General features: G+C 49.0%; 2 protein-coding genes across 2 annotated transcripts in view; both read right to left on the reverse strand.

Annotated features, from left to right (window-relative positions):
• Positions 1-8,835: 8,835 nt before the first annotated feature.
• On the reverse strand, positions 8,836-31,854 carry LOC116566404 (DNA dC->dU-editing enzyme APOBEC-3G-like). Its single transcript, XM_032300669.1, has 3 exons — positions 31,843-31,854; positions 31,314-31,321; positions 8,836-10,296 (listed from the first exon to the last, which is right to left on the reverse strand). Exon 3 carries the CDS (start codon positions 10,093-10,095, stop codon positions 9,154-9,156), a length of 942 nt encoding a protein of 313 aa, XP_032156560.1. The 5' UTR covers positions 10,096-10,296; positions 31,314-31,321; positions 31,843-31,854; the 3' UTR covers positions 8,836-9,153.
• Positions 31,855-67,535: 35,681 nt separating this feature from the next.
• Positions 67,536-71,270, reverse strand: part of CAMK2N1 (calcium/calmodulin dependent protein kinase II inhibitor 1) — a 3,817-nt gene continuing 82 nt past the window's right edge. The window contains exons 1-2 of the mRNA XM_032300671.1: positions 70,357-71,270; positions 67,536-68,876 (exon numbers count right to left, since the gene is read on the reverse strand). The exon at positions 70,357-71,270 is cut by the window's right edge and continues 82 nt beyond it. Of these exons, the coding sequence (XP_032156562.1) occupies positions 68,806-68,876; positions 70,357-70,522 (237 nt within the window). The 5' untranslated portion in view covers positions 70,523-71,270 and the 3' untranslated portion in view covers positions 67,536-68,805. The remainder of the gene's footprint in view (positions 68,877-70,356) is intronic.

The raw sequence follows: 71,270 nt of genomic DNA on the forward strand, positions 1-71,270 counted from the left end.
TGATCCAGTTCAAAGGGTGCTGATAAACGAGCCCACGCCAGCCTGAGGAAGTCTCTCATGGCACGCCATGGGATTCTGTCTTTGGGATTTCTCGTCAAGTGCACAACAGTTGAGGAATCCTGGAGACAAGCAACTTCAGGGCATTCACCCAAAATGCTCCAGGACACCTACTCTGTGCCAGACACTCACTATTCCAGGCACTGGGGTCACAGCTGTGAACAAGACAGACCAAAATCTCTGTCCTCATGGGGTTTACATTCCAGTTAAGGAGGACAGACAGTCAGTCAAGAAATAAGTTAAAGAGAGAAAATGTTCAGAGGCTGGTAAGTGCTGTGAAAAAAATAAGGGGTTGGGGGCCTAGAGAGTACTGGGAGACAGGGTTGGGGATTTTAAAGAAAATGGTCAAGGAAGGCTTTGCTGAGAAGATAACATTGCAGCAAAGGCCCAAGGGAGGAGAAACAAACCAAGCAAACCACCTAGATGATATAGAGCATTCTGAACAAACGGGAAGCAGGTGCAAAGGCCCTGGGGTGGCAGTGCACCTGGCATGGAGGCATGTATGTAAACAGCATCTTTTTACCTACAAGTATCTTAGTGGCCTGACTGACCCGAAAGAAATAAACAGAGAGAAATCAGATGCCCTTGGGGAAAGCAGTAAAAATATAATGCAATTTAATGTAATTAGACACAAATAGTTTGTTCTGATCAGCCAGTGTGCCTAGAGCAGAGTGACCAAGGGGAGATGAGCAGGAAATGAGGTCAGAGGGGAGACAAAGAGGGGGACCACTGCAGGAATCCAGGTGGCCAATGAGCGTGCTTTCCCCAGGGCAGACATACAGTACAGTGGCTAAACATGGGCCCTACAGCCAGGTTGCTGGGATCAAGATTGACCAGCTATATCAACTTGGACAAGTGACTTTGACTTTTCATTCCTCAGTTTCTGCAACCATGAAATGGACATGGTAAGAGTGTCTTCTTCCCAAGGGGGCTGTCAGGGTTATATGAGCTAAGGCTGATACTAGGATTTGGTACATGTTACGTACTTAAATGTTAGAACTTTAACTTGATGGTGGAGAGAACTGGCCAACACCACCTTAATTAACCAAGCAGTCAAGGTTGACATCACCCGTGATGTCGTGTGATACTGCGCACCTCCAGTACAATAGGAGACGGTGCTCCACCCCTGTGATGCATGTTCCAACAGCCCGTAAGCCCAGTCTAGTCAGGAGAAAACATCAGACAAACCCTAACTGAGGGACGCTCTACAACACGCCTGGCCCATCCTCCTCAAAACTGTCAAGGTCAGGAAAACCAAGGAAAGGCTGAAAAACTGTCACAGACCAGGGGACGCTAAGGAGACATGAAGACTAAATGTGAGGTGGGACCTTGGATTGGATCTTGGAGCAGAAAACATTCGTGGAAAGACTGGAAATATCCAAATAATGGAATTTAGTTAATGGTGAGGTACCAACGCTGGTTTCTGAGTCTGAACAAATGTACTGTGGTCATGTACGATGTTACAATAGGGAAAACTTGGTGGCGGGGTGAGGATGGGATGTTCATTTGTATTAAACTCCCCAAAGGTTCAAAATGGTATCTTTATATTATTCATTCAACAAATATGTAAACTCCACTCAATCTACAGGATCTCAAGGGAGAAATAAGAACCAAGCAAGAACATAAGGACTGGAAAGGAGGATGAGTTTTCTTTTCTTTTTTTTTTAGATGGAGTCTTGCTCTGTCACCTGGTCTAGAACGCAGTGGCGTGACCTCGGCTCATTGCAACCTCCACCCCCCTGGGTTCAATCCACTCTCCTGCCTCAGCCTCCCGAGTAGCTGGGACTACAGGTGTCTACCACCATACCCAGCTAATTTTGTATTTTCAGTAGAGACAGGGTTTCACCATGTTGGCCAGGCTGTCTCAAATTCCCAACCTCAAGTGATCCTCCAGCCTCAGCCTCCCAAAATGCTGGTATTACAGGCATGCGCCACCACGCCTGCCAAGGAGGAGTTTCTGATAATGTTATCTATCCCTGAAAAGGATGGCTTCTCCACTATGGGAAGAGCTCAAACAGATGCCAGAAGAACACTTTGCCTTGGAGACCACACTCTAGCATTCAAAAAAGGAGGCTGCAAAAGACTCTGGGCATTCTAGTCTCCACCTTCTCATCTGAGTCTCTGAAAGGTCTCCAAGTCTGAGCCCAACCACCATGGGTTGGCCCAGGTCACACTCTCTCTTCCTGTCCCTGACAAAAGCTGTGGCTGGCAGGAGTGAGCTGCTCAAATATTTTACTGTTGACACAACCACACATCACCACAGGTCATCACTGTCAGTCATTCAGCAAACCCTCAGTATGGCAGAAGGTCACAGAGTTCAGAACACAAGCAAGCTTGGAGAGGTCACATCTCAGCTGTGCCACCTCTAATGGTGTGACCATGACCAGAGCCCTTTACCTCTCTCAGCCTGATTCTTCATTCAAAAACTGGACTAATAACAGAACCTACCTCAGGGTTGGTGTAAGTGCTCATTAAAAGATGACTATGAGTATTATCATTACACTTATGCAGCAGGCACTGCGCTGGACGCAAGCAGGGCGCAAAGCTGAACAAATCCAACTCTAACGGTCTCTTGGAGGGAAGTCAGGTGTTGAACAATTAATTACAATGCAGGAGATAAGTACTATTGGGGTATCTATCAGGCCAGAACACCATGCCAGGCCTCCAGCCCCAAATCTCAAGGCTTCAGGGAAGGAACTAGAGGGGTTCCTCCCACCCTGACTTTAGCTGGAGCTGGCAATCTGCCAAAGAGGACCTGGCATTGAAAATCAATGTGCCTTGATTACAGAAAAACTCTTTCTGACTTTGTAAAGATGCAACAAAAAGACAGACTTCCCCCAAATCCTCAGGGCAGGCCCCCAATCAGCCCTCATCTTCCCCTTGACAGCCTTGCCCGGTCACCCCGCCAGCCTTTGCCTCCTGCCATATCTCTTTCTTGCAGGTACCCCAAGCGCTGTTCTTCACCTGATGCCCACTGCTCCATGGCTGCACCAGGGAGGCCTCAGTTCCCCCAGTGATGACTGTCCCCAGCTTGGCCAGCAGGCAAGGACATGATGTGTCAGAGCCAGGCTGTTTAGAGACTAACGCTGAGTGCAGCTAGGCCAATCCCGAAGTGGCAGAGGACCAAGCTGCTGGACCAGGAACTCAGCCAGCTGCCCAGGGCACCAGGAGGAAGTCAGGCGGAAGCACCCACTGCTGGGCAGCACAAAGGAATGGGCCAGGGCCGGGGAGGGCTGGCTCAGAGTCATAGCCCTTTTTGTTGCATGCCTACTCTGCACCAGGCACTGTGCAAATGATCACACTCAGTATCTCATTGGATCCCCATGGAAAAAGGGACTATTTTTTTTCTCCATTATTTAGATAAGCAAATTGAGACCCGCAGCATGGAGGAGCTTCCACAGGTCCCACAGCTGGTGGATGGCAGAGCTTGATTCCCCATTCAAGCCCACACACGAGCCACTCCCCTGGTCTGTATCATCTGCTCCTCTAGAGCCTCCTGGGCTGCAAGCCTTGCATGGGCTCTTGGGACACTGAGCTGAACAAGACACAGTCCCTGTCCTGGAGTAGTTCACAGTTAAGGGTGGACAGAGAGCAGCGGCCATTTGCAAGAAACTTGATTGATTGTCCCTGCTGGAAGGACACTCATGGCTCTGACACAGCATGCAAGCAACAGCTGACTGTGCCCTGGTCCTGGGGACTTCCCTGAGGTAGCATCCTAGAGCTGGACCTTGCAGGGTTTTCTCAAGGGACTGCCCTTCCAGCAAGGGGAACCTTAGGAGCAAGGGCTGCCTGGTTCTGTTCTAACTTCTGACCCCAAGTCACAGAGCTGAGTCTTATTCCTTGGGCCTTGCAAAGGGCCTGCTTTTAGCATCCTGGGCAGCAGCCGGGGCTTTAGCCAAATCCCCCATCTTCCACTTTCTAGCGGTGCGATTTTAATCCTCAAAACAGCAGTAATAATGCATGGATGGAAACATGGATTAATTAGTTAATAGGGGAGGGCTGCAGACCCAGAGCTCCTGGCTGGAACCAGGTCAGTTCCAGAACCTGGACGAAGGCCAAGCAATCATTCATTCATGCCAGCAGGCAACACGTATTTGCTGAGCACCTACTATGTGCGTGCCAAGCAATGTTCTAGGTGCTGGGGATACCACAGAGAACAAAATAAGCTAAAATCCCTGCCCTCGAGAGGGGAGATCAACTATAAATAACTTTAAAAGGAAGCATAAATATGTCTAATGCCCAGAGTTGCTATAGAGAAAGATGAAGTCGGATAACGAAGGTAGGGAGGCCCCAGAGTGAGGGGGGTTTTACTTTTAGATGGAAGGGTCAAGGATGCATCACAAGTGTCCTGGAGGAGATGAGGAAGTGAGCCCCGCAGATATCTGGAAGAAGAGTGTTCCAGGTAAAGGGAAGAGTGGGGACCTTACCTATGTGCAGCGAGGTGGCCGGGAAGCCAGTGTGCCCGGGAAGGTGTGCAAAGCAGGATCACACAGGGCCTTGGCCTTCGTTGGGATTCGGGCTGTCATTCAGAGTAAAACAGGAGCCACAGGGGAGCTTTAGGAAGAGAAGTGACAGTATGACAGAACACGCGGCTGCGCTAAATACAAAGACAGAAAGAGGGAGGCCGGTGAGGAGGTTATTGTGACATCCAGGTGAGAGACAGTGGAGGCGTGGTCCTGGGTGGAGGTGGTGAATTCTGAATATGTTTTGAAGGTAGAGTTCACTGCCTTTGCTGAGAGATTGCATGTGAGGTATAAAAGAAAGAGACGAGTCAAGGCTGGCACCCGAGTTTTGACCTTGGCAACTGGAAGCACGGAGCTGCCGTGCTGGGATGGGGAAGTCAGTGAGAAGAGAGGGCGTCCACATAAAGATGGCAGCTTGGGCATGCACAGCCACCACGATGCCAACGTCATCCCTTGGGTGCTCAAAGAGCAGTAATGAGATTTCTTTAAATATCTGAAGGAGTGAGCCCACAGGAGGGGAGAAGAGGAGAGGGGACCATAACATCAAAATTTCAGGAGCTTGACAACGAATGATTAAGAAAAATGCATCAGAAAGAATAGTCCCCCAAAGGCTCAGGGCTTGGCGGCACCAATTACCTCTGGAAACTGAGGTGAAGGAGAAATTAAAATGAAGAGGGTCTTTGAAAGGCTGTTTAAGAAGCTGTCATTGCCCCAGACTAGGCTCCTCTAGACTGGGGGATACCAGGCTCAGTGCATGCAGTGGCACTCTGTTGACAACACAGAGTGTTTCCATGAAAATGGGCAGTCTGGATGCCAAGACCCCAACCATGACAAACCACTCTGCTCTTGGAACACTGGCAGCCAGACTTGTGTCCTCCAGACAGACCACTGGAAGAGTCTTCTCTGGGGACCATGAGAAACTCTGGTGATATCAACATTGAAGTTTCTGCAATTAAACAGCCAAGTCACATCATCCTACAAGGAAGCCCACAGCCCACAAGACCCACTCACATACTCAGAGCTTCTAATCAGCCCATACTTTCCTATTTTAAAATACATGCAGGATAACTGAGGTTTACCAGACATCAGAAGAAAGCCTGTAATCTGAAAGATAAAGAACAAAACACAAAGAAAATAACTTGAAGATAACAGAGAATACCAAGGAGGGTGGGAGAGAACTTCCCTAATATCATCAGAGAGACGACAAAAGACATGCATGAAATTAAAATAGGATTCTAATTTTAAAAAGGCAGAGAACAAAATAAAAGAGCTTTTAAAAATTGAAAACGCCATGGCAGAAATTAAAGAGGAAAAGTTGGAAGACAGGGTTGAGCTCTTCTAGAGTGACAGATGCAGAAACTGGAAGAGAAGTGTCTTTAAATTAGGATTTGTCCAAGAGTTTAATCTTCTAGATAGAATTTTTTTAAAGTAGAGGAAAGGGAATCGTCAATGAAATCATTCAAGATAATTTCACAGACGCAAAGAACAGGTTTCTAGATTTCAAGAACTCACAGAAGGCCCAGGACAGTAAGTGAAAATAGACAATAATGTGTCTATTTTCACTATTAAATAGACACACCAAGGCACATTATTGTGAATTGTCACTACCCTGGGAACTAAGAGAAGATTCTCTAAACTTCTAAACTGAAAAGATTAGGAATAGAGAATAGCTTCCTTCTGATACCAATACTGAAAGCCAGAAGGCAGTAGAGTAAAGCCTTCAAATTCTGAAGGAAAATAATTTCCAGCCCAGAATTCTATACCTAGCCTAAAACCCAGCAAAGCATGGGAAAAGAAGAAAGACATTTTCAGATGTCCAAAGTCTCAAAAAATCAACATTCCATGTATCTTTTCTCAGGAAGTACTAGGGGATATGCTCCACCAAAACAAGGGAATAAGATAAGAAAGAGGAAGAGACGGGATACTGGAAATTGAACATCCAATACAAGAGAGAGACAGGAACGAGGTTAACAATGAAGCGAGAGCCTAGGATGACACCTGAGTGCCCGGTGTAAAAAGCAACCAGTCCAGCCTTAAGCAGCTCATGAGGCTCTGGAAGACCTCACTGAGAAGATGAAATTCACAGAAAACTTGATGCACCTAATTGTCTTGAGAGAAAATTTACACTATTGGTCAGGAGTTTGGTGTACTTAATTAGTTACAAGTACAAGCAAACAAATATACCTTTTCAAAAGGCAACTAGTAACTCCAGGGAAAACAAAAACTTGCGCAGAGAAAGAAAAGAAATTACAGCATTATTGGAAGGGTAGGAGAACGGAGAGAGCAAGATAAGACCTGGGAAGGAGAGCAAAGAGCTAAATCATCATCTTCCCTACTGCAAAGTCAAACAGCTAGAGTTCCGCTTCTGTCATGGAAATGTGAGGCTCTCTGCAGATTTGTTCTCTTGTGAAACTGCTGGAAATTATTTTTAAAACACTATTTAAAGTCCCTGGAAATGGTCCTAAGAGCACACAGCAAATAAAGAAATGTTTATTCAGGAAAACCTATGAAAACTCCATAAGAATAGCAAGATTCTGTGACCTTTGAACCGTGATCCACTCCCTCCCTTCCTCATCCCATCGCAGCACTATGAAAACTCCACTCCGGATGGGTCCAGCCAATAACAGGGGGCTCCTTCTCCTTTTAACTCCAAGTTGGAAGCCTACAGTATCTTTTCAGGAAGAACAGGACATAAGCACTTCTCATCCTGTCCAAGCTTACTGTTGCAGATGCTAAGTTTTAGGTGAATGCAGCTGAGAGATAGGGGCTCCCTTCTTCTTCCCGGCCCCCACCAGTGAGATGGTCACTCTAACTTGGGTGTGGCAAGCTGAGAAATCCTGGGACCCCAACTACTCTCACCCTGGCTCATTCATAAAGCAGAAGTTCCACACCAGGAGAGGCAAGCTGAGAAGAGCAGAGGTTACAGCCAGCCCCCACTCCAACAAGTACCCACTCCTAAAGTAAGGGTCTTACTGAGAGAGAAGCATACCATTGTCTCCATCCCTAGCTCCAGATATTTCACCCATGGAGAGAGACAGACCATGAAACAGAGAGTTCTGAAGCTTGTCTCAAAAGAACTGACTTCATTTGCAACAGCACGTGGGGAAGTTAAAGCCCAAGAGCACTCTCAAAGACAATCGAGGTTGTGGTGAGAACAATTCAGAGGAGGCTGTTAGATTCATTTGGCATAAAAGCTAGACCACTGAATAGTTTGCCAGAAAGAACTAGGGAACGAGACAGCTAATAAGAGCCCTCCTGGGGTCAGAGCAGATCTTAAACAATGATCCCAAAAACTATACCTGAAAAGGAGGCCAGAATTGCTACAATGTATTATTTTAAGGGTCCAATTTCCAACAGAAGAAACTATGAGGCATGCATAGAAGCAAGAAAGTTTGACACACATTAAAAAAAAAAAATCAGTCAACAGAAGCTGCCTGTGAGAATGACCACATGTCAGATTTAACAGACAAAGAATTAAAAGTTGGGGGGTAGAGGGTGGGGGCTAGGGGAAGGATAGCATTAGGAGAAATACCTAATGTAGATGACAGGTTGACGGCTGCAGCAAACTACCATGGCACACGTAGACCTATGTAACAAACCTGCGTGTTCTGCACATGTATGCCAGAACTTAAAGTATAATAATAATTTAAAAATCAAAGTAATAATTATAATCAAAGTGCTAAAGAAAACCATGTTTAAAGGAGTAAAGGAAGGTATGGTAATAATGCCTCATCAAATAGAGAGTGTAAATAAAGAGACGGAAGTTATTTTTCTGAAATAGAAATTCTGAAGCTTGAAAGTACAATAACTGAAATGAAAAATTCACTGAAAGGGCTCAACACTAGATTTGAACTGGCAAAAATAAAAATTAGCAAACTCAAAGATAGATCGACAGAGATTATGCAATCTAAAGGACAGAAACTGAAAAAAAAAAAAAAAACGGGCAGAGTCTCAGAGAAATGTGGAACACCATTAAGTGATCAACATGTGCATAATGGGAGTGACAGAAAGAGACGAAACAAAGAAAGACACGGGAAAGTTCAAAGAAATAATGTCAAAAAAGTTCCTGAATTTGATTTTTTTTAACTTTAATGCACAGACATAAAACTCAAAAACTCCAAGTAGAATTAATGCAAAGTAGTAAAAATTCTGAAAACCAAAGAGAAGAAAAAAAAAGTCAAAAGCAGCAAGAAAAAAAAAGGAATCATCACTCACAAGGGAGCAGTATAAAATTAACAATTGACTTCTTTTTTTTTTCCACATTGCTAATATTTATGTAAACACTTGCAAGTCATGATAGAATCACAGAGGGAAAAATATGTGAAAATATTTAGTATTTCATTGTATTCCTCTACATATAAAACCAATTCAAATTGTCACTGGATTAGTAGGTTTGAAACTTTTCTGACTGTATTGAGCACAATCTTACCACTATAGCACATAAATTTTTGATTAAAAGTAATTCACTCTAATTTTTAAAATAATCTACTTGGTCAGGAGCGCATTGCTTTGTTGGCATCTGTGATCAGCTGAAGATGGTGGTGAACAGCCTGATTGCATTTCTTGGAAAAAGATCTTTTATTCTGCTGTTCAACCCAGGTCTCTGCCTTCCTCAGAGACTGAGGCTCATCCATCAGTTTCCCTGGAAAATGGCCTGCAGACTCCCACTCAGGGCTTGGCTGTGCTCATCTAGTCCCTCCCAGGGCTGGAAGGGCTGTCCCTGGTGATCCACAAAGGTGTCCCAGCAGTGCCTAAACTTGCTGTATTTCATCACAGAAATTGGGGCCCCAGCTCTCTCCAGCCTGTGCAGGCCCTTTTTATAACCTTGTTGACAATCATAGATGCGGGCAACAAAGATGCACAGGTTCACGTGTGGGTTCTCTTGAAGGAATTCAGCTACCTTCTCAGCACAGCTGAAGCAGGGGCTCCAGGAGATGAAGCAGGTGACCCTGTAGCGCTGGGCCAGGTCCAGCTTCCAAAAGGAAATCAGGTCCAAGAGGCACAGCTCTGCATGGCAGCCTTCAGGGAAACCAGGATTATTTGAAGCCTCATTGAGTATGAAGCCCCCATGCTGGTGCAGCGAAATCCAGGTGCCACTGTGCATGTGCTCCACCTCGTAACACAGGTAAGTCTGGTGCCGTCCAAGGACTGAAGGGTCATTGGTAAAGTTGTAAGTGAATGTGCCTGGATCCATCAGGCGTCCGAGAACTTCCCCCAACGTGATGCGCAGTAATGTGTAATGTTTAGGCGGCTTATTCCAAGGCTTGTACAATCTTTGGTTGTCCACGAACTTGTCCCAACAGTGCTGAAATTCACCATAACTCATGATCTTCATGGTGGCATGCGGACTGTCTCTTCTCTGACACAGTCTGCGAAGCTTCTCCTGGTAATGTGGGTCCCAGAAGTAGTAGAGGCGGGCCACGAAGATGGTCAGGGTGACCTTCCCGTCCTCGGCCAGGAACTCGGCCACATTCCTGGCACACACTGGGCAGGGGCTCCAGGACACAAACCAGGTGACCTCGTACTCCTGGTCACTATGCGGCTTCCGCTTTCGGAACCAATGGAGGAATCTCATCTCTGGGTGGTGTTGAGGCTTCGAATAGACCTGGCCTTAAAAGATCTTTGCAACCAAAGGGGGCCTTGAGCCGTTGTTTGTTTTCATTTTCACTCCGTAGCCCAGCCAGACGGTGTTCCGATGAGAAAGGATGGGTCTATTATAAAAGTTGTAGAAGAATGTGTCTGGATCCATTTGCACCGCTGTGTTTCTGGTCTGAGGCTTCATCTGTGGCCAGCTAGTCCCAACCATGATCTTTGTCTGAACAACTGACTTCTTATTAGAAATAATGGTGGCCAGAGGCAGCGGGATAAACATATTCAAAGCACTTAAAGATAACAATTGTCAACCGATAATACTGCATCCTAAAAACTATCCTGCCAAAAGGAAGGAGAAAGAAAGACATTCCCAGTATTACTCTCATACCAAATCCCGGCAAACATATTGCAAAAAAACTATATATCTTATGAACATAGACGCAAAATCCTCAACAAAATGCTAGCAAACCAAATCTAGCAACATATTCAAAGAATTATATACCATGACCAAATGGGATTTATCCCCGGAATGCAAATTTGGTTTAACACCTGAAAATAAATTGATGTAACATGCCATATTGATAGATTTTTTTTTTTTTTTGAGATGGAGTCTCGCTGTGTCACCCAGGCTGGAGTACAATGGCACAATCTTGGCTCACTGCAACCTCCACCTCCCAGGTTCGAGCAATTTTCCTGCCTCAGCCTCCCAAGCAGCTGGGATTACGGGTGTGTGCCACCACGCTCAGTTAACTTTTTGTATTTTTAACAGAGATGGAGTTTCACTCATCAGAAAGAATGAAGAACTAATATGTGCTGGCCAGAACTAATTTATGTTGGCCAGGCTGGTCTCAAACTCCTGACCTCATGATCTGCCTGCCTCGGCCTCCCAAAGTGCTGGGATTACAGGCATGAACCACCACACCCAGCTGATCGATTTTTTTAAATGACATTATTATCTCAATAAACATAGAAAAAGAATTTGACAAAATCCAACATTCTTTCATGCTAAAAACACCCTCAATCTAATAATGGGCATATGTGAAAAACCCACAGCTAACATACTCAGTGGTGAAATACTGGATGCTTTTCCCCTAAGATCCGGGACAAGACAAGACTATCCTGCTCACCACTTTGATTTAACATTGTATTGGATATTCTAGCCATGGAAATTAGTCAAGAAAAAGAAAGGAAGAAGTAAAATATATTTATTGAAGAATGACATCATCATGTACCTAGAAAATCCTAAGGGATCAGAATCCATTAAAAACTGTTAAAACTTCAGTGTGTAGTGCAAAACTAATGAACAAGTTCAGCAAGAGTAAATGAAAAAAAATCAGTATACAAAAATCAATTGTATTTCTTTACATTTGCAATCAACAATTTGAAAATGAAATTAAGAAAACAGTTCCACTGGCATCAGCATCAAAAAAAATAAAATATTTAGGAAAAGGTTAACTAAAGAAGTACAAAACTTATACTTTAAAAAGTGCAAAATGTTGTTGACAAATACTAAATAACACCTAAATGGGCCAGGCATGGTGACACACACCTGTAATCCCAGCACTTTGGGAGGCAAAGGCAGGTGGATTGCTTGAGCCTAGGAGTTCAGGACCAGCCTGGGAAACATGGGGAAATCTCATTTCTATGTAAAAAATACAAAAATTTGGCCAACATAGTGGGGCTGCCTGCAGTCCCTGCTACTCTGAAAGCTGAAGCAGGAGAATCACTTGAGCCTGGGAAGTCAAGGCTGCAGTGAGCTGTGATGGCACCACTGCACTCCAGCCTGGGCAACGAAGGGAGACCCTGTCTCAAAAAAAAAAAAAAAAAAAAAAAAAAAAAAGGACCTAAATAAATCAAAAGATGTCCTATGTTTGTGGATTATCAAACTTATATTGTTAATGTAAATATACTCTCCATACCGACCTACAGACTCAATGCAATGCCTATCAATGCAATCCTAATGGTATTTTTTGTAGAAATGAAAATTCCAATCCCAAAATTTATATATAATTGCAAAGAACACCAAATAGTCAAAACAGTCTTGAAAAAGAAAAACAAAATTGGAGAAATCGCATTTCCCAATTTTAAAACTTAATACAAAGGTATAGAAAGTTGTACCTGTAAGGATAGACACATAGGTCAATGGAATAGAATTCAGGGTCCAGAAATAAAGCCATACAACTACAGTCAATTGATTTTTGACAAGGATGCCAAGGATGTTCTTTCTCCATTCAATGGAGAAAGAACAGTCTCATCAACAAACGATGCGGGGTAACTGGATAGCCTCATGTATGAAGTTTGACCCTTACCTTACACCGTACACAAAAGTCAACTCAAAATGGATCAAAGATGTAAATGTAAGTGCCAAAATTATGAAGCTCTTAGAAGAAAACAGAGGGATAAAACTTCATGACCTTGGATTTGGCCATGGGTTCTTGCATGTAGCACCAAAAAGCACAAGCCACAAAAGAAAAAAAATTAGCTAAGTCGAACTTCATCAAAATTTAAAACCTTTGTGCTTCAAAAGATACAGTTGAACAGTGAAAAGAAAACCCACAGAATGGGAGAAAATGTTTGCAAATCCCATGTCTGATAGGGAACGTGTGTATAGAAGGAACTCTCACAACTCACAATAAAAAGCCAAGTAATCCAAATTAAAAATGGGCAAAAGATCTGATAGATATTTCTCCAAAGAAGACAAACCTATGGCTAAAAATACATGAAAATATAATCAGCATCATTAGCCATCAAATCAAAGTCACATTAGATACCATTTCACGCTCGCTAGGTTGGCTATAAACAAAAAGAGAATAACTCCGCTGTGGGTTAAAATGTGGAGAAATTGGAACCCTCATATATTGCTGGTGGGAATGTAAAATGGTGCAGCCATTGTAGAAAATGGCCTGGCAGTTCCTCAAAAGGTTAAGCATGAAGTTACTCTATAATCCAGCATACCCAAGAGAAATAAAAGTATATGTCCACACAAAAACTTGCACCCAAATCTCCATAGCAGCATCATTTATACTATCCAAAAAGTAGAAACAACCCAAACGTCCATCAACTGATGGATGGATAAACAGTGGTATATCTAGACGATGGAATATTATTCATCCATGAAAAGAAATGAAGAACTAATGTGTGCTATAACTTAGATAAACCTTGAGAAAATTATGCTAAGTGAAAGCAGCCAGTCACAAAAGACCATGTACTATATGACTGGTTTATATTAAACGTCCAGAATAAGCAAATCCATAGAGACAGAAAGTAGATTAGCAGGGGCCAAAGGCAGAAGGTATCAGATAAAGGGCACAGGCTTTCTTTTTGAGGTGATGAAAATGCTCTAAAATTGATGTCGTGATGGTTAAATAACTCCACGGATATACTAACAACCACTGAATTGTACCTGTTAAATGGGTGAATTGTGTATGTGAATTATATCTCAATAAAGCTGTTACAAAATAAGTCAATTAGCTAACCAAATAAAAAAAGAAAAAATCAAGAAGTAGTGAAACAAGCATGCCATCTAGAAACATGAATAAAATGTCAAAATAAATCAGCTAAAAGAAGTCAAAGTGGTTTCCTCTCTGCGGTGTGGGAAATGGAAGTGAGTTAATTTTATCTAAAAAAAACCTTGTAGAACTGTGTGATTATTTAAACTCTGTGTGTGTGTGTGGGTGTGACTTTTGATAAAAATTAAAACTTTTGGATTTATACATAAAACCTTTAGTCTTAGAAACTGAGCCCCCCCACTGCTGAACTTGGAGGCTGTAAGGAGGGTGGCTGGTCAGGTACCTTAAATTTGCTCCTGCAGAGTTGAAAGCTTGTGCCTTCCACCGAGGGTCAGCCAGGTTCTGGCCCCAAAGAGAGGAAACAGGTAGGGCTGTGGGGTTATCCCAAGTCTACAGATCTTGCCTGATCCTGCCCAATGCCTTGAAAATCTGGGCCTCTGTCTTTTTTTTTTTTTTTTTTTTTTTTTGAGATGGAGTTTCGCTCTTCTTACCCAGGCTGGAGGGCAGCAGCGCGATCTCGGCTCACCGCAACCTCTACCTCCTGGGTTCAAGCAATTCCCTTGCCTCAGCCTCCCGAGTAGCTGGGACCACAGGCGCCCGCCACCATGCCCAGCTAATTTTTGTCTTTTTAGTAGAGACGGGGTTTCACCATGTTGACCAGGCTTGTCTCAATCTCTTGACCTCGTGATCCACTCGCCTCGGCCTACCAAAGTGCTGGGATTACAGGCGTGAGCAACCGCGCCAGGCCTGCCTCTGTCTTAAAAGAGAATTATTCACAGTACACAGTGGTCTAGAGGCGACCGGCCCCCTGCTGGGGAAAGTGTCAACTGATCCAGAATCCGGGTGCCTTCAGTGAACACCTGCTGTGTACCAGGCGCCTCCACGGACATCCTCCTGTAATCCTCTCAAGGGCCCTGGGAGGCAGGTGGGTCTATCCCCATGCTACAGATGAGGAAACTGAGTCTCAGGGAGGTTTAGCAGCTTGCCTGGGGCCACAAAGCTAAAAAGAGCCAGGGTAAGATCCCAAGTCTAGCTGTCTCCCAGTCCGGCACTCTATTCACTACAGAGCTTTCCAGCACACAGAAGGAGGCAGGGAAGGAACTTGGGAAAGGGGAGACCCTTCTCTGAGCAATAGAAGCCATGTCTGAGCTCAGCTCATTCCAGGACGTGAGTCATGGTGAGAAGCCCAAATTCATCATGAGACAATGAAGGCCCTAACTTGGAGAAATGACTCTGCACGCTCCATGGGAGCTGCAGGCAGTGGTTCAAAACAGGCTGGTCCAGCCCCGCAGCACTCCACCTCACCAGAGCGTTTCGGTCGTCACTGCCTCTCTGCGTTTGAGGCCACCCAGGTGTAAAACCGGTCTTCAGGACAACCCTTGAGCCTCTGGGGCCAGTTAGGGCTGCCCCACATCAAAGTCCAGGTGAGAGTCGGCAGTGGCTTTTTAATCTGGAAGAGACCTTAGCCACCACCTAGTCTGCTATTCTTATTGCACAGATGAGAGCTGAAAACCTTGAAGAGAAAGGACTCACTGGTGATCACACAGCGAGTGAGTTCACCACCGAGCCGGCTCTCCAGCCAAAGCGTCTGCCTGCTGCCTTCCCTGCCTGCGCCCTCCCGATAGTGTCAGTGCCCTTCTGCCGCTCATGCCACACCCTTAACCTGGATGCCCCCATTCTCTTTGTGTTCACACATGTCACCTTATTACTTTCTCCTTAGACACCCAAGTACAGCACCAGAAAAGCTACAGATTAGCACTAAAGAGTGTCCACTGGTGGCCGGGCATGGTGCTTACGCCTGTAATCCCAGCACTTCGGGAGGCCGAGGCAGTTGGATCGCTTGAGGTCAGGAGTCTGAGACCAGCCTCGCCAACATGGTGAAACCTCTTCTCTACTAAAAATACAAAAATTACCTGGGCGTGGTGGCGCGTACCTGTAATCCCAGCTACTCAGGAGGCTGAGGCAGGAGAATCGCTTGAACCCGGGAGGCAGAGGTTGCAGTGAGCCGAGATTGCGCCACTGCACTCCAGCCTGGGCAACAGAGCGAGACTCCATCTCAAAAAAAAAAAAAAAGAGTGACCCCTGGGTCCTCACTTCCCCCGAAATCTTGACATTTTAAAAGAATCTTAGAATCCCTCTCCCTCTCCCTCTTCCGCTATCTTTCCACATCACGCAGATATCACGATGACCGCAGGGAAAGGCAGACATGGGCGTATACATCATTAGGTTTGAATTCAGATAGGCAGACTTGGGGTCTACCTAATTCTAGATCTGACATTTAGTAATTACATGACCTTGGGACAGTCACTCAACTTTTCTGAATCTCAGTTTTTTCATCTGTAAAAGGGGGACAAGAATACTCACTTTCCAGGCTGGGCCCGGTGGCTCACACCTGCAATCCCAACACTTTGGGAGGCTGAGATGGGAATTTGAGACCAGCCTGGCCAACACAGCAACACCCTGTCTCTATAAAAATAAAGAGAAATAAATATTTTTTTAAAAAACACTCACCTTTCAGAGACGTAGCAAGGATGAAGGAAGTCGATGGCTGTGGATTCCTTTACACAGTACCCGGAATGGAGTGGGCCCCAGGAAATGCTGAGATAGACAGTCAGAGATAAGGAGGGAGGAAGGGGACCTACAGGCTTTTCTTTTTCTACGAGAATCATCATTATTTCATGCACGAATCTCGCGTCTCCACTAGAACTCTCCCTGATGCTGAAAACACAGCTTTTGCTTCTGAACCCCTACCCCACCCAGCACAGGGCTTACATCACAGTAGGAGCTCCAAAATCCTCTGTCTTCCTGCCTATGGCTACAGAAAGACCAGCTTGATGGGGGAGCCCACAAACCTGGATGGTGGCACCAGCACACCTCTTCTCTGCAAGGAGCTCAGAGCGGCTTTTCACGAGGTCCCTGGGAGGCAGTCAGGACCAGCTCCCCCTCATTTCACAGATGGGCAGACAGAGGCCTCGGGCCACAGCCTAAGCTGCAGGGCCAAAGACCCAGGGTCCTGACCGTCCATCCTCCCCCACCACCAATGCTGCGAGGCCAGCTCAGCCTCCGGGTCCACTAAGGCCCTCCTCCCGTCCACATTCGAGCCCTGTGTTGTGATGGCACTGCTGGGATGCTCTCTTGATGCCGGCTTTATTTTTAGATGCTCTAAGACTGTTGGGGAAGAAGAGACCCACTTTCCGGTTCAGAAACGTTGTCATCACTTTGAAAACGCCTCCTCCGTCTGTCATGAAAAGGCAGCTGGGCCTTCCACTTTGCAGTGCCATGGCCCCGGGACCACACCTGCTCCAGTTCCGTCCAGGCAGCCCGGCCCCTGTCCACTCCGCAGTTTGATCTCATACTCCATTCCTTCTCTCCCAACCCTCCACCAAATCCCTGGGGCCTGGGATCCATCCTGTTCTCCCTGCCCCTGCCCTGGCTTTGCATCTGCCCTTCCTTCAGTCTGGAAGCCCTTCCCTCTTGCCTCTCTCGTGGGAAAGAAGGAACCTATTCACCCTTCAGCTGCAGCTTGATACCAGACCCAGAAGATCCCCTGGTCTGTACCCAGAACTTCTCTTTTGTAACACAGTCCACATATTTGCAACTACTTAAGAATTTACAGGCTAGGCAAAGTGGTTCACATCTATAACCTCAGCACTTTGGGAGGCCAAGGTGGGAAGACTGCTTGAGCCCAGGAGTTCAAGACCAGCCTAGGCAACACAGGGAGACCCTATCTCTACAAAACATAAAAATTAGCTGGACATGGTGGTGTGAGCCTGTCTTCTCAGCTACTCGGGAGGCTGAGGTGGGAGGATTGCTTGAGCCTGGGAGGTTGAGGCTGCAGTGAGCAGTGATCATGCCACTGCACTCTAGTCTGGGTGACACGGCAAGACCCCATCTCAAAAACAAGAATTTGCGATTAATTTCCAAATGTTTTCCCTTATATATAATATTTTCATCTGTTAGGTTGAAAGGTCCCTGCTCCACCTTGATCCCTGCCGTCACCAGTGCCCAGCAGAGCCCCTAGCATATTGGAAGTGCCCAATAAACATTTGTTGACTGACTGAATGACCTCTAAGGCCAAGGAACCCTCCCTGAGCATCACGATCAGTTCCCGTGTGATTCCATCCAGTCCTCACGGCAGCCTCTGAGCAGGGTGCGGTTGCCCCCTTTCACAGACGAGAATACAAGCTGGAAGGTTGGGGCGCAAATTCAGGCCCCACAGAAGCACCCTCCCCGTCAAACCTGAAGGTCACTGTGCCATCCATCCTCAGTCGTTGGGGACAGCCCAGACCTGCCCCAGGCTCCAGACAGGCTAGGACCAGCCCCGCTCTGCGGAGGACCCAAGTGCTGGGGGGCCTCCTCCCCGCTGCCCACCCGCACCTCATGAGGTGCCCTTGGAGGGTCTTAGGCTGCTAAATCCCTCCCAGGGCGACCATAGCACCCCAGCGCCCTCTAGTGGTGGCAGGAAGAGTCTGTGGCGAGGGCCAGGAAGGGGAAAGGAAAGGAAGGGGAAAGGAAAGGAAGGTTGCGGGAGGGAGGAGGTGAGGAAGGGGAGAGAGAAGAGATGGGAAGAGAAAGGTGGAGCTGAGGAAGGGAGGAGGAAGGGAGCTCGAGGAGGCAGGCCGGGCACTTTGTCCTGGGCCCTGGAGTCCCCTCTCCCCTCTGGTGCTCACTCTGCCAGCTGCCACCCTGGGTTTCTGCCCTCCAGCTGGCCTAGCCCTGGGGGCCTGAGAAGGACATCCCTGTCCCAGGGAATTGCTGATTCGGACAGCCCACCTCCTGCCCAAAGCCCTCTCCCAGCTGAAAGGGGCTGGGAAGAACTCTCTCCCTCTCTTTCTGGCGTCTTCTCACCCATCAGCCAGCCGGGGCTTCCAGATGGCCCCCACAATCACAAGGACACACATGCCCAGCTCTGCCCCAGCCCTCCCCGCCTCCCTCCCTGCCAAGCCACCCCAAAATCCCAGCAGCTGCAGTTGCCATAGAAACAGCACCTCCACCCCACCCCCACCACTTTCACATAAATAAACTGCAACCTGGGGAACAGGGAGCCGCTGGAAGAGGCCGAATGTGCAGAGCCAGCTCATTTCCCGCTCTTCTCACTTCGGGATAATTAGTGCAAATTAAATTTCACACCCCTTCTCCTGAGCAGTCAGAGCTCCCTGGGAATGGATACTCACGACTCATGGGGGGAATATGCTCAGATGTCTCTTTGCAATGTGCAATACGAGAGAACATTTCTCAGCTTCGAATTCTCAATGATTCCCCAAAGTCAGCATCAAGGTGGGTGTGCAGGGTCAGGGAGTGAGCATGTCCTAGTGGGATGGGGGCAGGGCCCCTGGGAGATGGGAGACTCAAGTCCGACACTCAGCGCTGGCACCCTTCTCCCAGGTTTTCTCACCTGTAAAGCCATAAGGAGGGGCCAAGTCACCGCAGAAAAGAAAGCCTCTGGTCACCAAGGCCTCCAGCTCGAAAGGGCCCCTGCTTGGTTGAAGGCGCTGCTGTCTAATTTTTGAACAAGAAGCCCACATTTTCATTTTGTAATGGATCCTACATTACATGTTCTAGCCGGTCCTCCTTGCACGCATTTATTTCTGCATATTAAGTATCTGGGTGAGCAAACACGCACAACACCCCTAGAAGCATAACAGCACCCGCTGCGGGCCAGATGCTGCTCTGAGCGCCCTGTGTGCCTTCTCCTCACAGCGAGCCCGTGAGTGGATTAACACAGGGCGTCTCAAATGTTAAAGTGCCCGGGCCTGAGGATCGTGCCAGAGTACAGGGTCTGAATCAGCAGGTCTGGGGGAGGGCCTGTGACTCTGCATTTCTAACATGCTCCCAGGGGAGACCAATACTACACTCCCTGAGGTCCCATTTGAGAAGCAAGAGCAGCAAGGGCGTGGCCTCGTAAAGGCCTGGGTGTAGCTGCCCCCTTCCCTGGAAATGCCTGGGAGATACGTCTTCCTCCAGGTGAGGGCTGGGAGGACATCTCAGCCAACTAATGGCTGGCAGAGGCTGGCCTCCTCTTATGGCGGGCCACCTCTGCGAAGCCATTTATGATTCAGGGCTCCCCATGGGATCAGGCTGAGACTAGACACCGACTGACTTCACATCTCAGCTTTGAGCTTCTCCTGCAGCTCTATCCTGTTTCCCACACCAGCTTGCAGCTTCTCCCACAATAAATCACTTGGGTAAGAATGCCTGTCTTGGGCCGTGCTTCCCAGCAACCCAACCTAAGACAGGGGGATACTACCATTTTCCTTATTTTATTGATGAAGAAGCGGACCAAGAGGTAACTTGCCCAAAACGTGTAAGTGACAGAGGCCAACGTTGAATAGGCAGTCTCATTCCACTACCTCTATATACTTGGATATACCATGCAAATCCACTTTTCTACTCGCATACATATACTAACGTCAGTGCACATGTTTACATGCATGTCTGTACACACGGCATATTTTTGTGTGCAAAATGCCACTCACATGCACACAGTTCACTCAAACACCTACTTCCACACATGCGCACACCCCTGACATCTGTATCCCCAAAGATGCAAATGTGCATATTCATTCATTCATTCAATTCATAAATGAATTGTCACACACATGCTTGGACGTCTTTTCTCCAAGTCTCACCACAGACTTCACCCCCTTCTGAAGCCTTCCCGGCCTCCCTGAGTGATACGGTTGGCATCTGTGTCCCCACCCAAATATCGTGTTCAGTTGTAATTCCCCATGTTGAAGGTAGAGCCTGGTGGGAGGTGATGGATCCTGGGGGTGAGTCCTTCATGAATGGTGTAGCACCATCCCTGTCCTGCTGCTTTTGTGATAGAGTTCTCACGATATCTGGTCATTTAAAAGATTGTGGCACCTCCCCTCTCTCCTCTCTCTCTCTCTTTCTCTCTCTCTCTCTCTCTCTTCCTCCTGCTCCAACCATGAGAAGTGTCTGCTCCCCCTTCTCCTTCCACCATAACTGTAAGTTTCCTGAGGCCTCCCCAGAGCCAGAAGCTGCTATGTTTTCTGTACAGCCTGCAGAACCTCTTCTCTTTATAAATTACTCCGTCTCAGACATTTCTTTATAGCAGTGTAAAAACAGACTAATGCACTGAGATTAGGTCCTGTCCTTGCCCCTTTTTCCAGTCTGTCTCCTCTGCCAGTCTCAGCGCTCCTCTGGGGCGGGGTACTTGGTCTGATTTGTCATTGTAACCACAGGGTCTGGTACAGAGCCTGGCCCATAGTAAATGCTCCATACACATTTGTTGAGCTGAATTTAATCCACCGCTGCCATTTACTAGCCATGTGACTTTGGAAGGGTCCCTTCCTTCTCTGCATCTCAGCTTCCTCATTTCCTCAACTCCCAGGGAGGTAGGTAGTGCTGTCAGGTAGCAGGTGACCCAATCCAGTCTTAGGGAAGGTACGAGAAAAGATTTCTTAAAGGACAGGAAGGGACACTGAGTTAAAATTTGAAGGAATATCAGGATTTAGCCAGGTGAAGAGGGAAAAGAAGAGTTCCAGGCAGATGGAACAGCATGTGCAAAGGCTCAGAGGTAAGAAGGATCTGAAAGGGGAAACCCATGTGCCTGGAGTGTGGTGTGGAGACTGTCCGTAGGGAGGTGCTGAGCAGCCACAGTTTGGATTTTATCTTGAAGGCAATGGAGAGCCATTGAACATTTTAGTGAGGACAGCTGATTTGGGTTTCTAAAAGAGCACCCAGGCCAGCCGCAATGGCTCACACCTGTAATCCCAGAACTCTGGAAAGCTGAGGTGAGTGGATCACCTGAGGTCAGGAGTTTGAGATCAGCCTGGCCAAAATGGTGAAATCACATCTCTACTAAAAATACAAAAAAAAAAAAAAAAAAAAGTAGCCAGGCGTGGTGGCGCATGCCTGTAATCCCAGCTACTCGGGAGGCTGAGGCAGGAGGATCACTTGAACCCAGGAGGCAGCCATGTCAGTGAGCCAAGATTGAGCCACTACGCTCAATCTCCAACGCTCCAGGGACAGAGTGAGAGTCTGTCTCAAAAAAAAAAAAAAAAAAAAAAAAAGAGCACCCAGGTTGCTATAGGCTGAGGTCAGAGAGCAAGAATGCAAGTGCAGACAGCATTTGAAACCCCGCTGCCAGCAGCCAGGCATGGGCACGGGAGGACAGTGGCTGGGATTAGGATGGGGTCAGTTGAACCAGAGAGAAGCGGGTGGTTTCTACACAATCAGAAGGTAGCATCAAGAGGTCTAGGAACCACTTGGATGTAGAAACTCAGCAAGAAGGAAGAATTGGCTGGACACCCCAGACTCAACACAAGCCCCTACGTGACGGATCTTTCCTTGTATGCTTCCCTGCCACACCCATCCCCACGGGCAGCCAGGGCGCCAGTCCCCTTCTCTGCCTCTGGCCTGCTCCCTTTGTCTTCCCTGACCACAGCCAAGCCTGCAAGTGTTCAGAGCCAACTCAGTCAGGGGGCTGTTCTGCAGCCGGTCGGGTCCTTTAAAGTCAGGGAACTTTCGTCCTTTCCAGCCTCATCTCCCACAGAGTTCCTCTAGGCAGAGCTCCGCCACGATTCCCAACTCAAAGACACCAGTGGGTGTTCTGCTCGGCCCACGCTGGTCTAACTGGCCCCCGGGCACCACCTGCAGCAGCAAGAGCTCTAGAACCGGACGTTCCTGTCCTCACTGTGCCACTCACTTGCTGTGTGATGTTGAGCAACTCTCTCTTCCCCTCTGGGTTCCAGTTTCTCCACCTGTCAAATGAGAGCATGGGATGCAATGATGCCTAAGGCTCTGGCCAGTCAGAGCACCAAATCCCCTAGGCTGCAATAATTGGTACCAAGGTGGGCACATGACCCAAGTTAAGACAGTGAGCACCCACTCTGGGGTTCTTGGTTGAAACTGTCATACAAAAGCATTTCTCTTCTGGCAGAGGTTGCTAACTGGCAGCATGTGAGCCTGGAGATGGTCGCGGGGGTGCCTCAGAAGACAGCATGCTTGAGGGCAAAGCCAATACTGAGGGTATGACTCAAGCACCTGGATCCAGCCATGCCTGAAATCAGTTACATGGAACAATAAATTCCCCTTTTTGCCTAAGTCAGTCTGAGCTGCCTTTCTGAGGTTTGTATCCAATGGGATCCTGACCTATGTAAGTCTTTGCACTTATATGTGCTATAAAGTTGAGGACCTCAACTTTAAAACAGTTAATGCTTCCCCCAGTGATGCCTATGGGATGCCTTCTTTGGTCTCATTTGTTTCTCCTAGTCCCCCATCCTTGAACGTAGCTGAGGTGCCACCTCCTCCAGGAAGCCTTCTCCGACCACCCTGCCTTCCAAAGTGGGTTTCCCTGAACATTAATCCTTCAAAAATTACGTTTAACAAAAAGGATTCTATGGTCAAACAAGCTTGGGAAACGCGACATACTGTGTCTTCCTTTCGGAGGGTTCATTGCACTGAGCCCATAAAGAATCCTGATAAATTGTACTGCAGAGAAACCAGTTCACTTTGTCCAGTGTTTCACAAACTTATTTCCTCATGGAACCTTCCGTTTTTTCATGGAATAGCTATTAGCTTGCTGCAGGATGAGACTCCAGGGTCTCACTTGGGCAAAAACTATCTGTAACTTCCATAGATTCACACTCAGTCCCCTTCGAGGCGGGAGGGGTTTCAGATAGATTTCTCTAGTGCATAATACATCAATAAATCAGACACACCCCAGCTTGGGAGGAACCTGCAGGCTGAGGGACAGCCACACCTTACTGCTTGAGTCTGACCTGGGCCCATCAAGGCTGTACAACCTTGAGCCAGTCTCTCTTCTCTAGTCTTCAATTCCTCCAACTGGAAAATGAGGGAATGGAATGCCATGATCCCTAAAGATCTGGCCAGCCCGAGCACCAAATCCCTTAGGCTACCATGACTGGTTCCAGAGTGGGCACATGACCCAAGGGGAGCCAATGAGAGTCCATCCTGGGGCCCTGCAGGAAGTCAGTTACCACCTCAAATCATGTGCCAAATGTGGGTCTGAATGCATGGGTGAATATTTTGGAGGAAAAAGAATGTGTTGGCCCGGCACAGTGGTTCACGCCTGTAATCCCAGCACTTTGGGAGACCAAGGTGGGTGGATCATTTGAGGGTCAGGAGTTCGAGACCAGCCTGACCAACATGGTGAAACCCCATCTCTACTAAAAATACAAAAATTAGCCAGACATGGTGGCCAGCGCCTGTAGTCCCAGCTACTAAGAAGGCTGAGGCAGGAGAATTACTTGAACCCGGGAGGCAGAAGTTGCAGTGAACAGAGATTATGCCACAGCACTCCAGTCTGGGCAACAGAGTGAGACTCTGTCTCAAAAAAAAAAAAAAAAAAAAGAATATGCTTTCTCCAAAGGAGGTTTATAAATGTTGGCGATGATGAAAATTCAGTACCAAGAAAATTTTAGGGTGAGGAACTTAAGGCTTTGTGTGAAAGGAGTAGGTGGATTAAGACTGTGAGTGAATGATCATGTTCAAGCCTCCCTGAATACTTCACATTCACTGAGCTGAGATGGTTTTGATTTCCCGGCAGATAAGGACTCACTGTCTGATGAATTGCAGTGACATCATTTAATAGCTGTGTGTTCTCAGGCAAATTACTCAACCTCTCTGCACCTAAGCTTCCTCATCTTGACAGTGGCCCCCAGGTCTGACCTCAGAAAGGGAGGATTAAATGAGATCAGGTAGGTGAAGCTCTTAGTCCAGAGTTGGACAAAAAAATAAACATTAAATAAAGGTTAGTTTGCACGGCAACAGCACAGTGAAAACCAATCACAAAGAATGGTCCCTCCGTAATGAGAACAGCAACGATCTTCTACAGAGCTTCCCTAGGTAATAAGGGGGAACCGACCGCTCTATTTCCAACACCTTCCCACCTCCTGCCCACCAAGACCTTTGCAGGCTCCTCACCCCTGCAAGGTCCCTAAGATGCCTGTCAGTTCTCCTTACCTTGGGATAAGGTCAAGGCCGATTTGGGCATCCAGGCTTCGGTTCTTACGCTCCTGGCCATTCTGGGTTCATGATCCTTACAGCCTGTCTTAGGCGACCGACGGTCCTCACCTCCTGGTATCCATGACCTTGTGTACTGGTCTCCCCATCAGTGTGTACTGGACCTAGAGACTTGTTTCTAAGGACTAGAATACAAGAAACATGTTGAGATGCCATTTAAACATTGGGCCCCTAAAGCTCCTGGCTTCCTAATTGCTCACCAGCCCTCTTTTGTTCCCTCCCTGCCTGCTCTGGTGGAAGCCACTACCATGGTGTGAGCTGCCCTATTTGGAGACCCATGTGGCAAGGAACTGAGGGTGGCTTTTGGCCAGCAGAGAGCAAAAAGTTGAGGACCTCAATCCAACACCCCACAAGGAACTGAATTCTGCCAACAGAAGGGACCATGGAAGCAGATCCTTTCCCAGGCAAACCTTGAGACAATGCAACCTCAGCTGGACCCTTCACTGCAATCTCATGGGGGAACCCAGTCCAGACGACCCAGCTAAGCCACACCTGGATTCTCACCTGCAGAAACTGTGAGATAACAGATGCTGTTGTGTAAAGCCATTCAGTTTGGGGATAATTTGTTACACAGTAATAAATAACTAATACACATTGCAAGAAAGAAGGGGGTAGATTTTGGTGGACTCACTGACCTGGAAAGTCCAGGAGTAGAGCTTCTTTCAGGCATGGTTGGATCCATCAGATGTCAACAGGCATCCTTCTGTCTCAATCTGGGTTTCTGTGAGAGCAGGGCCTGAGGCAGGGGGATGGTTGCAGGTGTTTTATTTGAGAGGTGATTGCAGGAACGAAGGTGGGAGGAGATTGAGATAAACACACTGCCTTCCAGAAGTGTCCTTCTGAAGAACGGGAGCCTGGGGCACGTACCCACCGGCACCCCACTGCACTGGTCGAGGGTGATCCCAAGGGAATTAATTTCCCTGGACTTCAGAGCTGCGTCCATGCTCAGGCTAGCAGGCTCCTCAGCTCAGGAAACTCTTGGGATGGATCCTGCCAGTGTGCACAGGACTATCCACTGCAGCTGTGCCTGAGCTCAGGCACAAGGAGCTAATGCAGGATGCCAAAAACATCTGCACTCTCTGCTGCATCCCTCAACGCCCCTCCTCTGAGATGCTTGCTGCCTCAGGGAGCCTCCTCCGGAGGGCTGGCAACAGCACCATGGGCAGCCCCAGGCTTTCCTCCTGCAATTCAGCAACCCTAGGAGAAAGAGCTTCTCCTTCTTGGTAGTTCCAGCAAAAGTCTCAGGATTGCATGTCACTGGATGACAAGGATCACATGCTCATCCGTGAACCAATCACTGCTTCAGTTGACAGGGCCTAAGGTTTGACCCGTCCCTGTTGCCATGGACTAAGAGTAGTTTCCCTAGGGAAAATTTGAGACGTTGAAGAAGAAGCTATAAATGCCCAGAAAACAGATAAACAGGCATCAGTTACATCTGCATGAGTCATGGCTCATATTAGTTGGTTATAAGGTCAACTTATTAGGTGATAACCAGCATTTTTAAAATTTGCATTTTTTAAAATTAGAGTAAAACAGTGGTTATCAAACTTCAGCTGCTTCAGAATCACCCAGAAGTCTTCTTAAAACAGATTGGTAATCCCTACACCAGAGTTTCTAATTCAAAAAGTCTGGGATAGGGACCAAGAAATTATGTTTCTAACAAGTTCTCAGGTGACGTTGCTGCTGCTGGTTCCAGGACCCCACTTTGAGAAGCATGGAAATACAAACTATCAGGCTATACTGCAGGTAATATGGCTGTTTTATTCCATGAAACTTCTGTTTCAATTACATATGCAGTGGACACTGGGTAGCCACGTGAAAGACATTTCTTTTTTCTTTTCTTCTTCTTTTTTTTTTTTTTTTTTTTTGAAACTGAATCTCACTCTGTCACCCAGGCTGGAGTGCAGTGGCACAGTCTCAGTTCACTGCAACCTCTAATTCCTAGGTTCAAGCAACTCTCCTGCCTCAGCCTCCTGAGTAGCTAAGACTACAGGAGCATGCCATCATGCCCAGCTGATTTTTGTATGTTTAGTAGAGTCAGGGTTTCACCATGTTGACCAGGCTTGTCTCGAACTCCTGACCTCAAGTGATCTGCCCATCTTAGCCTCCCAAAGTGCTAGGATTACAGGCATGAGCCACTGTGCTCAGCCAAAAGGCATTTTTTTATTCAAATCACCCTACTGCCGTGAGATTAATAATTTGTCCAAAATCACACATCTACTGACTGAAGGGACAAGAATTTGAAGGCAGGTCTAACAGGCTTTTGACCACAGTGCTCTACTGATCACGGCACTGGCTACATTAACTACAAGTAACGCGTCACACGATTTAGGCCAGTTGTCAAATCTTGTGTTTGCCCCATGAAGAAATTAGGATACAAAATAATAGACCCCAAAATATATTGACTTAAACAAGATAAAAGTTCACTTCTCTCTCATATGACAATCTAGAGGTCCATGGTTCAGGGCTGGCAGGGCAGTTCTGCCAGCCGCCATGTGTGGCTTCCATCCTGGGGCCCAAGGTGTCTGCTCCAGCAGCAGGAAGTGAGGAAGAGGAGGGCAAAACACACTCTCTTTTAAGAGCACAACCCGAAGTCCGATGTGCCACTTTCACTCATATCCCATTGGCTGGACCCCAGTCACATGATCAGACTAGCTGCAAGGGAGACTGGGAAATGTAGTCTTGAGCTGGAGGGCTGTGACTATTAGGGGACAACTGGTACACTCTACAACACCAGGTAGTGTGGCCTGACATGCCTCACCGAGGTGCCCATTGAGAGGGATGACAGCCCTGGAAAGATGCCCAGGTTACCTCCCAGTAGCAGTTTCCCTGGCAGAGCACAGAATGATGGCAATACTCCCAAAGACAGGATCCAACTACCGCTCCCCAGCCCCCAGCTGTGAATCTAATACTAAATCCCTTCCCAGACCATTCTTGGCTTAACATTTTCTAACAGCTTTCTACAGACAGCATATTTTCCAGTTTATTCTATTGTGTCAAGTGGAGCTTTCAATTTTAAGCTTCGAAGTTTATTTACTTAGAAAATGTTTGCTTTATCAAAAAAGGATGCTGTGTGGATATTAATAAAGCCTTGTACCTCCAGCCAACAAAATAAATCGCCTCTGGCTGAATAGGAGTGAGACTACATTAGACTTTATTCCAGGGCTCATTTTTACTGGCCCTGCCACCAAAGTTCACCTCCCTGTCTTATTTCCAAGCTGCAGATGCCTCTTTTTCTAATTTTCCCCATAAAGCAGTGACTCATAAACAAGAACAGATTTCTCTTGCTTGCAGAAAAGGTAAATTGCTCGCAGAAATAAATTTGCAGATGCTAAAATTTCACAGGAAGGAGCTCACTGGTACAGAGGGTTTGATATCCTGCCCTGCTCTGCTCTTCCCCCACCTATCTGTATCCTTTATCTTCCCTACCAAGCCAAGCTGGGTGCTGTTAGGGCCTCGCTGAACCCTACAGGCGTGGTGGGGAGGTGGGCTCCGCCTTTGAAAATGACTCCCCTGTTTATCTCTGGGTTTGTCCCAGTTCCTGGGCCTGGGATTGGATGGGGAGCCCCTGAGGCAGAGGACTCCGGCATCCCGGCTCCACTCAGTACAACGACCTCGATTTATGTGGGTTACTCTCAGCCTGTGGACCTGTCACTTGGTGAAGAGAAGGCCTAGGGGACCTGCCCAGGGCCTGCGGGAGGTTGTTCCTCACTCAGGCAGATTGTGGAACCCAGGTCAGCAGGTGGCCAGCTCAGATGCCAGAGCTTCCTCCTTCCAGGAGTGAGAGCCCAGAGTGAGCTCTAGAAACCTCCCTGTCTGACACAGAACCCACGTCAAAAGGGAAGCAACTGTCATTTCCTAAGCAGCTGCTGCATGCTCTCACTGTGCCAGGTCTCCAAATGCATCTTCCCAATCCTCACAAGCAAGTTCTTGTACCCATTTTCCAGGTAAGGAAACTAAGGCACAGAGATGGGACATCACTCACCCACACTCACACTGCCCTCAAGTGACAGATCCTGGATTCAACCGCCCCTGCGACTGGTGTCACCTTCCTGCAGACCTCCCTTCTTTCTTCATCTCTCCCAAATTCCCTCACCTCCCATCTCACCTCACTCCTGCCCAGCCTCATCTGGAATATTGAATCCCTCCTCCTCTCCCCTGCGCTTTTCACAGTAAGCACAGAACATCCATTTCTTTCATTTTTCCAAAGAAAGCAAATTTAAAGGAGCCAGGAGTGGGGGTAGGGAAAAATCTCTGAACCCAATAGGGAAAATTTAGCCTCCCAGCAGAGGCAGAGGCCTCAGACACCCAGGCCAGATGGGGCATGGGTGCCTCCTCCACCCTCAGCAAGACACCCAAGGGCAAATTAGATTTGCAGTAGCCCACTGCATACCTAGGGCTACCTAACAACTAAGCCTTAAATTTTGTAATACCCTGCACCTGTTTCTCATGTCAAAATCTTCCCTGTTGATAATGTGTCAATTTAAGCTTCTAAGTTCTCTGAAAGTCCAGGTTTCTACACCCTTCCAACCCACCACCCTCCCAGAAGGGGTTGTCATTTATACTCTATTATGAATAAGTCTCCAGCCCCTTCCTCAGAGGATGCTCTGAGGAGAGGTTAGCCCCGGAATCGCAGGCTCTCTCAATGTCTGCTCTTCTCCAGCAGCCAGAGGGACTCCAGGCTGTATCATCTCCAAACTCTCCGGGGCTGAGTGGTGCCGGATGTGGCCAATGCCTGCCCTGGAACACCGCAGGTCAGGTGCCTCCCCACACTGGTCCCTAGCATGGCAAAGGCCTGACTGAGGTCCCCACAGACAGCAGATGGTGAGCCAACTTCTGCGTTGCCATGGCAGCCTGGAATGGGGGTGAGGAGACTGTGCTGAGTGTGCACAGACACTTACACCTGGATTACAGGAGGACACTTGGGGAGATGGATGCAAACTTCAGACAGTATCATCCTCTCCCCGACCCCTCATCTGGGGCTGCAGGACCCTTTAAAGGTGCCCAGGCAGATGGGGCAGTGGTTGGGCTCCAGGTGCAGGCCGCTCCCCATCCCTGGCTAGAGCAAGGCCAGCTGTTAGGTCTTTGGGAAACAAAGGTCAGATTGGTCAAGAGAGGCCCCAGGACCTGCCTCTCTTGTCTCCACCAAGAGTCTCTGAGCGGCACCCAGGGCCAGTGCAGGACCTGACCAAAGGTGATCCACCACCTCCAGCTCCCTGAGGGCAATTCCCACTCCCTGGGCCTGTCTGAGCTGTGAGATCAGGTACCACTGAACCACGATCTGGGTCAAGGTAGCAGAGTCAAGCCACAACACTGAACCTTGAAGTCCAGCCCCAACCCACCTCCAGAGCCAAACCTGGTTCTCAGAGGGCTGATCACCGCGTGCATTCACACTGGGCACACACACAGAGTTCACACTTAGTGCACTCAGTATATGCAGGAAGTACTCAGGGTTGAGCACATCAGGCATCTGCTCCAAGGCTTCCCTTATCCACCAGTGCATGCACACACACCGCACATGACTTGTGCACACAACACATGGCTAGGAGGCCCACACACCAGGCAGAAAAAGGGTACAGTGAGAACCTACATGAACACACCCACATGCCTACGTGCAGTAGACATAGTGTGTACAGCATAAATACAGCATGCATGAAATAATGCCCAGATAGTGCACCAGTAGACCAAGTTCACACTGTGCAGGCACACACACACGTGCACACATACACAGCAGCATTCACACACACGCGCATGCACACACACACACACACCCCCCACACACAGCATCTTCAGCCTTGCAGGGCCAGCCCAGAGAACGTCAGACAGAGGCAGGAAAATCCCTTCCCTCCTCCTGGAGGTGGGCTAAGACCTAAAGGGTCATTCACTGAGGCAAGCTGGGACCTGGGGAATTCCTGACTCAACATCTGTACCAGACCCTACAGACAATGAGGTCAGGGACCTGAGAGGCCCAGGAAGGAGTATCCTGGCCTAAGCCACGCCCAAGAGCTTTGTAATCACCTGGGACAGAGGTGGGGCTGGAGGACAGCCCCAGGGAGGCATCTGAACCAGCCCGAAGCCTGCAGTGGGACAGGCTCCATGCTGCCCAGCTCTTGCCTTCTCTCTGTTATACCCAAAAGGCCAGAGCCCAAGCTGCTGTGGGGGGGGACACTGAACAGAAAGCCCCAGGTTGGGGGTCAGGAGCCTGGGGTCTAGGCCTGGCTCCACCTCTACACAACTGGTCATTCTGGACAAGGCCCTACCCATCCTGAGTCTCAGTTATCCCATGACACCCGGAGGGAATCACCTTGATCCTTCGCTCTCTGTCCTCATAGTGAGGTATATGTCATGGGTCACCTGTCACCTAAACATTTGACCCTTGGCCAGGCACAGTGGCTTATGCTTGTAATCCCAGTGCTTTGGGAGGCCGAGGCAGAAGGATCACTTGAGGTCAGGAATTTGAGACCAGTCTGGCCAACATGGTCTCTACTAAAAAAAAAAAAAAACCAAAAACAAAAATTAGCCAGGCGTGGTGGCGCACGCCTGTAGTCCCAGCTACTCGGGAGACTGAGGCACGAGAATCTTCTGAACCAGGGAGGGAGAGGTTGCAGCGAGCTGAGATTGCAACACTGCACTCCAGCCTGGGTGACAGAGCAAGACTCCATCTCAAAGAAAAACAAAGGACATCTGGCCCTACTAGGTAGTGAGCCCATGGTCAGGGTGATGCCCCTCCCCCTACAAGATCTCCCCAGCACCAGCGCTGAATGGGGTTCTGGACAAGGTCATTAAGAGGCTTTCACCACCCAGGGAGAACCTCGTCCTTCCATCTGGCCTGTGCAGCCAGAGGGTCTTGCTCGGTCCGCTCTTTTGAGCCACCAAGACCAAGCCCAGCACTCGTGTACCTTGCTGGGGCACAACAATCCTAGCATGAATGCAGAAGCACGAAGCTCGAGGTCAGAATGTGTCGGTTTCAGCCACTGACTCTCTGTGACCTTGAATAAGTTCTATTGGGGGCCTCAGTTTTTCCATCTTTAATATGAGGAAGTTGAACTCAAACCAGTCTTGAGACATTCTATTCTAAGATTCCATGTCACCAGAAGCAGGTAGTCTGAGCTAGAGCAGGGAAAAGGAGAATCTGCCAGGGAAGGCTCCTCTCCCAAGCTGAGTTTCCCTGAGCATCCCCCAGGCAGGCACTGGGTCAAGCCCTTTAGCACACAGCCTCATTGACCAGGAAGATGCCACTAGGATCTCCAGGGTGCAAACCAGGACACAGCAGCTGGGGAAGGACCCACAGCCACACCCCCAGTGAGTGGCAGAACCATGACTGAGTCTCACATTTATCTGATCATTTAGTCATAGCTTTACTAAATTCTTTACAAGTATTAACTCAATCCACACAATTCCAAAGGTGGGTGCTATGATTATCTAGATCTTGGAGAAAACAGAAGCCGTCTGTTAAGTAACTTGAAAAAACCACACAGCTAGAAAGTGGAAAAGCTGAGATCCGAAGCCAGGCAGTTTCCACCCAGAACATAACCTCCGTTTAACCAGTGTGCTAAACCCACCATCCCTTGCTCCCTCAAGGAAAGCAACAGACTCTCCCCAGCCAAGGTCCCACTCTGGCAAAAAGCCACATCTTTCCCCAGCTACTGACCACGTGTATGTGTTAGCGATTGACTCAAGAGCACTGTGTAACAAACAACCACATGACCTCTCGCAGCAATACATAGTTATTTCCTCTCACCAGTCTGCAGGTTGAGTGGGCGGTTCTGGGGATCTGGACCAGGCGCAGCTGATCTCAGCTTGTCTTGCTCAGGTGTCTGCCAACAGCTGGCAGGTGAAGTGGGGGCTGGATGGTCTAAAATGGTTTCATTCACGTGTCTGACAATTGGCTGGCTATTGCTCAGGTGATGGAAGTGAATGGGCCACATGTCTGTCATCCTCTAGCAGGCTAGCCTGGAATTGATGGCATGACAGTGGTAAAGGTCTGAGACAGACAGAGAGAGAGAGAGAGAGAAGGAGAGAGAGAGGGAGAGAGAGAGAGAGAGAGAGAGAGGAAGCTGCAAGTCCTCTTGAGGCCTAGGCTTGAAACCAGCACACTGCCACCTCCTCCACTTTGTAGTGGCCAAAGCAGACCACCAGGACAGCCAGAGCTGGGGAAACAGACTCCACCTCTTGAGAGAGAAGCTGTCAAGTCCCTTTGCAAATGGTGTGATTATGGAGAGCAGGGAAGGACTCGGCACGTCTTTTGCAATCAATCTTTGCCACACCATGGGTCTGTTTCTCACTTTTATTTTTGCATGTTTTCTTATCCAAGTCACAGAAAATCAGAACTGGGATGGAGGCAGGGAGGCTTTAAGATTAGCTAATCCCTTGTCACCCATTCTGCAGATGGGGAGACTGAGGCCCATAGAGGGAAAGGAACATGCCAGGTGGCCTGTGTTCAGGCTCTTCCCTTTGGTTCGGTCTTCCCAGAAGGGGCCTGGGTTCAGGGCAGACCAGCGGCCTCCCCCTGCCTCCTTGCTGCTGGTGTCCTCACCACCACCCCACTGAGCTGGCACTTGGCACTGAGTGCTGGGTAGATGGTTCTCCTCTCATCCCCCACCCACCTCTGCTATCCAAACTGAATGCTCTTATTTATATGAGTCACACCAAGCCCTGACATTTGTGTAATTGCCTTCCACATACAAAGTGCCTTTGCATATTACCCTATCCCCATGATCGCCCTAAAAAGAAGGGTGAAAGAAAGTAAGAATAGTCACCCTTGACACTTACTGAGCACACTCTAAGGGGCAGGCATTGTTCTAGGCGCTGACTTATATTCACTCATTTAATGCTAATGCCAACCCGAGGAAGGAGGTGCTATTATTATCTCAAATTACGGGAGGGGAGAACGAGCGCAGAGAGGCGGAGTGGCTCACCCAAACTCACAGCGCTGATAAATGTCAGGGCACAAACCTAGATCTGTCTAGCTCCAAGCCCAGGCTATGCCAACACATTGGGAGGTGGTACCTGGCTCCTTCCATTTCATCTCCCCAGAGTTCTGGCCTGGAGCAGGACTGGAACTGGGGCTCATCTCCTTTAACAGGAGAGACGAGCCTACCAGGAGTCTAGATAGCAGAGGGACAAAAAAGATGTAAGATACCTGTAATCCCAGTAATTTGGGAGGCTGAGGCGGGTGGATCACTTGAGGTCAGGAGTTCAAGACCAGCCTGGCCAGTATGGTGAAACCCCGTCTCTACTAAAAATACAAAAAAAAAATCTGGGTATGGTGGCACATGCCTGTAGTCCTAGCTACTCAAGAGGGTGAGGCAGGAGAATCACTTGAATCCAGGAAGCAGACACTGCAGTGAGCGGAGATCACACCACGGCACTCCAGCTTGAGTGACAGAGTGAGTGAGATTCTGTCTAAAAAAAAAAAGAGAGCAAAAGAGCTCAGCATGTGAAATTAAGCAGCCCAGGTTCAAGTCCTGGTTCTGCCACCAGCTAACTATGTGACCTCCCTGCACCTCAGTTTTCCAATCTAGATAATGGGTGTGATAATAATAGTACCCATTTCCTGGAACTGCCATGAAGATCAAATGAGTTGATATATATGAAGCAGTAACTGGCACATAGTAAATGCTCAATAAACATTGGCTGTTACTATTCATATCTTGCCTTTGAGGCTCCTGGAACACCGGAGAGCAGACAAGTCTGTGCTCAGAGCTGCCTTGCAAGAATTAGATGTCTCCATTGGCGAGATGATAGCGAAGCCGACCAGGGGTCTGCTCCCCTCCCTGCATGCCCCCTGACCTCTGGGTCCAGGCTTTTAGAGACTCTATGCAATGAAAAGAATATGGGGTCTCAACCCCACACCCACTATCTAAGTCTGAAAAACAATAACCCCTAAAAAGAGCATGAAGATGTTTTAACAACACTGACTTTTGGGATAATGACCACGTGGATGCTGTGTCTCAAATATCATTGGAGTTAATTTTGGTGTCTCCTTCTTGGAAGCACTGAAGCATCCACTTAGTCTGACTTGGTGTGGTCCTACCCTGAGCTCCCAGGTGAGCTGAGGGGTCAGTGAATCCCATGGCAGGCACTAGGGACCCTCAGAAGGGGAGAAGCAGATCTTTTCCCAAGAGCACCCCATACTACAGGGGATGCAAGGAGAAACCCTCACCCAGGATACTAAAAAAAAAAAAAAAAAAAAAAAATTCCTCCAATCAACAATGTGGCAGCTGTGGTTGCCAGGGAGATGATGAGGAAAGCAGGCAGTGCTGCCTCCCAGCAGAGCCCCTGCCTCCAGCCCGGCCCAGGGGGCCATTCTCCTGGTGTCATCCTGGGGGCGAGAGGCCAGACCGGGAAATAGGAGCCCGAAGATCACATTTCTCCATTGTCTCCCATTGTCCCCAGAGCAGAGGGCATGGACCGAACAATGGGCTGATGAACAATAGGGAACAGCAGATGGTCTCTCCCCCAACCTGCCCACCCCCACCGGAGCCCTACCCCCACTCCCCAGCTGGTGCCGCTGGGCTTGCCAGGCCTGCCTGGGAGGTTGGGGAGGGGGCCCAGGCTCGGCTGGCTGCAGACCCCAGCATTGCACCTGCCCACAGTGGGTTTTTGGAAAGAGGCTCTGACTGGGAATTAAGATCCCTGAATGACGGGAAATTGAAGGAAGAATAATAACAGCTAACATTCACTTGCGTCTAAAATAAATCTGCTCTTTGTACAAAATTGAAACCCCTAAAAGGCACAGCGCAAGCCAACCCAGCTCACCACTCTCTATGACTCTCCCTAGATGGCTGTCCCAGGGTGGCACCGCTCTTCTTTCTGCCCCTGAAATACAGTAAGTCCTTTCCATCCTCTGCACCTTTGCAGGTGCTGTTCCCATGCCTGCAAACACCTCTCCATGTGCCCAGCTCCTCCTCGTCATTCAGGACCCCCTTCCAATATCGCCTCTTCAGAGAGACTCTCCGATCACCCTGTCTAAAGTAAAAGGCGACTTGGCCCTTTCAAATGGTGCTTGTCACAGTGATAATTGTTGATTTCATTTGTTTCCTTCTTTATGATCTGCCTTCCCCACTGCGGATAAGAGCCACAAGCTGTGTTTATCTTATTCTCTGCTGTCCTCCCTGCACCAAAAACAGTGCCAGGCACACAGTAGGTGCTCAGCAAATATTTTAACTTCTAGACAAGCTCTGGACACTTAATTTTCCCAGCTTACTCTTCGAGGTTGTTTTTGTCCTCCTTTTGTAGAAGGAGGAATAGTGGCTCAGAGAGAGGTTAGGAACTGGGCAAGCCAAGACTGATGGTAACAAGGATACGGAGGGAACGTAGACTCTGCTGGTGTGGATGCAAAATAGTCGAGCCATTTTGCAAAACATGTGCATATATTTACCATATGACACAGCAATTTCATTCCTAGGCGTTCATTCAAGGTGAATGAAAACACGTGTCCACGCAAAGACTCATGCGTGACTGGCCACTGCAGCTTTATTTGTAATAGCCAAAAACTGGCAGCAACCCAAATGTCTATCAACTGGTGAGTGGATAACATGTAATACCTCTTTGCAATGGAATACTATTTAGCAACAAAAAGGAATGAACCACTGATACAAAAACAACATGGATGAATCTCAAAATGATTATGAGTGAAAGAAGCCAGACGTGAAAGACATAGACCATACAATTCCATTTATGTGAAATTCTAGAAAGGGCAAAACTGTGGTGACAGAGATGGTGGAGAGGATTCACCTCGAAGATTCAGGAGGAGCACGAGGGAGTTCCGTGAGCTGATGGAAATGTTCTATGTGATTGCAAGATTGTGATATAAGAAATATATAGTTAGTTTTCCTCCCAGTTCCTGGCATAAAAGTTTTTAAAACCCTTGGAATTTCCTAGGTGATGGGAGAGGGGTAGGCAGCTTCTTATTATTATGTTATTCATAATGAGCCCCTTTCAACCACACCTGAGTTTATTCTAATGAGGTGGCTCTTGCAGGATAGGGGCTGGATGCCAAGAAAACCAATCCTGTGATGATACGGGTGGAATTTTCAGCCCCACCTCATGACCACTGGGGAGAGGAGAAGGGTTGGAGGTTAAATTGATCACCAATGGCCAATGACCTAATCAATCATGCTTACATAATGAAGCTTCCATAAAGACCCTAAACAACTGAGTTCAGATAGCTTCCTGGTCGGTGAAAGTATCCACATGCCACAGGAGTGGTACACCCCAAATTCCACAGGGACAGGAGTTCCAGAGCTTGGGGCTCTTCCAGACCTTACCCTATGAACCTGTCCATCTGGCGATTTACTCGTATCCTTTAAAATATCCCTTATTATAAGCCAGTAAAGTCCAGGCGAAGTGGCTCACACTTGTCATCCCAGCACTTTGGGAGGCCAAGGCGGGCGGATCACCTGAGGTCAGGAGTTCTGAGATCAGCATGACCAACATGGTGAAACCTTGTCTCTACTAAAAAATACAAAAATTAGCGGGGCATGGTGGCACACGCTTGTAATCCCAGCTGCTCGGGAGGCTGAGGCAGGAGGATGGCTTGAACCCAGGAGGTTGCAGTGGCTGGTTGGTTGCAGCCAAGATCAGACCACTGCACTCCAGTCTGGGCGACACAGTGGGACTCCATCTCAAAAATAATCATCATCATCTTAAGCCAGTGAAGTATTGTCCTGAGTTCTGTGAGCCCTTATAGCAAATTACTGAAGCTGAAAAGGGGGCATGGGAACCTCTAATGTGTAGCCAAGTCAGACAGAGGGCGGGTAACCCAGGGACCCGCTGCTTGCAATCAGCATCTGAAGTGGGCGGCGTCTTGTGGGACTGAGTCTTCAGCCTGCGGGGTCTGTGCTAACCTCAAGTAGTTGGTATCAGAATCTAATTAAATTGTAGGACACCCAGTTGGGGTCCACAGAGAATTGGAGAATTGCCTGGTTTGGGGGCTGGCGGAGCACACGCTTGTTGCCAGAAGTGTTATGAGTGAAAGACAGATCCTAGTAGTTGTAGAGAAAGTTTTCCTTTCATCATGACTGTGGTTGTGGTAACGACTGTATACATTTGTCAAATCTCATCAAATTGTATACGTGAAATTGGCCAATTTTCTTGTATATAAATTATACCTCAATAAAGCGACCAAAAAGGGGAAGGGAACTGAAACCCAAGTTTCAGTTCCAGCTCTGCATTCTTCCCCTTGGGCAAACCGCCCCCCAGCAAAGTTGTGGAGTCGACCTGGGGACTGAGTCTGGGCCTCCTTGATACTAGGCGCTTGTTAACCTGGTGGGGAAATCCCATCTGGGAGCATTTGCAACCCAGCCAAGCCTCTCATTCAGACTAGTCCCTGTAACCCAGTCCAGCAACCCCTCAGCAGGCCTGGAGCTGAATGGGGACCTGGGGGGTCCCACTGTCCTGCTCTCCATCCCTGAGGCCTAAGGATATGAGCATGGCAAGTGTAGTCCAACTGCAGGAGGAGCACCCAGGAAAGAGGTTCACAAGGCTCAGGAAGCGGCCCAGCGCCATTCAAGCAGGGAATTTGGGGGCCCAGGCCCCAACGTATAGTCCAGAAAAGGAAATGTGGCTTCTGGGAACATTGGCCCTTGGCCTTGCAGACTGCTTGCCCTGTGAGGATGGGCCTCGCCAGAGGAAGTTCAGATCAGAGCCTTTTAAAGCACGTGCAGCTCGGGGCCCCACCTGCCGAGGCCTCAGTGCTGGCAGGTGGTGATTCTGGCAGGAGGTGTTTCAAATGCCAGGCTAAAGAGTCTACTCTTCTCCCTTCTGAGGACGTGAAGCTCCATTGACGACTCTGGGGAGCGGATCTGCATTTTGGAAAGATTCATCTCACACATTATTGATGGTCTTCTATGTGAAGGTGCCAGCCACGCACGGTGGTGAGGAGAGAATACTTGGTGGGAGGGGAAGGGAGCCCCATCAAGTGAGCATCTGCTCTGTGCCAGGCAGGCTCAGGCTGGGCACGTTAGAGAAATTTTCTTGCTTGACCCTCCCCATTACCTAGGAGGAAGGTACTCCTCCCCATTCACAGATGTGGACGGTGAGGCTCAAAGAGACAAAGTAAGTTGCTCAAGATGACACAGGCAGAAAGGGGTTGAGCTTGATTTGGAACTGGGTCTGGCTCTAAACCCAAGGTCTTTTCTGCTGTCCCTGAAAACGGGATCCTAACTTTTCCCGCAGGAAGCCTCTGCCTTCCACAGAAGGAGCCCCATAGCCCAGCCAGCTGGAATACGCATTGCCTGCCTTTTTATTATTATTATTGTATTATTTTTAGAGACAGGGTCTCACTCTGTCACCCAGGTTCAAGTGCAGTGGTGAGATCATAGCTCGACCTCTGGGCTCAAGTGATTCTCCCACTTCAGCCTCTCAAGCAGCGAGGACCACAGGCACCTGCCACTGCGTCAGCTAATACCTGCGTGTTTTTAGAAGGAATTTAAGACTATGCAAAGCAATTAATTTCAGTGGGATTTGCATCCCAATTCCCGGTGATTTCATCACCCTCACCCTCCTCCTGCCCCTTTTCAGTTGGATTTTCCATCATCCTCTCAGAAAAGCTAGAAGGGATAGGGGAGGGGGATTTTTCCCCTCCAGGAAGCCTGCCTTTTGTCTTCTGAGAAATCACTACAGAAGTTTCTCAGCTGGGTGCAGTGGCTCACTCCTGTAATCCCAGCACTTTGGGAGGCTGAGGTGGGCAGATCACTTGAGGTCAAGAGTTCAAGACCAGCCTGGACAACCTGGTGAAACTCCACCTCTACTAAAAATACAAAAATTAGCTGGGCGTGGTGACAGGCATCTGTAGTCTCAGCTACTCAGGAGGCTGAGGCAGGAGAATCACTTGAACCCAGCAGCTGGAAGCTGCAGTGAGCCAAGATCATGCCACTGCACTCCAGCCTGGGCAACAGAGCAAGACTGTCTCAAAAAAAAAAAAAAAAAAAAGAAAAGAAAAGAAAAAGAAAAAAAGAAGTTTCTCTAGGATTTACTCATGTGGAGACACCAGCCAAGGCATCAGGAATTCTTCTCCAAAGACTACAATTGTTGGGTGTGTGTCTGTGTGTCTGTGTGTGTCCATGTTTGTCTGTGCATATGTATGAGTCTCTGTGTCTGTGTACCTATGTGTCTGTATGTAGTATCTGTGTGTCTCTGTGTATATCTGTGTGTGTGTCTGTGTGTACTGATGTGTCTGTGTGTATATCTGTATGTGTGTACCAGTGTGTCTGTGTATCTGTGTGTCTGTGTGTGTATCTGTGTGTGTGTACCAGTGTTTCTGTGTATCTGTGTGTCTGTGTATGTATCTGTGTGTGTGTACCAGTGTGTCTGTGTATCTGTGTGGTATCTGTGTGTGTATACCAGTGTGTCTGTGTATCTGTGTGTGCACCTATGTGTCTATGTGTAGCTATGTATCTGTGTGTATATCTGTGTGCATGTCTGTGTGTATATCTGCATGTGTATGTGTGTTCTAGTGTGTCTGTGTGTCTGTGGGTGTGGGTGTACTGGTGTATATGTGTGTATATCTATGTGTGTGTATACTGGTGTGTCTATGTGTGTGTGTACCTATGTGCCTGTATGTGTATCTGTGTGTCTGTGTGTCTGTGTGTGTACCAGTGTGTATGTGTGTGTGCCTGTGTGTATGTGTGTATGTCTGTGTGTCTTTGTGTGTGTCTTGTGCCTGTGTATGTATCTCTGTGTGTGTGTACTGGTGTGTATGTGTATCTGTGTGTCTGTGTGTGTGTACTGGTATTATATGTGTAACTGTGTGTCTGTGTGTATCTGTGTATGTGTCTGTGCGTGTACCTATGTGTCTGTATATGTATCTGTGTGTCTGCATGTGTGTGAGTGTGTGTGTGTCTGTCCATATCTGTGTGTCTGTGTGTCTCTTTGTATATCTTTGTGTGTGTGCCTGTGTGTCTATGTGTATGTCTGTGTATTTGTGTGTATGTCCGTGTACCTGTGTGTGTATCTGTGCGTGTGTACCTATGTGTTTGTATATGTATCTGTGTGTCTGCCTGTGTGTCTGTCTGTATCTGCATGTGTGTGTATACCAGTGTGTATGTGTAGCTCTGTGTGTGTGTGTGTGTGTGTACATTGGTGTGTCTGTGTGTGTGTGGCTATATGTCTGTATATGTATCTGTGTGTCTGCGTGTGTGTGTATGTGTGTGTGTGTGTGTACCAGTGTGTCTGTGTGAGTATGTGACTATGTAGTGGCTTACAGTGAGTGTTCCACATCAGAACAGGGCTCCAGTCCTGTCTGTGCCTCTCCCCACCAAGTTGCCTAACCTCAAGCTTCCTTTCCCTCCCCTGTGGAATGGGGACCGTGATGCTCTTGCCAGCTAAGTTGAAGTGAGGATTGATTGGATGATGTATGGTATGCATCATTCCAAATGCAAACAGAGCGTTCAGTATCCATAGGTTTTGTGTTGTTGGGGCCTTTCTCTCCTGCTTCTTGCTAATACCACTTTCATTCACCCATTCCACACCTGTTTATGGAACTCTCACTATGCGCCAGCTGTTCCAGTTCTAGGCGCTATAATCCTTTCTCAGAGATTATAGAATAGAAACCAGACTTGAGGACACCTAGTTCAAGTTCTTGTTTATTCATTCATTCACTATTTATTGTGCCCCTTCCTAGCTATGTCACCTATGCAAGTCATGTTCCTCATTAGACCTCCATTTCCTAATTTGGAAAAAGGACATGGAAATAATACCTGCCTGCCTGCCTTGTTTCCATTGGAAGGATGGATTAAAAGCAATCAAGTATAAAAGAATTTTTTTTCATTTAAAACATCGCAAAATAGTAGTTACTAATACAAGGAGTTGCAACTCCATGTAGGGTACAGTGCTATATGACTGCAGCGAGAGGAAATCTCAGGCTGTAAGTGGGAGAGATGGCCGGGCACAGTGGTTCATGCCCATAATCCCAGCATTCTGGGAGGCCAAGGTGGGCGGAGCACCTGAGGTCAGGAGTTAGAGAAGAGCCTGGCCAACATGGTGAAACTCCGTCTCTACTAAAAATACAAAAATTAGCTGGACATGGTGATGCATGCCTGTAGTCCCAGCTACTCAAGAGGCTAAGATAGGAGAATCACTTGAACTCGGGAGGCAGGGGTTGCAGTGAGCCAAGATCATGCCACTGAACTCCAGTCTGGCTGACAGAGCAAGACTCTGTCTCCAAATAAATAAATAGGAAAGATGGTGGAAGTCTGCAGGTGCCCAGCTGAGCCACAGCACCCATCTTGCCAGAACTCAGTATGAGGTGCTCACTTTAGCAGGTGCATCCTGACCATGCCCACCCTGGCCCCGGGAGCTCCACTTTCTCTGGACCTCTGTGCTCTTCCTTCCTTGAGGCAATCTCTTCTTGGCTTGCTACCAGTTCTTGAAACTTTCTAATTGATCAGCCTCAGGCTACATTACACCCCAGAGAGCATCAGTGGCCTCTCCCACCAGGACGCAGTCGCTTCTCATCCCCAACTCCACATTTTCAAATTATCGTCCTCCCAACCTGTCACCCTCAAGGGTAGCCAACAACACATCCCTCCTAACAGAAACTCTTCAAGAACCGAGGTCATGCATACTCACTTTCAAAATGTTTCTGGTTTGCCAGTTGTCCCAGCCTGAATACTCCCTCCTCCTCCCTTCATCTATAAAATGGGGATAGCGATAGTACCTACCTCAATGTGTAAAGTCCTTAGAATACTGCTTGATGCATAGTCCATGCTCAACAAATGTTAGTTTATGATTCCATCCTGTAAGACTCAAATCAGGACGTCTCCCCAGCCAGCTGATTTCTCTCTCTGAGTTACTGCAACGCTTAAGTGGGTATTGACTTTTTCCTAACTTCATCCATTTTGTAAGCATTCATTGGATTCCAATAGAAAGGAATAAAGCCGGGTGCTGGCCTTTCAAGGAGCTCCTGCCCAATGGGGAAGACAAGCAGATCACAGAATCCAAGGTGAGCAGGGATGGAAAGAACACAGGAGACTGGAGAAGCCCAGGGGCTGGCAGGGCTTAGTCTAGAAGGCTTCATAGAAAGACAATTGCCCGAACAGAGTTTTTGTTGTTGTTTTGTTTTGGGTTTTTGTTATTGTTTTTTGAGACAGAATTTCGCTCGTCCCCCAGGCTGGAGTGCAATGGTGTGACCTCGGCTCACTGCAACCTCACCTCCCGGGTTCAAGCAAGTGTCCTGCCTCAGCTTCCCAAGTAGCTGGGATTACAGGCACCTGCCACCACACCCAGCTAATTTTTGTATTTTTGGTAGAGATGGGGTTTTGCCATGTTGATCAGGCTGGTCTCGAACTCCTGACCTTAGGTGATCCAGCCACCTTGGCCTCCCGAAGTGCTGGGATTACAGAAGCGAGCCACCGCACCCGGCCCCGAACAGAGTTTTAAAGGATGAATAAGTGTTAGTCAGTCCAAGAAAGGGAGTAAGGAAGGGAGAAAGAAGAGCATGTGCAAAGGCCCAGGGGACAGAGGAGGCCTGGGCCCTTTGAGGAATTTCAGGTCATTTGGGGTAGCCAGAGCAGAACAAGGTGGAGCTAGAGACAGGCTGGAAAGTCATCAGAGACCAGATCCTGAAGGGCTTTCAGTGCCCTGTTCAAAAGGTAAGACTTCCAAATGTAACCTGGTATCCTGGATCACAACTTGCAGACAAAAGGACCATACTGGGGAAAACTGGTAAAATCTGTATACCGTCTGTAATGTAGTCAATAATGTTGTACCAGTGTTCACTTCTTGGTTTTCACAGCCATATCATGGTTATGTAAGAAGTTAACATTAGGGGCAGTGGGTAAAGGATATACAGACATTCTGTAATATCTTCATATCTCTTCTATAAATCTAAAATGATTTCAAAGTTCAAGGCTTTTTTAAAAAGCTAGATTTGTCTTGAGGGTAATGGGAGCCATGGAAGGTTTTATAGCCATGGTATAACCAGGTCAGGTTGGTGTGCTCTAGAGATTACTCTGGCTAAAGTGAGAGATTGGAGAGGGCAAGCCATGACCAGGATCAGCTGCCCTGCTCCAGAAGGCTGCAGGGACGGGGAGAAGTGAGCAGAACTGAGAGCTCGCTAGGAGGTAGAGTTTAAGAATTTGGCTTTGGCTGGATAAGGCGGTGAAGAGAGGGTTGAGTCAAAGAAGACACTTGAGTTGCTGGTTTGAGCAATGTAATCACCAGCATTCTTTGATGGCAAGGGACAGAAACCCAATCAAACCACAGGAAGGGGAAATGTATTACCCATCCATCAACTTCTGTCCTGAAACAAACAGAGAAGTAAGGGGTGGAGCTGACTCAGGGATGATTAGGACTCGGGGCCTCAGCCGGCTCCTTCTTCAGGATATCCTCTCTCCTCTCTCTTTTTTTTTTTTTTTTTTTTTGACAGAGTCTTACTCTGTCACCCAGGCTGGAGTGCAGTGGCACAATCTCGGCTCACTGCAACCTCCACCTCCCAGGTTCAAGTGATTCTCCTGCCTCAGCCTCCCAAGTAGCTGGGCTCACAGGTGCCCGCCACCATGCCTGGTAAATTTTTGTATTTTTAGCAGAAATGGGGTTTTGCCATGTTACCCAGGCTGGTCTCAAACTCCTGGCCTCAAGTGATCTAGCCACATCAGCCTTCTAAAGTACTGGGATTATAGGCGTGAGCCACAGTGCCCAGCACCCCCTCCCTTTTAATATTTTTGTGTCATTCTCTCTGTCTAACTGCAAAAAGCTCAGTACTCTTGTCTTTCAAGCATTGTAATCACCCAGGAAAACACATTTCCCTATCACTTCCAGTTAGAAAAATCCCAAGGAAGAGCTCTCATTGGTCAGGCTTGGTCATGTGTCCATCTCTATACCTGGCCCTGCGCCATGGCCTGGGGAACTATGATTGGCCCAGTTTGGATGTTTCCCACCCCTATGACCAGAAGGTAGACTGCTGATAGGCAGGTCCCATTAAAACTAGAATGGGAGAGGAACAATCATGTTAAGAAAGGAGGTGCTAATCTCAAAGGAAGAAGGAAAGAAAAGTGCAACACACAGGCAAAACATATGATTGAGAGGGATTTCCAGGATTTCCAGGATTGAGAAGAGCAGGGAGAGGCAAGCGGAGGAGGCGGGGCAAAAGAAATTGGGTTTAGCTCTGGAGCTGGAGGATTTCAGGTGCTTGGAGGTCATCGAGTGGAGAAGCCCCGCAGGTGCAGTCCTCTGTGTGAACTGCATTTGGCTGCCGGTGACCTTGGAACAGTAAAACTTCCTTCTCTTGAAGCCCCCAGGGCTTCTGGGGCCAATGCATTTTGTCATTGGCTGGGCCTCCCTGGCCCTCTCCCACACACTAACTCATCACTGCCCCTCACAGCAGAGCTATACAATTTGTGAGGCTCGGAGCCTCCCCAGAGGACAAGAAGGGAGATAGGGTATTGGGCTGCCCATGGAGAGTTTTGTTTCCTTCCTCACTCCAGACCTGGCCTGCATGGAAAACTCACTCAGGCCCTTCTCACTCTTCTTCTCTCCCCAGAGGTTAAGATCAAGAAGCATATTTTCTATTAGAAGGGAGTTGGAGATGGGACTATGACGGCAGCGTCAGGGCTTGAAGAGATGAAGGTTGGGTGTGGGGAAGTTTACGCTGTTGCGAGGAAGAGGTGCAGGTCAGTGTAAATCATTGCCCCCAAAATATTTCCCACTATGGTGAAGCAAAAAAATCTTGTGCTCTGGAGTCAGAAGACGGGCTTTAAATCTCACTCTGCCATTTGCCGACGATGTGACCTTGGGCAAGGCACTGAAACTCTCTTAATCTCACTTTTGTCATCTGCAATATAAAAATAGTAATCCAACTTCATGGAGTCTTTGGACTTCACTAACTTGATTAATGTATGTACTACACGTAGCATAGTGCTTGGAACAAAGTGAGCGCTGGATAAAAGATAACTAACCATCCTTTTTGGCTTCAGTTGTACAACTTTCTGGGGTTTTGAAAGAATGGAGGGATGGTTGCACGGATACGTGGACAGATGGATGAATGGACGATGGACGGATAATGGGTGGTTGCATAAATGAAAAATTGTACAGATAGATAATTGAATGGGTGGTGGTTGGACACAAATATGCATGGATGGATGGATGGATGGATGGATGGATGGATGGATCAATTGACTGATGGATCAATTGATGGATTAATGGTTGGTTGGACAGGTATATAGATGGATGGATGGTTGGATGGATAGATGGATGGATGGAGCATGGATTGCGTTAGGGTTTGAGTGTGTCTCCTGAAGCTCATGTGTTGGAAACTTAATCCCCAATGCAACAATGTTGAGATATGGGACATTTAAGAGACGATTAGGTCATTAGGGGTCTGTCCTAATGAATAGATTAATTCTATTATTGTGGGAGTTGATTTATTACCACAAGAGTAGGTTGGTTATAAAAGTGAATTTGAACCCCTCTCATACTCACATTGTCTCACCATGTGATGCTTTTCACCATATTACGAAACAGTAAGAAGGCACTTGATGTAGCCCCTCAATCTTGAACTTCCCAGCCCCCAGAACCTTGAACCAAATAAATTTCTGTTCACTATAAATCACCTAGTCTCAGGTATTCTGTTGGAGCAGCATGAAACAGACTAAGACAGATGGTTAGATAGACATTTGGTTTGCTGGTTGGATAAATGATTGAATGAATGGCTGATTGTTGTTGGAGGGATGGTTAGGTGGATGGATGAGATAGTGAGATATGTAATGCATAGTCCCTGTCCTCACCAGGTTCACAGTTCAAGGGAGAACCAAGATACTGAAAGGGATTATTACAACAGAGAGAGGTGGAGAATCCAGCTAGAGGAGGCCAGGGGTAGGGGCAAGCAGGAGTTAGCCTGTCAGAAGAGGAGCAGAGATAATGAAGGTAGTTCCTGCCCTCAAGGAGCTCACATTCAAATTAAATAATTAGCCACTTCAGATTTCTTCTGAAACCGAGTCAGTTATAAATAAATATGTAAACAGAACAGTTAAGTAAGCAAGGTGTTCTTCAAAAGGCAGTGAGCTCAGATGTATAATAACTCCTGATTCAAAATATCATTTTCTCCCTGGAACAGCCTCTGAGTTAATTTCCCAAATTTGCCAGAACACACACATTTCTTTGTCTCTGCTCCCCAGCCTTACCTCCTCCCTAGGCTGCCTATGCCACCGTGATAGGAAAACAAGTGCACGAACCCATCTCCACTGTGAACACCCACAGCTCATGAGTTACAAGCTGAGACAAGCCCAATCACCTCTGTTAGAGCTCTGCTCTCCTCTCGCAAACAGGCCATCAGAAGCAGGGCACCGAATGTCCACAAGCTTATGCAGTATTTGCCTACCTATAAGTGGTTTAGGTTTTTGTCTTAAATGGGATAAAATTTCATAATATGAAATTTGAAAAACACCCAATCAAGAGTCATTGAATGAACTGCAGACTTGGCCCTGGCACCAGCTCTGCCACTGGTCATTGTGCAGTCTGGGAGAAAGAGGACTCCTATGGCCTCAGCTCCGTCTCAGTCGAGCAAGTGGATAGGTTAGGATGATTTCTGAGCTGTCTCTTCATTCCAGTGTTTAGCACCATATATGTTTGTATTTGTAGGTTAAAAATGAAGGGATTACAAGAGTGTCCCAAAGATCGCATGACTTGAAGCAAGCTCCTTCCACTCTCTGAGCTCTATTTACCATTTGACACAGGATAGTGGTCATGCCAACCTCACAGCTTTGTGGCAGGGCTCAAATGAGACTATGCTTGTGAAGATGCTTAACAATCTATAACGTTCTGAACCAGTGAATAAGGAGATGGCTTTCTGGACATTCTGAGGGTATAAGGGAGGAAGAAGCAAAAGTCCAATGGGGCATCCACATGCATGTGAACTCCACACTGGCTCTGAAAGGCCACTGCCCAGATTTGGGTGGGGAACTAAGGCCCAGAGAAGTACAAGGACCCCTCCCAAATCAGTGGAAGCATTAGAACTAGAACCCAGGTCTCATCACAACCAGGGCAAAGCTTGTCACAGTCTAAGCCTGACCAGAACCTTGGTACTGCTGGGGTCTCAGTTCTTCCAAGGTCTTAGATGTCAGAATAAAGTGAGATCGGATTCCAAATCTCTTCTCCCAGCAGTTTTTGCAGCTGTACCATCCACATGTGAGGAGGCACACAGGCGAAGACACCCACCCTAGCGGCAGTGACAATGGTGTTACATCGGCAGCTGGGAAGTGGGTGGTCAAGGGAGGTGTTGTTTTCCACTGTGCGGTGCTGGCACACTGGGAGGCTCATCAAGACTGCTGCTGCTGCTGCTACTATCACGGCTACTGCACAGTGGGGAGAGAGAAGGGGAGGTGAGGCCTCAGAGCAAACAACAATGGGACCGAAGTCTCCAGGCAGGAAGGGGTATTAACTACTTACTCAGTGCCCTTTGATAACTGCCTGCCATGGGCCAGGCTCGAGATGGTGGCTCAGAGCTGGGGTCCTGGAGTCAGGTACCCTACATTCAAATCCAAGTGCAGCCATTCACTACTTGTGTGGCTGCAAGTAGGGATTGAATCTCTTTCCTCTAGTTTCCATGTATGTAAAAATGGTTTAATCATAGTTCCCCTTCAAAGGGATGTTGGGAGGATTACATGAGATAGTGTGGGCAAAGGGCTGTCAAATTCCTAGGTCGGATCCCTAAGAAACAGCTTCTACGATGAACATTTGCATGCAAGACGCTTGTCGGGGAGGGCTCTTGAGAAAGCACCTGACGAGGTGAAGGAAGGAGGACGGGACAGAAAGAGACCCTGAATGATCTGCAGGAGCCACAGACTGGAGCTCTGAGGCAGGATCCCTTTCAAATTCACCTGTACGGAGGCCACAGGGCTACATCCAGAGAAAGGGTGTGGCTTTGACTTAGGCCGAAGGCAATTCCAGGGAGGCACTCAGCAGTGAGCTTCCAGCAGGCAACACTCTTGGAAACTGGGGGACGAGTGTCTCAGTCCTGAAGGGGAACTTCAGCAGTGCATGGCATCATCCACCAATAGGGCTTAGGACTCAATAAATATTAGCTGTTAATCATCATCATCATTGTCACCATCACCACTACCACCACCATCATCACCATCACCATCAGCACCACCACCATCATCACCATCACCACCACCAACATCATCACCATCACCATCATCATCATCACCACCACCATCATCACTACTATCACCATCATCATCACCACCATCATCACTACCACCAACATCATCATCACCACCACCATCATTACCACCACCATCACCATCACCACCACCACCAACAGCATCATCACCATCATCGTCACCACCATCAACAGCAGCATCACCATTACTATCAACATCATAATTACCACCACCATCACCATCACCACCACTACCACCAACAGCATCATCACCAACATCATCATCACCACCATCAGCAGCAGCAGCATCACCATTACTAACACCATCATAACCACCACCACCACTACCATCACCATCATCATCACCACCATCACCATCACCATCAGCATCACTGCTACTATCACTATCATAGCCACCACCCCACTACCATCACCATCATTATCACCATCATCAGCATCACCACCATCATCACCACCATCATCATCATCACCAACATCATCACTACCACATCACCATAACCATCAACAACAACCGCATGATCATCAACATCATCATCACCACCATCAGCAGCAGCAGCATCACCATTACTATCACCATCATAACCACCACCTTATTCATCATGACCACCACCACCACTATCATCATCATCACCATCATTGTCACTAACATCACCATCACCATCACCACCATCATAATCACCACCATCACCATCACCAGCATCATTATCACTACCATCACCGTCATCAGCATCACTGCTACTATCACCATCATAACCACCACCACCACTACCATCATCATCATCATTACCATCATTATCACCATTACCACCATCACAACTGCCACCATTATCATCATCACCACCACCATCATCACCACCAACATCATCACCACCATCACCGCCACAGTCACCATAACCACCACCACCAGCAGCATCATCATCACCAACATCAGCATCACCACCATCACATCATCAGCGTCACCCTTATCACCATCATAACCACCACCACCATCATTATCACGACCACCACCACCACTACCATCATCATCATCACCAACATTATCACTGTCATCACCACCACCACTACCATGATCATCATCATTGCCATCATTATCACCATCATCACCATCACCACCATCACCACTGCTACCATTATCATCATCACCACCACCATCACCACCACCACCATCATCATCACCACCAGCATCATCACCACCATCACCATCATTATCACCACCACCATCACCATAACCACCACCACCAACAGCATCATCACCAACATCACCATCACCACCATCATATCATCAGCATCACCATTACTGTCACCACTATAATCATCATCATTACCATCATTACCACCATCACCACCACCACCAACACCACTATCATCATCATCTTGTTTAGCCCCAAAACCACCTTTGGAAGTGGATGCTATTAATGCTGTTTTACGAATATGGAAACCGGGACACAGAGTTAATTGGCTTGCCCAAGGATACACACTTGTGCATGGCAGAGCCACCACTGGGACACCAGATCCGTCTGTCCTCATTCCAGTGCTCATGCCTCTTTATTACAAGGTGAAATTCTGTCCATCCCAATCACCTTTCCTTCCAGAACTGGATAAATGGCCACCCACCTACTCCATGGACCTACTCCCACGCCGGCATCCAGCTCCAACACTGAGAGTCTCTGTTATGGAGTCACAAAAAGTCTGTTTCTTTAAGGCTTTTAACCACTGAAGCCCTGGATCTATGCTAAAGAAATCTAGCTCCCCCTCGTACGTGTTTCAACCATGACTATGTCCACCTCCAGGACGAGAGAATAATGGGGCTCCAAGGGGTGGGCCTTAAAATATCTGAGTGTCACATAGACACCCGCAGCCCTGAAATGCTCTTGGCCACACACATTCCTGGAGAGCTGCTACTCTAAGCCACTGATGAACCCATGACGATGAGATGAAATCTGAACCCACACACTTAGCTAAGCCCACCCCCACCCTGTCTCACCCCCCATCCTGGGCCTCCTTTCCATCACACTGGCATGTTTCAATCCCTTCGCATACCCTGACCGCTCGCACTCCGCACCTCTGAAGAGACCCTTCTCTCTTCTGGGGGCTCCCTTCAATCTTTACTCTTGGTTTCCCCTTGCTCACTCTTTGTGTCTCAGTTTAGACATCAGCTTCCCCAGGAAGCCTTCTCTACCCCCAAAGCCAGTCCAGGGGCCTTTCCTCAGTGTCCCCTGCACCCAGCGCTTGTTCCTCCCCCACCACACTAAGAGCTTCCTGAAGGCAGAGACTGTGTCCCCACTGCACTGGGCCCAGCATCGGGCATGCAGCCTGTGACTAATAAAGTGAACAAATGAATGAATCATTGAATGATTGAGTGAATAATGGAGTGATGAAAGGAGAGGCATTTGGCTTGATTCACCCGAGTCCCCTAGAGATTATCCAAAAAAGAGAGGACCCTTGACTCGAAGTCTGGATACTCCAATTTGTCCTGGTCCCCTTCGGCCCTACCTCACTCCCCAATCTGACAACTAGTGGTACTCCCCCAACCCAATCCAGCGAGAACTGAATCTGCTCTTAGGCAGGGATGTTGCAATTGTTCTAAAAGCACAACCTCTAAGGGCCCTTCAAAGCTCGTCGAGGCCAGAGGAGAAAACTGGCCTTAGAGGAGACCCAGAGAGGGTTCAGGAGCGACACAAGCTCACACAGCAAGCTATTAGCCAAGCTTAACTGGCGGCTAGTCAACCATCCCTTTCTGACCCCCGCAAATCCAACTGGCTCTTTTTCACAGTTGTGCTGGAATGGCAACCCCGTTGGCCGCTGTGGGGGCAGCAAGTGGACGATGCATCTCTTCTCCCTGTCCTGCCCATCAAGAGGACACTTAGAAGTTCTCAGGGAGCTCTAGAGCCCTCTGTCTCCCTGCTGCCCTCCTCCCTCCTCTCATCACCTCCTTTCCTCTTGCCTTGCCTCTCTGGCCACCAAGCTCTGTAGGGGTGGCAAGCGTAGGAGGCTGGCACCGGGGAGGATGCAGGTTGGAAAAAAATTCTAATCCAACACAGAATCACTCCGTCTTCTCCCTCTGGACGGCATTTTTGCTGGGTATTACTCATATGTGTGGAGAGAAATCTTCTGAGACTTCTCAGAGCCAGAGGGGAACTTGCAGGGTCGGGAGGATAAAAATCTCCTCTTTTCCCCCCAGGCTGGTTCTTGCTTTTATTATCTTCTCTCTGCCTCTCATTGTGGCAGGACTTTGAGGAGAGAGATTTCATTTGGCCCTTCACTCCTCATCTTAAAGGCACAGGAGCTTGGGGTGCTGATAGCTGGCAGGAGCCCAAAAGCAGGGGACAGCCAAGGGTGGAGAGAGTTGGGGGGGGGTGATGTCACGGGGACCAGCCTTGAATGTCAGAGGGGAGGGAGGGATGGATTCCCATTGAGCACAGGGGCCACTAGCAAGAAAGCCACTGGGGAAGAAATGGGCTTTCCCAAAAGCAGGGATCCGAGGAGCCCAGGGGAACTGTTATTCTTAAGGACCCTGATACCTTTATAACCCTCATCCTACAAACCCACCTCAATTCAATCTCTATCCCCAAAATGGATCCAGAATCCAATAGCCCCTCTCTTCTCATAGCTACCACACCCATGCTGGCTGTCATCATCTCTTTAGACCACTGTAATAGTGCCCCCCAAATGTGGGCCCCCTCAATTCCAGCCTTTTCCACTCCCACAGTCCCTCACCCACCCAGCAGCACGGGTGAGCTTTCAAAAGCTTAGATCATGCCACGTCCCTGCCCTGCTTAGAACTATTCCCACTGCAAGCAGAATCAGATCCAACGCTCCGCCTTTCCCCCCGCCACCGGCCAGTGTCGTGTGACCCCCTGTAGCTCCTGCTGCGTGGCTGTGGCCGGCTTCATCTCCTCCTCTCTCCCTGCGTCTCCCACCTCTGTGCCCCAGCCACCTGCCCTTCTTCCTGCCCCTGGAACTTGCCCAATTATAGCTTCCCAGCTCCTGTTATAAATGCCACATCCTCCAAGGGGCTTTCCCCACCCACCTGAGCTAAAGCAACACCCCAACCCTGTCACTCCGGACCACGTCGCCTACTGCGTCAGCACAGCTAACACAGTGCAGCTAACTAAGCTGGTATGCCGGTTCCCGAAATACCCTTCCCTGGATGGTGCTGGGGTGGTGTGGGGAGCAAGAGACATCTTTCAGGCAACTCGGAAGGTGGGAGTAAAGCAGCAGCAGCTATGTGTTTTGAATATGCTCTGAAGGTCGGGGCAGGGCGCACCATTGTCACTGTTGTGGCCCATCTTTTGACGAGGGGCAGCTCCTGGGACTGCGGGAGCTCCACTCCACCAGAACTCCCCCTTCCACCTCTCCAGCCCGGGCCAGCTGTGTGTGCAGTTCCATGGTGAAAGGTACCAGCCCCTGTGGCATCTCACCCTAGCAGCATCATCGACATTGGAGGTCACCAGAGACAGACATGGGTTCTAGTTTGTCCTCATGCTGGCTCCATTCAGCTGTCCCTCCTGAAAGCCAGTTGGCTGACCTATAGTGACTCAGGCCTAACCCCAGATGCAGAGGCAGCGGCCTGCACAGACTGCCCATATGTTGCTACCGCTGAACAAGGTCTAACCCCCATCATAAAGCCCTGGTTCTCCACCATCAGTAACGGTGTGGCCTCTCCTATTGAAGCCGGATGGATTCGTCTCGGGTTTAGCCCTCACTGGTACCCAGCCTTCTTAGTACTGGCTCATGGCATTTCTTACCACAGGATATGGGAAAAGACTCCATGGTAAGGACCCTGTCCGTCTTTTCTCAGCGGCACCCCTAGCACGCAAAGCAGAATCTGGTACCCAGCAGGTGCCCAGGAGTTATGAGCAGGGATGGGGGTGCTGACTAGTATGATTAGCTGGCAGGATTTGGTGGCCAAGAATCCACTGGAGCTATAAAAAGATGCCCAATCAACATATGCTGTGTACACACCTAGTATATGGCCAGCACCAAGGAGATGCTTTCCTTCTGCCTCAAATGCCACCCTCCCCATAGCTGTCCCCAGCCCCAAGAGCACACCCTCCTTCTTACTGCCCACCTCCTCCAGAGAATGGCCAAGCCCCCTGTCTCCTTCTTATTCCCCCATTCTGGTTTCTGCCTCACGGACACAGAGGAGGCCATGTTGAGGTCACCAATGCACAGCCAGCCCCCAGCCCTGGGTCTCCTCGGACTCTGCTGACCCCTGCCTTTCCTGATGTGCTCTCCTCCCTCCCAGTGCTCCTCTCGTCTCTCAGAAGGCACCCCCTCTGGCCTCCCCATCTTTAATTTGCCGTTCCCAGAGATCCCCATCTCATCCTCTCCACTTCTCTTCCCCTCACTTCTTCCTATGTATTCCCCACCCCCACCCCAGCCCAGGCAATAGACCCACCCCCATCATTTGACCCACTGCCTACAAATTCAGAATCTCAAATCTATCTCCAGTTTCAACAACTCTCCTGATTCCCCCATTTCCAACAGTCTGAGAGGGTCATGACGTTTCGACAGTTTTTAGATACAGAGGCATCAAGGTGGGTGTGCCCAATTGTAAGTTTATGTTTTTTACTTCAAGGACCACTTTCAACCCCATTGCTGAGCCTGAGCCCATTGCATCATGTGAGCAGACCCTTGAGAAGGGCAGGGGAGTGCCTGAGACCACTCATCAGAGACTCTTCCAAAGCTCAGCACAGGTCACCCACAATACCCTGTTTCACGTGCAGAGCTCAGCATATTATAAGACTTAACATGTTTGCTGAGTGAATGCACGAATGAATTCATGCATGAAGGGTAGGTATCTCCAGGGGGATCTCACTGAAGGAGAACCATCTTTTTTGCCAATTCAAAATCAAAAGAAGGAGGCTGGGGTACTTGGTGGGAGGCCAAAACACTCCCGCTCTGCAAGCAAGGAACACAGATGTCCAGACAGTAGAAGTTCCCCAGGGGAGGAAGTAAGGGGGAGCACCCAGCAATGCGACCCCAGGAGACACTGGCATGGGGGAAATCTTGTAAGACTTCCTATAAGGCCCTGAGTAATCAGGTCCAGGAGAGGATAATCAGATGCCAGTCAGTCTTAGACCACTCTGTGGTGATGCCATATCCCTGGACACTGGTCACAGCCAGCCCAGTCTACAGCCCTGGAGATCCCAGCCCCATCCAAAAGCCCCCTGCATCCCCAGCCATCTGTGTCTCTGCCCCTGTAGGAGGAGCATCTGCCCAGCATGTAAAGCTCCTGGGATGACTCTCACACTAACATGGTGCTTGACAGTTTGCAAAGACGCTTTAGACATTGTCCAGTAACCCTCCCCACCGCACTGCCATATAGCTACAGTATTACTATCTTGGAGGCTCAGAGATGGTAACTGACTTGTCCGTGGGCATAAAGCTAGCAAGAAGTTTGGTGAGATTTCAACCCAGGCCTGTCTGACAGGGATCTCACCTCTCCACTCCACATGCTGTCCTTCGAAGAAAGAAGAAATCTAAAGCCTAGATTTGGTCGAAATTCATAGGCAAAGGCACACATTATGTGTTCAATAATGCAGTCAATGCACACAGTCAATGCTCAAAATACCTAAAAATTACACATGAGTAGTGCTGGGTAATGCAAAATGTTCAGAGTAGGTGGTTCCATTGTGCACAGTAAATGCACTTACTAGGTACGTAGCAATGATGGTGCTGGGAGGAGGAGGCATGCCAGGGACAAGGCCGTGGCTCCCAGGCCAGCTTTGCCAATGACTGCACTTGACCATGGCCCCACCATAGGTCAAAGAAATTCCTCTGATGATAGTAATGGTGACATTGGGTCCCCCTCCTGTAGCCTCCTCTGAGGCTCCAACTGGGTGTCAGGCCTCTCTTCTCTGCACCCACAGCACCCTGAACTTACCCTGTAGCCTCAGTGTCTGTTTATCTGTCTGCCTCCCACACCAGAAAAGATTTTATACCAGACAGTCCAGCTTTAGAGTCTGATTATTTATCCACCATTATACTGTTTCACAATGGATGCACAGATAGAATGGATGGCTGGGTGGTGTCTCAGTTTGGTTTTGCTGCTATAAGAGAACAACTGAGACTGGGTAATTTATAAAGAACAGAGATTGATTTCTTACAGTTCTGGAGTCTGGGAAGTCCAAGGTTCAGAGGCTGGCATCTGGCAGGGGCCTTCTTGCTGCACCATCATCCCATGGCACAATGTGGAAGGACAAGAGGGCACAAGAGGGAGCCAAACTCACCTTTATAACAAACTCACTCCCTTGATGATGGCATTAATCTATTCATGAGGGCAGAACCCTCATGACCTAATCATCTCTTAAAGATCCCACCTCTCAATACTATTGCATTTTGGATTAAGTTTCCAACATGTGAGCTTTAAGGGACGTATTCAAACCATAGGAGATGGAACAAATGGATGGATAGATGGATAGATGGATAGATGGACAGATGAACAGATGGACAGATGGTTGGATGGATGGATGGTTGGATGGATGGATGGATAAATGGATAGATGGATGGATGAAAAATGGGGGGATGGGAAGGTGAGAGATGGTAAGCTCTTGACAATGCTGGTTGGTATGGTCATTTAAACCCATATCCCAAGAAGGTTCAGGAAAAAAATTAAGATCTAGCATAGACCCCTAGCCCAGAAACCACCATCCCAAAAGCCTAGAACTCATGAAACTCTCAGTAGAAAGGTCTGAAAATATCTATTGGTCTTTGCTCCTTAAAGGTGAAGGCCATCTTTAGCATCCCCCATCCTTGCCATGACACGCATACGCTGCTCAGGATACAGTTGCACACATTGGCCGGAACTAACAAAACCCTCATCAAATGGGATGAGTCATTGAACACCTACTATGTGCCTGGCACAGCCATTTGCTGAGCAGCTGGTTGGCCGGCTGGCTTTCTCTGGCCGACTGCCAGCCTGGCCAGCTAACTGAGAGCCCATATCAGCTCATGCAGCAGCTGGCATTTCCTTCACTGTAAATGCCCTTGTCTCACCGGATAGAGGGAGAGTGTGATGATGACAGGGCTGGTCAGAATGATTTAGTTTCATTTCTGATGTGCCCTGCCTGGGGAATTCTCATTGTCATCAGGTGGTGACAGTTTATGGCTGTGGGTATTTAAACAGCTTGGTTATTTGTTTCAATAGGCATCATATAAAATTATTAAACAGGCAGAGGAGAGATGGGAGGCACAGCCTGATTTGTTTGGAGAAAGATTACCTGGGAGCTGACCTTCCAGGTAAAGAAATATTGACACGAGTGTGCTCTCAGGGTGTCCCAGGTGTTAACTATGGAGGCGACTCCCTGCAGTCAGCCCCTTACGTCCAAAAGGAAAGTGCTGCTGCATTTACCTCCAGTCGTTTGGGGGAAAATAAAGTTTATTCTTTCATGATAATAAAAGTAAAACATCCCCATTGTGAAATATGTAGAGAATTCAGGAAGCGGAAAAAAAGAAAAGTAAAAACCATCCATTAACCCACATCCCAAAGAAAACACTGAACATTCTCCTCCATCTTTTTATTTTTTCTTACACGTTTGACATAGCTGAGATGGCAATCATGATTAATAATAGTAACTAAACCTTAACAATATATACTAGGCATTATTAAGTGTTGTCCAAGTATTAATTCATTTAATTCTCCCAATGGCTCTCTGAGACAAGATTATTATTTTGTCTATTTTACAAATGAGGAAACTGAGGCACAGAAAGGTTAGCTTGCCTGAGTTCACAGCCAGTAAGCGGCAGCGCTGGGATTCAAACCACTCCATGGCACTGTCTTTCCTACCGGGGACACATTCGTTTTCCTTTTTGCCTTAAGCCTCACATAGATACTTATGCACTTCCCCATGTCCTTGCATGAGCTGCAGAAACACTTTTTTGGGGATGGAGTTTCACTCTTGTTGTCCAGGCTGGAAAGCAATGGAGTGCAACCTCTCCCTCCCGGGTTCAAGCGATTCTCCTGCCTCAGCCTCCCAAGTAGCTGGGATTACAGGCATCCACCACCACGCCCGGGTAACTTTTTGTATTTTTAGTAGAGATGGGATTTCACCATGTTGACCAGGCAGGTCTCAAACTCCAAACCTCAGGTGATCCACCTGCCTTGGCTTCCAAAAGTGCTGGGATTACAGGCATGAGCCACCGTACCTGGTAGAAACATTATCATTAATGGCCACCAAATATTGCAAGTTGCTGGACTCAATTTACTTAGTCGTTCCCCTGTTTGTTTTTTCCTGAATTTTCAGTATTCTGTACCATCAATAGCGTAGCAGTGGCTAAATCTTCACAGAAGAAAAGTGCTGCCTCCTACAGTTTCCCCTCCAGAGAACATGTCTATCCCATCACCACCACCACACAGGCTGGCCCCAGCTCCCCGCTAACCCTTGAAAGCAGCAAGTACTGGCCCCCTACTCCTCACTGGTCCCCAGACAGGATCAGAACTCTGAGGCAGCTCCCACTCTGGACCAGATATCTCTCAAATGCATCCAGGCCTGCTCAGGCAAGACCATGTGGGCATCGTGCCTGTCCCACCGGCCACCTGGCACCACACCTCTTCCAGCCTCCAGTTCTTCCCTTTAAAATGAAAACACCAATTCAAACCCTAGCTACCTCAAATGTCGAGTTTTCTGTGAGGTTCAGATGACACCGTTGTTGCATTAAGAAGGCTTTTGAAATGGGAAAAGAGCTTGATTTATACAAGACATTGTTATTATCATAACATTAATTCACTAACGTTCCCTGGGGAGCTGCTGTGTGCCAGGGATTTGTGCAAAGTCCTGGGGATATGGAGACCAAGGAGGGAGCTCCAGTGCCTGCCCAAGAGGGAACATGGTCTGATGGAGGAGGCCCGATCAGCAATGACACACGGTGCTTGGGCAGAAGGAAGCATCCGCATTATGGCAACCTAAATGAAGGACCTCATTCAGTTCAGGTGGAAGGGTCTCAGGAAAGGTTTCCTGGAGAAGGTGACATCTCAGCTGAAACCTGGAGGATTTAGCTAAATGGAAAGAGTAAGAGGCTAAAAGAAGAGCACGCGCAAAAGTGCAGAGGCATAAAAAGTGTGGCCCTCTGGAAACAACGGTGTGGCCAGGGCATTGAAGCGGGCTTATGGAGAAGTGGAGGAAGATGAGGCTTGCAGTGTAGACCACACCCCATCTACTCTTTGAACTGCCAGTGACCCCCAGAACCATTTAGAGAATGGGAAGAGTGCTACGAAACCCATCCCCAGAAAAGCAGCCTCCCCGGGTGCACCTGTGGATGACGCGGCAGCATGGCCACTCTGTAGCCTAAAGGCAGCACAGCATAGCAGGAAGGGACCCACTGAGATGGTCAGGACCCTGCTTCATAGCGCAGGGCAGGGCAGTCATTAGAGACCTTCCCCCTCCTTCTGCCACCCCTGGATCCCCCTTCCTCTAATATCAGCTCCACACCAGCACCTCCCCAAGGACTGCTCCAAAGCTCAGACTTGAGGATGGAGCCCCAGGAGGCTCAGGGAAAGAATCTGCTATTTATTGAGCACCTACTAGGTGCTGGGTAATAGATCATTTTACCACCTTTCCAGCAATCCTCTGAGGCATGGATTCATGGCCCCATTTCACAGATGAGCGTCAGAGAAAGTAAAAGAATCGGGTGCTGAGCGTTCAGGTTAACATAGGCATCAGAGAGGCCAGGCTGAATCACTGGTCTGCACCTTCCCCGTTGGTGCCCATTGGCTATAAGGACTAGATAATACATGTAAGGCATTTAGGATTGTAACTGGCACACAGTATATGTGAACTATATGGCAGTTATTTCCTCAAATGTTAGCCGTTACAATCAGCCTATCTTAGAGAGGTGGGAACTGAGGCGTGAGAAGTTAAGTGACTTGCCCTAAATCTCACTTTAAAGGCTCTTAAACAGGCTCTACGCTAGTATTTCCTAACCTCAACACATTGCTGTTGGAGGCTGGAGCATTCTTCGTGGTGGGGCTGTCCTTGCACTGGAGGGTGTCTAGTAGTCTCCCTGGCCTCCACCTACCAGATGCCAGCAGCACTGGCCCTCTCCCCAGCGTTGTGACAACCAAAACTGTCTCCAGACATTGCCAAAGTCCCTTGGGGGGGCCGAATCGGCCCCAGCTGAGAAACACTGCTCTAAACTGACCCTTGAGCTCATACGTCAAAACCTCCTGTTCTAGCCCTAACCTCCTTTCCCCCAGTCCCAGCACTGCCACAAATGCCTTGTTCCAACCAGCCCCTAAAGGACCGCCCTTTCTCAAGCAAACCCCAGACTTACCAACATGTGTCCTTCTGCTCAAGAGTGCCCTTCCCACCCCTACCCCCTTCCCCAAGGCCCCGCTGAAATCCTGCCCGCTCACTAAATGGCCTCCTCACCCTCCAGAACACACTGAATGTGCCCAGCCCTCATCATGATGGGCACTTCACTTTGTATCATATCTGAGTGTGACCAGGTCGTGCTTCCCTGTTCCCTGTCCCTGACACCCACCCCCAACTCCAGACACATGCAGTTTGAGGGGAGGGACTGTGCCTGACTCACCCCTGTGTCTGACTCACCCCTGTGTCCCTGGCATCTTGCACGGAGGCAGGCACACAGACTGGGTCATCACTCTGTGCAGATGGCTAGCATAGATGAGGCTGGTGCCCAAGCAGCCTCTTGGGTGCTGATGAAGGGCCCCCAGGCTTATTAGGCAACATGGCATGGAGTTTAGGAGTGGTTAAGAGTTCAGGGTGGAAGCCAGACTCAGACTCATTTTCCACTCCTGGCTCCTTCCTGACTGAGGACAGGTTACCCAGACCCTCTGGGCCTTGGCTTCTTTGTATGTGAAATGGACGTGATATATAGTTGTAACTGGCACACACAATAAACATGATTCCTAGAGTTGCTGTGAGAATTAAATCGCATCCAGAACACTTAGCACTGTGGCACATGATAAGAAGGCAATTAAGAAAATAAAAATAATGGAAAAAATTAAAATACCGATAGTGATACCTGTGCACTCATACAATGCCTTCGTTGCCAAGGTCACTCCCCAGCATTACCTTGCAGGGTTTGATCAGCAGTTCTGGAAGCACCTAGGGCAGGAATCAACACCCCAGGGTCACAGATGAGGATGCTGAGGTTCACAGAGCACCCAAGCAGAGCAGTAAGTGCCCTGACTCCCAACTCAGTGCTCTCTGGTTCCAGACAAGAATTCTGGGTGAAGGCGGGAGGGGTGGGAAGCTCCTTTCCCCAGGTCCCCGTCCTCTGGAACTACTCCTCTGGATAATGAGAAGAAACAGGCCTCAGAACCCAGGATGTGGGTTCCACATTCTTTGCAGGCAGGGAGGCCGCCGGGGAGGCCGCCAGACGCAGTAAATAATTCACACAGATGAGCTAGAGATAAGCATGGCTTCGTGGGAGATCGAGTTCAGGGCGGAGGAGGCTCAGACGGCTGGGGGGACTTGTGGCCTCCCCTGTCTGAGAGGAGAAAATTCGTGTGACTCTGGCTGCCAGGAAAACAGACCCAGGTGACAGTTCCATGCCACTCCCTGCCATTGGCAGGAGGGAGCTCCCCGGAACTGCCCCTTGGGCAACAGGCCTGGCCAACCGCCTCCACCCAGCGGTCCCCATGGCAACCAGCTGGCCTGGTCCAGGGTTCACAGACAACTAGATCCTCGGTCTCCCCTCCCCAACAGGAGGCTGGGCGTCTTAGACTCCCAACTCTGTGCTCTGGGAGCTTCCAGCAGCTGGAACCTACGAAGCCATCCTGTCTAACCGCCTCCCTTTATGGGAGTAGCTGAGACCACGGGCTCTGGGGGTCTGCCTGTCCTGGTTGCAAGCCCTGCTCCACCACTTTCCAGCTGTGGGATCCTAGGCAGAGGACTTGGCCACTCTGTGCCTTGGTGTTCATTATCTGTAAAATGGGGATGATAATAATACTGACTACCTTACGGGGTTGTGAAAACTGAATGGACTCAATGCAAAGAGGGCAGATCGGTTACCGGTCTGTAGCCAGCGCTGAGTAAGCATTATTTTCCATGCTGGGAACAGAGTCCCAAACACTTGCCCAAGGTGACAGTCACACGGCGTGCTATTGGCAGATTTGGGATTGGAATGCAGTTAGCAGTTCTTCCTAAGACAACCAGGGTGGACACAGTGGGGTTCCTCAGGGGTTACCTGTGCTTCCTGCGGGCCCGCCCAAACCCCTCTCTGACCTCTTGACAGTCACAGTCATTGAATGATTGTTGACCAATCAGTGAGGTCCCTAAACAAGAAAAGGTCCTGCTTTAGCCAGCCCGGTCTCCCCAGTGCCACACACAAACCCTCTTCCTGCACCTCTGCTTTCTACCCCATGCCTGGCAGAGGAGTGGTCGAATGAATATAGACTTAATTAATTAATTAGTTCATCTCCTCCACCCGAACACTCTCCCAGAGCAAGTTCCTGAGTCTCCTGGCCACCAGCCTTACAGGACACCCCTTACTGTGACCACTTCCTGCCATCACCCCTCACCCCAACCCACTGCCATCACCCTGCTGTTCAGATTTCCCATGACACGTTGCCTGGATCTCCCTCCTCTCTTCAGCCTACCCTCCCCTCACTTAGTGATCCTTTGTCCCCAAAACAGCTGTTTTGGGGTCAAGGACCCTCCTCCAGGTCCAGAGGTGTGCATTTCCCCTGGGTTAAGGACACCCTCTAATGTAAGGGGCAACAAGGTAAACCATCCTCACCCCCAGTCCCAGGGAAAACAGACGGGGCCTGGTACCGCCATGACAGGGATGGGGCGATCCAGCAGCTTCGGGACTCTCAATCCCACTGGGGAGGTGGCAGGGGCTTCTGGACACAGAATCTCTGTCCTTAGAGGCCACCCCGCAAGCTCCAGCCCAGCTGCCAGGTTTCCTCGGATACAGCCCAGTCGCCTCAGATTTATTTTTGCATATGGTTTGGGAGAATCTCTGCTGCTGGAATAACGACAACCTTTTTTTTCCTCTCTCTCTCTTTTCCTTCCCTCCGATAGGCAGACTTTATAAACCAGAGCAGCTGCCTGAAGGTTTCCAAGAAAAAATTCTGCACAGTTTCTAACCAGGGTGACAGTTCCCCTCCACAGGAAGTTACTTTTATTAATTTTTTTATCTCTTCTTTTGTAAGACTATCTGTGGGTCATCAGGCAGCACCTGTGGGCATTTTTTGTTCCCCCCACTGCTTGCATTTGCCTGGAATTCATTATTAAATCTAAATCACAGTGGCGTCGCCCAACACAGGGGCGAAGTTTGAACTACCGAAAAATGGGTCACTCACATTGCCTGTGCAGAAGAATCCCAAATAATTTATGGAGACACTCCTCCCTCAAGGAGGTGAAACATAACTCCCTGTCCCTTAAGTGTGGGCTGTGCAGAATGATTTCCTTCTATGGAGTATAGTATGGAAAGCAAGGGGAAAGAGTAATTTTGCAGGGGAGAAACCTGACAAACACAAGTTCAGCCAGATGGCCAAGGTCAACATCAGCTGCAGTCAGTCATGTCTATAGCATGGACACTTGATATGATGTGATGAGAACAGCACATCACCCCCATGGCTCTCCTCTCCAAACCCATAACCACAGTTGAACCGTGAGAAAAACAGCAGACAGATCCCACTCAAGGGAGAGTCTACAAAATACCTGACCAACAGTCCATCAAAAACAAGGAAAGTCTGAGAAACTGTCACAGCCAAGAGGTGCTTAGGGAAATGTGATGGCTACATGCAATGTGGGAGCCCCTGTGGAACAGAGAAAGGATGGTTGGTCAACAGTAATAAAATCCAAGTCCAGATGCAGTGGCTCACACCTGTAACCCCACCACTTTGGTAGGCCAAGATGGGTGGATCACGAGGTCAGGGGTTCAAGACCAGCCTGGCCAAGATGGTGAAACACTGTCTCTACTAAAAATACATAAATTAGCTGGGCATGGTGGCAGGTGCCTATAATCCCAGCTACTTGGGAGGCCGAGGCAGAGACTTGCTTGAACCCAGGGGCAGGGGTGCAGAGGCTGCAGGGAGCCAAGATAGCGCCACTACACTCCAGCCTGGGACACAGAGTGAGACTCCATCTAAAAAAAAAAAAAAAAAAAAAAAAAAACCTAATAAAATCCAAATAAACTACAGAGTTTTGTTGACAGTAAAATACCAGTGTTGTGAAAAATTTTCCATAATAATGTCAGGCATTAACAGAAGGAGAGATTGGGTCAGGGTATATGGCAATTCTCTACTATCTGCATAACTTTTCCGTAAATCTAAAACTATTCCACAAGTGAAAGTTTACTTTTTAAAAAGCGAGTCATCTGACTAGGTTTCAGGTAATCCCCAAAATCTAGCTATCTTTTATTCCCCTTTTTTGGCATGAAGGATTTGAGCTTCTGATTTGGGGAGTATCCAAGCCCCTTGATCCCAACCTCATTTCCATAGGAACAATCATCATTTTCAAGCCCAGGAAGAACATCCCTTTTGTTCACTATTGTATACCCAGTTCACCTAGCACAGGATCAGGCACATAGCAGGTGCTAAATTGATATTTGTCAAATGAAAGAAACTTGAGGAGGTCTTCTTGAAGGAAGTGATCAAAGCAGAAAGCCAAGATCTTCTCTTTCCAGAGCAGGAAGTCAGTACCTCTTAGTCTCTATCCAGAGAAGGAAGACTTCTAGCAATCTGGTTAGAAGCAGGTAGAGACTCCTCTTGACTCTGCCTTTAGAAGGCCAGCACATAGATTTACTTAGGACTGTATTTATTGGGGCATTTTGGGAGCTATTGGAGATCATGAGAGGCAGGCTGACCACCCCCAAACTACTCCCTACCTCATCACCCAAACCTCCACCCTTCAAACGCCTGAGATGCCTCCACTGACCCTCAGGGCAACTGCCGAAACTATATGCAAAGAAGCTTCATGCAACAAAAAAAGGTTGGCCAGATCTTAAAAGTCCATTTCCTGGCATGTGGTAGTCACTTCACATATGTTCATACGGATGGCTGCCATTTATTATGCACCAGGCCCTGTGCTAGGGAGAAGGAAGGGGTTCCCATCTAATGATGTATGAGAATTGCTATTGTCCCTATTTTGTAGAAGATGAAACAGAAGCCCAAAGAACTTGAGAAATGCCCAAGTCACAACTAGAAAAGTATACAAGAGAGGTTTCAAATCCAAGACATCTTTGTCCCAAACCCATGTACCAGCCACCCTAATGTCTGACCCCTCCCTCTAGGCCAGAGCTTCCCACCAGGCCCCCAGACCCTGGGAATCCCCTCCCTGCTCTACACAGAGGCACCCCTTACTCATTCTTTCATCTGTGGCCTCCAGATAGCAGTAATTTTCAAGTCTCTTTCTTTTAAAACTTAATTTGCCAATTTCCCCCTTAGAGGTGCTTTTCGATATTCCTTCAGACTGTCAGCCTGGACAGGCCATGGAAGCAGAATCCAGGGAGACGGATGCTGATTACAACCATTCAATTAATTAAGTTTGAATAATGCGGCGCTGGCATGCTCCCATCTATGCATGGAGGCCTGTAGACCTTCCCCACCTCGGTCTTTTAATAGTCTTTTCCATATTTATTGCTACCTAACCAGACACTTCAAACATATCACACACTCAGTCTAATTTGATATCTGCCCAGTCCCCAAAGTGCCCTCTCGACAAATGTTTACCTGATGCTATAGCGTATTTAAAAGATTTGTGTTCCTTTTGCTGAATGGAGTCCTTGAGAAAGGAGAACTCTGTCTTCCCCAGCAGAGGATCCGGCATTCCGCTGACACTGGCCGGGTGGCCTCCAGCAGCAATGTTTTAATACATCACTTATTAAAATGGACCTGGAGCCTTGGCTGAGGGCTCCCTTGCTCCCTGCTTCCCAACAGAGGACAGCCCCAGGCCTTAGCTGACCACATCCAAGCCCTGCCCCCCTTCTAAATCCTTACACAATGACTATCAGAGCGAACAGAGCCTCAAACCAACAAACCAACAAAGGACCTTTAAGGCTGAAGGACAGAGACTGCAGCTGGGACTGAGCCTGGGCCTGGGGTCAGATGACCCTGCGTCCCCCTCCTGAAGCATGGCCCTGGGTTCCAGTCCTGTCTTGGTGACTTACTAGCTGAGTCACCTTATACAAGTTACTTTGCCTTTCTGAGCCCTGGTTTCTCCTGTACAATCAGGATAATAACAGTGCCTATTTCATACGGCTGTTGTGAGCCTGGTATACAGTAAGAGGTCAATTAATGCAGAGGCTGTGCAATCCTTTTGGCCTCTCTGGGGCCTCAATTTCCTTACCTACTGAAGAGAGTGGCTCATGGGCTTCTAGGGGTACGGAGATGACTGCACAGGAAAACAGGGGAGAAAACACCTTGCAATTACACAGTGCTTTGCTCACGTCAGTGGCAATTACTCCTGGGTGTGGACACAAACCGTGCCTTCTGAAAGAATCTTTTCACGTGGCTTCTGCCTCTCAGCAGACCGATGCCTGGCCCTCCTCAGCCTATCAGAGCACAGGGGATCACCAAGCTCCATGGTGCCCATCAGCTCGGAGGTGCTGGGAGTCCCCAGTGGGCAGGGAGGAGAATTGGTTCTGGAGGCGGGTCAGGCACCTGGGAAAACCACTCTGGCATTACCACTCCTGCTGGTCCCGCCAGCCCCAGCTTGCTCGCCATTCACAATAATGACTGCTTGCATGGAGAGCTCTCTGCTGGGACCTCCTGAGGCCTTGGGCCTCCACTGCCTGGGAAGGGGGTTGAGACATCACCCCCTGTGGGCCTTCTGGAGCCCCTCTTCTCCTGCCCACCCCCCTCCCCTAGCCTCTTACCTGATGTCTGAGTCACACTTAGGATCCTGTCACTGTGAGCTGTGTTGTGACGCCTGGCTGACAACTTTACCACAAACACATTAAAAGCTCCCAGCACTTCTGGGTGCGTAATAGCCCAGGAGAAAAAAGCCTCTCCCAGGCTTTCTTCAACCAAAATCCTCCTCCCAAACCCTCCTCCCCCAGGGGCCTGCTCCCCACCACCTTTGACTGCTCGAGCCTAAGAAAGAGCTAAGATTTGTTTTCCTGTCAAGCCTTTCCAAGTGACGATTAGAGGAGGGCTGGTAAGGGCAGGTGCCTGAGACCTCTGAGGCCACGCACCTCATCAGGCCATCTCAGGCCATGCAGGAGCAGCACATCCCTCCACCTGTGAGCCCCGGAAGGTGAAGATGCAGAGAGAGCGCAACTCATCTTCAGCTCTGCCTCGGAGGACAGGGGAGCGAAGGATGAAATGTGAAATGTGCGAAGAGTGGCCTGATACTGAGTGCTTCCACGTGCTGGTGTTGTGTTCATCCTCCTAGGAACCCTATGAGGCAGGGGCTGAGTTATACCCACTTTACAGATTAGGAAACTGAGGCTTAGAGAAGTTCAGGCACTTGCTCAAGTCCAAAGACCTAGGAAGTCAGGGAGCTGGGACTTGCATTCAACCCTCTGCCAGCCTGCAAAGTCGTTCTAACAAGACTGCCTTCTTCCCTATACAGTATCCTTCTTTCTCTCCTCATCCCACCGGAGATGGCAGTAACCTCAGGGTTGCAGTGAGAGCTCAGCCTGCAAATCCAAAATGGAATAAATTCACCTTAGGGAATGGCCTTGCCAGTCCAGCCCCTTTTTCCTCCCATCTGAGCCCACCCATAGGAGCCCCCCACACTGCCATTTTGCCTCACAGACCAAAGCCACCATCCCTTCTTCCTGTCTGCAGCCAGCTGACAAACAGCGAGTCATGTCCCCCTATCCCACCCCCCAGCCAAAGCAGAGAAAAGAGAGGAGTGAGACACAGGAACAATTCTTTTATTGTACATTGGAGAAATAGCCCTGTGTGCTGGTTCAAGGTGCAACATACAGAATATTGAATTAAGAAAAGAAGGAACGGGGAAGGGAAGGGAAACCTCTTGAGGTCCAAAGTTGCAAACAAAAAATGGTAAAAGATTTCCTCACGCAAGAGGCATTTTTGCAAATACCATGCAAAACAGGCAGCTGGTGTGCCTTAAGAGAATCCCTATAAATAACAGAAAAGACACTCCAAGCATTCCTGTACGTGGACTCAGAGCACAGAGAAAAGAAACTAAAATGCCTTTTGGCATTTCAAGATATTTGGCACTCTTGTGATTACATTTTTTTACAGTCCATTAAAGAGAATAAACTGACATAATATTAGAGAAATAAACAGGCTGCTCACACAACAGACTGCAAGGGGAGGTTAGAAAAAGCTCAAGCATTTTTTTCTTTGTTTTTCGTGTGTGTGTGTGTGTGTGTGTGTGTGTGTTTGTGTGTGTGTGTGTGTGTGTTAAAAAATGTGTCCATTTGCATTAACTTGGGCAAATAGCTTGCAGCAACAAAGAAACACAAGCTTTACAACTCATTTTAAAATAAAACAAGAATCTTTTCTATGTATCATTCCTTAGAAAAGTTCTCCTCTTGTTTTAAACACATTCCTGATAACTTCTAAAGATGACCAAAATAAAACAGAATATCTACAGAGATCATTTTCTGAATGTTTTATACATCCGAGGATAACAACATAAAAAAAATAAAACTGGACAGCATTTCACATCCAAGTGCACAGAACCATTTTGCAAGATTAAATAATGTAAACATTGGGAACAGCCAAATCAGCGAAGAATGCCAACACCTCAAAACACCTGGTGTTGCCGCTTCATTAAGTGGTTCAAAATCCAGATCTATAATTGCGCAATATTCACCGTATAGAAAAAGAAATGGATATTAATTTTGACAAATAGCTGCAACTGAGACTTCTTTTTTATTTCTTTATATGTGTGTATATAGTGATTTTTTTATTTTTAAAATTTTATTTATTTTTTTATTTTTATTTTTGCAGAGGAGCCCAGAGCCTTCTCCTCCTCCTCCTCCTTCTCACGCCTCATCTGTCTCCCGGCCTGACACCAGATACAGGTTGTTGATTTCATCGTGGGTAGCAAGCTAGTAATACATTTCAAAGTGCTTTCTCTTTTCATGCTTTTTGCCAATAACTGTTATCGCCGTTCTTATTCTCTCCCTTAACTCATTGTCTTTGGGGGAGTTAGACACCAGGGGGTGCCTTGTCGGTCATATTTTTCAGCACGTCATCAATCCTATCATCTTCAATAACAACTGCAAAAAAGGGGGGAAAAAAGAGGTGAGCGCGCTTGGGCCTCGCCAGAGATCTCTGACATTTCCCGTTAAGCCCAGAGTTGGAGGTTGGGAGAGGAGAGGGCGAGAGATTGTGGCTCACTGCGCGGTGAAACAGCTCCAATCTCCTCCTCCCCTGCTGGGGGTCCCTACCCTGCTTTCCTCGGAACCACCCCACCACCCCCTATCCTCCAGTCAGCGTCCCAGCTCCTTTCTGAGAAAAGGAAACAGAGAGGGCGCCAACCCGGCCGCTCCTGCTGCAGCCAGGGTGCGCACTCGCCGCGTCCTTCCCGCACCGGGTGCGCTAATTTAGACAGAGAGGTCTGGAACTGTGGCAGGGGAAGAAGCCAAAGTCTTCGGGTCTCGGGACCCTCGGGGAGTCCCGAGCGCAGCTCTGGTGGGCAAAGCTGGGTGCGGAGGTGCGTGGCGCCAGAAGGGGACGCCAAAGCCGGTTCCCACGACGCGCAGCGGGTGGGGGTTAGGGCCTGGCCTGGGTAGGCGCCCACTCCTGCGCGCCCTCTCACCGCCGCGGACCTACGGACTCAGCCGCTCCGCGCTCCCCGCTGCGGCAAAGGTCAGAGCCCCCCTTCGCTGCCTGCCACTGACACTCGCCGTAACCTCCGCCTCTCTCACCGTCTCGACCTAGCCTCGCCTTTCTCGGTCCCTCCAAAAGTCCCTCGGCTCTAAGGCCGCCGATCAAGGTCTCTAGGTCTCCCTGTCTAAGGTGTCGGTCGCCCTTATTGTTCTGGCGGCTTCTGCGTCTTCCCCAGACCCGTGTCCTCGGCTCTGTCTCTCCGGCTCCAGCTCCCCTCTCGGGAGCTTTGTCTCGGTCTCAGCCACCCTCGGTCTCCCGCGTACCCCCTCCCCTCCATCCCTGCGTCTCAGTCTCTTTCGGTAGCCCTCGGTCCCCCTCATTGTCCCCGAGCCTCTGGAGCTCCTCTCGGAGCCTCTCTCCCTCTCCACCTCTCTGGGGCTTTTCCGATCGCCCAGGCCTGGCAAACCCCCCTCAGGCCAAGTAACAATGAAAAGCCCGTGCAACCCGAACGCCTTCGCCTTCTCCGCAGGAATTGGGATCCTCCTCACGCAGGTCCCCACGCCGTCCCCTGGGGGACCCTGGGACCCCCTCCCCCCAGGGTTGTGGAGCTAGCGCAGCTGCGACTACACTGCGCAAAAGGCGGGGGTGGGGGCGCAAATCAAAAAGCAAACTTTGCCGCCGGTGGAGACCCCCAGCTGCAGCTAGAAGCCGCCACGCCCCCGGGGTGAGCTGGCCAGGGATCGGGCTTAGGGGCACGCATGCCTGCGACCCGCTTCAGCCGGACCCGCAGTGCGGGTTCCCCCAATTCTGCAGGAGGGGATTCCGTCGGGTCTGAACGGGATCCGGCGGGTGGGAGACCTCCGCAACCCTGGCGCTGGCCGTGGCGCGGGAGAAAGCGGGTGTCAGGGAAGGGGGCCGCGAACTCACCCCGCTTGCTCCGGCCGATCTGGCCCAGCTTGGGCGGCCGCTTGTTCTGCCCGGCGCCGAAGAAGTTGTTGGTGTCCTGCAGGCGGCAGGAGAAGATCTGGCCCACGTCGCCGCCGTCGCCGTAGGGGCTCAGCTTCTCGTCGCCGTAGGGCAGCACCTCCGACATGGTCGCGTCCGGGGGCTCCGCCGCGGCGCCTCCTCCGCCCGCGTCCCCGCCCGCGGCGGACAGGGTCAGCGGCGCTGGGGCCGGGGGCGGCCGGCCGGGGACGGCCCGCGGGCTGCTGCGGCGGTGGCGCCGGCGAGAGGCCGGGGGACGCCGCTAGGGCAAGAGCGCGGCACCCGCGCGAGCGGCCCGGAGAGCGCCCGCGGCTGCGCTGCGCTGCGCTCCGGCTCCGCGCGCGAGTGGCTGCTGCTCCGCCAGAGGCGAGCAGGACTCACATCCTCGGCGCGCTGGGGCTCTGGGCGGGGGCCGGGCCGGGCGGGGCCGCAAGCCCGGAGGGAGGAGGCGTCCCTGCGAGCCCGGAGGGCGCGGGACCGAGGAGGGCGCACCCCGGGAGCCGGGCGGGCCGGTCCTGCGGCGAGTGCGGGCGGAGGCGCCGGTTCGGGGAGGCAGACTGGGAGCTGCGAGCGGCGGGGCTGCGAGGGGTGGAGGGGGAGGGGAGGGAGGGAGGAGGGAGGGCACCAGGGGAGGAAACCCGGAGGGAGGGAGGGGGAGAGAAACCGAGAGGGAGACGGGGAGAAAAACAGGGACTGAAAGACGGGGAGGCAGGGGAGACGGTGGAAGGAGGCAGAGGAGAGGGGGAGAGGAAGGAGAGGAGGAGAAAGAAGAAAAGGTGGGGGGGGGACGATCTAGAACGGAGAGACAGGGGAGAGATGAGAGGAGGAGGGAAAGGATCAGGAGGGAGAGGAAGAGG

The sequence above is a fragment of the Sapajus apella genome, unplaced genomic scaffold (assembly GCF_009761245.1).
Source record: "Sapajus apella isolate SASKATOON/1434 unplaced genomic scaffold, GSC_monkey_1.0 scaffold43, whole genome shotgun sequence".
Taxonomy (NCBI): Eukaryota; Metazoa; Chordata; class Mammalia; order Primates; family Cebidae; genus Sapajus; species Sapajus apella.

What these genes read in the sequence shown, in the direction of transcription:
- LOC116566404 (XM_032300669.1), bottom strand. Translation starts at nt 10,095, where the DNA reads ATGAGATTCCTCCATTGGTTCCGAAAGCGGAAGCCGCATAGTGACCAG.